Below are 72089 nucleotides of genomic sequence, written 5' to 3' on the forward strand. Positions count from 1 at the left end.
GTAGTAACTGCTGCCTCTTTGAATGCACTACGATGTCCAGTTTCTAGAGTATGCTGCGCTACTGCTAATTCCTAAGGGTACCGAAGGCGAAAGCATCTCTCGTGTTCTACAGAGCACTGTTCAATAATACGCACAGTCTGTCCATCATAAAAGTGTTCAACACACACTGTATTTTGTAATTTTGTATATTATACCAGAAAGCAGTTGGATGCCAACGGCCAAGAACTAATGGCCGTCCGCCTGCGGCTGAAGGAGTCGTTTTCAGCTTTGAATTGGGAATGTACTGCTGTAGCTACAGTGGCACAACAGATGTTATCATAGAGGACAATCACGGAAAGGCCGAGAGGGGCATTCAGCTGGCTTTCACAGCAAAAGCATGGGGAAAAATGGTAAACAACAGAACGCGCAGCAATACACATGACGACGAGAAACATCGACGCGGGACTTAATTTCTCACCATCGCAGCAGGTTATCCGTCCACCTCGCTAACATAAAAAGTGGTGTAGGAGAAGGAGTTCACAAGAAGTCAGGTGAAACTGCAGAAGAAATTCGTCGAGAAACGAACGTCTTTCTTTGAAAATCCAAGCCTCCAAATTCGAACGTACCAAGAGCTGAGTGTAATGGTCGTAAAGGACTGCGCAACGATCCTCTGTTCGTAGTCCTGGCAGCTGACAAGGGAAATACAGCCGTCTCTGGGGAACGACCCTACTACGACATAAAGATTCAGTTGATGCTGGAGGAGGAGACATAAAAAAAGTTATCCTGGGACCCAACATCCAGTATAATGAGGAAGACATCGGAGCTTCTCAAGAGGTCTTCACTGAAAGAGAATGTTATTAAAAACTTCGTACCTTCGTCATTTCGATCACCTAAATCATATGGCCTCCCAAAGCTCACTAGAAGAACGCACCTCTACGTCCCATCATCAGCAAACATTTGGTCTCAGACATACAGACTCGCGAAAAATCTGGCCAGCCTCCTTGCTCCTTACATTGGTCAATACTTAAACCACATCAAGAATACAACCTACTTTATCAATCGAATTAAATGTCTGCGTCTTTTAGAAGGAGAAGTTATGGTCAGTTTTGATGTGGTGTCTTTATTCACGCGCGTTATACCCAGGATTCCGTAGATCTGCTCCCGAAGTTATTGAAGAAACTATTATGTATTTTCAACTTTTTTAGTCCTGTCTTCCTGAGTTGCGTGTAATATTACGGTATATTGATAATTTTTACTTATGGACCATCTGACAGCAACTGAATAAAACACAATTTTAGTGCCATACGATCTTGACATTTGACAGCCGGCAACAGAAACCAAAACATTGCATTGAAACAAGCGTTCAGTTCATAGTGCTGTGGAATGTGGGAAAAAATCGCAAATTGGCATTCATAAGAAGAAGAACAACACCAAAAATGCAACAGGAGCGTAATATGTAAGAAATTGTCCACGCAACCTGTAAGTACAGTTCAAAACATTACTACTTAATTGGAAATACCAACCACCAGAACTGTTTATAACCTATAGGCACAGTGACAAAAAATGTAAATTAAGTAGCTAACATATGTACAAATTCCAGGCCACTGATGAGGCCTTGCCGAAAATAAAGGCGAAACGTGTATGGCACTAAAATTGTGTTTTATTCAGTTGTTGTCAGACAGTCCGTAAGTAAAAATTATCAATATACGGTAATATTATGTATTTATATAGCACACTCGCAGTCATACTATCTATTGTTTGATAGAGAATATCATAATCAGACTGAAGGCGTCGCGGTTGGAGCTATTACCTTCAGTTACAGCCAACCTATTTACGGAGCACTTTGAGGCCATCGCCCTGGACACCGTTCCTGCAAAGCCTAGTTGCTTTTATCGTTACATCCACAACACTTTCGTTGTTTGGTCTCATTGACGTGAAAACCTGCTACAATTTTTGGACCACATCAAAAGTATCCATAACACCAAGTTTACGATGGAGGTAGAGACCAATTGTGCTTTGCCTTTCCTTGATGCCCTCATCCGCCGTAAAGCAAATGGGTGTCTCAGCCACAGTGTTTACCAGAAACCCACCTACGCGGACTGATATCTGCAAGCTAACAGGTATCACCATCCGTCGCAGAATCGTTCGTTCTGAGGACCTTGGTGCACCGAGCGGAAGCCATCTCAGACGCGAAAAACCTGCCGAAAGACTGAATCACATACAAAGAGTATTCAAGGAAAACGGCTGCAACAACCGCCAGATTTCGCAAGCCATCTTCTCGAAAACACGGAATCAGAAGGACCCCGAGGAGGACTCGAAAAAGCTTGCGTTTTTACCGATCCCTCACTAACAGGAAAGATTAGGCGGCACCTAAATAGGCATAAAATTGATTCTGAGTTCTGGACTCCAACATAAGCTTGACAACTCACAATACCTGTGAAATAACACCAGGAGTATATAAATACGTCGTGGGTGTGGACAGCTTTATGTCAGAGAGACTGGGCCTACGAACAGCTCTGTGCAGAACACAAGTGATGCTGTCGCCTTTGGTACCGAAATAGCGTTAGCGGAACATGATTTAGAAAACAGGCATCCTACTGCATTCGAAGAGACATTTATTAACGATCTACTAGTTTACAGGTAGCGTAATTAAACAAGCGATCCAGATAAAAATTTGTGACAACATGCTCAATACGGGCGGTGGCCTGCGGCTTGCTACGGCGTGGAACCCTGCTATCTGGAGGTCGAAGTGGACGAGGTGGGCGAGCAACGAAAACATTTCTTCGTATGGCGTTGAAACAGGCATCAATGAAGTAAGAGAAGGCAACACGGCTATGTAAGGATGACAGCAGCAACACTACTTGACAATGGTCGAGGATTACTTAGCCGGAAGGTAGTGAATTTTAAACCACTTGTCGCGGCTGGAAGCTCGACAGGGTTGTATCAGGTATTACCATGTTTCAATGTCAAAGTCGCTGGTGGCGATACACGAAAATTGAGAAAAGTCTTTTTAGCTCGATATGCTTACCGCGATTGAGGATAATTTTATTTATTGACAGATCCCTTCGCTATAAATATTTTAACGTTTTCACATTGTACTTAATTTCTGTACTCGAGACAAACTTGACTAGTTATGAAAAGAGTAAAGCGAATATGTAAGTTTCGTATAAAATCCGTTATGACTTATGCCTAACAGGCAAATAACACACAAGGAAGCAATCTGTATTTCGGATAAAAAGCTATCATAAGTGAATATCCTTTTATTCAGTTATATGTTTTGCCTTTGCAAGGAGTGACGAGTAATTGGTCGCTTAAACTATTGCAATGGTCACAGCTTTATTGCGCGTACCATGATCGTGGCGTTAATGATGCCGGAGTTGGTGAGTGACTGTCGGACTGGTAGTAAATGCTCCACATAAGGGACGCGACAGAGGTCACAGCTCTCCCGTGGCCGTATGACGCCGGCCTCGCCACCGTATACGGCAGTATCAATCTTGGGAGTGTCGCGCTGGACTGCGACAGGTTAATGCACCGCTGTACGGGATCAGTCTCAGTGGATGTACTGAGATGAGTGGTTTGTGCCTAACAGTCGCTTACGATATGGGACAGTTTACTAGCTGCACTAACATTTCCATGCCTGATATTGCTCACTGTACCTCAGTGGAAGTTCTACTTCAGTTACTGTTCGCGATGCAGGTATTTTCAGCAACCAACATTTTATTACAAAAGACCGGAATAAAGGAACATCAGTGTAGTGAAGCTGAAGGAATAATAGAAGCGATGGAGTAACTTTTGTACCTTATCACTATGCGTAATAGTTCTGCTATTCGTGATGGCGTTTCTTGCTTAAACTCTGTATAGTTCCTAAGTTCACTCTCAGAAGGGAATCATTTATTTGAGGGAACGCAGCGTGTGTGTAAGTCATGTTTCACAGAAAGTATCTTTAACAAAAAATGTGAACAGTCTTCGTACTGCAGCACTATTGGAACCACAATATTTGAACAAGTGTGACAGGGAAATAACTTGCAGACAACTGAAACTTCATGGAAGAGAAAGCTAGGAAATGAATGCTAGGCTTCCACATCCGGTTGTGATACAGTACAATTGAAAGTGGAGAAAAACGTACGTAATGCTAAAACCGTTGATGGGACATGCTGTCACAATTCGTACACTAAAAATAAAAGAGAATATATTAAAATATTTGACCCAAAAAGAACGACATAATCAGATTTGTGAATGATAATTATACATGAATAATTTGGTGATCTGCTTTATTCACTTGTATACTGCACCAGTAAGCATTTCAATAGTTCACACCAACCTTTCCAGATGGAGAATTATGTTGTAATATTATTGATACGAGCGTTAGGGAAGACACTTTTCCACAACTTTTACTGCTTCAGTCACTTGTACACTGGACCAGTACACATTTCAATGGTTCACTCCATCATCAGTTTCGTTACATTTTCAGAAACAGTAGAGCTAAAGTTAAAATAAAAATTACACATTATTAATGACTACCTATATGTAAGGTGAAACAAAGAAACTGCTTCGTTATATTTTATCTTCGCTATAGACTAGGTATTACAAGGTCACTGTATTTACGTGAAGTACAGTAGTAATTGATGATAAAATTGATGGAGCTACGCTGTTTAACGTAGATTACAGTTCAATAATACAGTATATACTTACATGCACTTTTTGTGTCGTTAAAATGAGGACGGATTGCGAGAGAATGTGCACATGTGTATAAGCAGGGTAGAGACTCAACAAGAACATGAAAAAATGACGTTAGTAAGTTGTTGATTAATTGAAAGTTATTCCAAATTATGTATGTTGTGGGTTGAAAGTCAAAGAATTTAATTTTTCCGGTTCCACAGTTTGACTGTCTGTCTTATTATAATAACATAATTTTATTAAACTATTACCTGTCTATATTTCTTATATAATTTCTTCTGTTACGAAAATTAATGGACTTCACTGAAGATGAGACTTTAGAAGAGATCAATTAAATTGCTGTGCACTGAAGTTTACTGTAATTTTGAGAAAATTTTAAGTATTTTGTAAAAATACTTGAAGAAAATTGTTGGTCCTGTGTTACAGAGAAGATTTTTCTGTGGACATAAATTTCTTGTGTTCTTTATTCTGTGGATACAGTGTCTTACGAGTGTCAAATCGATGTTTTCAATCTTTTATGTGGATGCCTATCGTATATTTTTGTGGTGTGTTATATCGACTCAAGCTGAAACATTCTTTGTATATGGAGTGGAACCTATGAACCGAGCTGGGCATTTACTACACACACACACACACACACTCATATATATATATATATATATATATATATATATATATATATATATATATATATATATATATATCCCTGCGGATGAATAATTACCTTTTCGGTTTCTGTTTAGACCAAGCTGTAATCTCTTATAATTAGCTGTTTGTGCAGAATGCAGTCCTTACTATATGTAGCTTGAAGATATGTTTAATCTCCATTGGTTAACGTCAGACCTTTTGAGGCCCAAGTACTCATCTGCTCACTTATTACTTCTTTCCGTTTAGTTAATACTGTGATTAATAGTATTACCTTTTACGTTTCATATCTTTGTGCAGGTAATTTGTACCACTTCGTTTGTAATATGGTTGCCTTCATTCGCAGTGTGCAATTGAGCCGGGTTTTGCTCAACAAATCCCGAAATGTGGACCAAGGGTAACTATATTTACATTTTTATTTTTCACTGGATGAATGTTAAACACTTACCTGCTATTCCTCTATTTCAAACCGACCTTGTGGTTCATCTATCTACATATTTCTAGATGAACGAATTATCTGTGTTGCTGAATATATTGTTTTTATCTTATTTGAATTTGAATATTGAGAAAACCTCTATGTCTACAAAAAATAAACTTTCCATAATCATCAGTGTGCTGTCCTAAGTCAGATTTTCATATTACGTAGCTTTCCATGCAGTCCCACCATTTTCTGCCCTCTTCGTCTTCTCATAATTGTTTCCTGTCCTTATACCATCCATCATCTTGTATCATTTGCGTCCTCTCCTCGTTCTCGTTCTTGTTCTTGTTCTTCTTGGTTTCCCGTTCACCGTTTCCTTCCACGCCATCGATCAATAAACAATCTCTTCTCATCCAGTGTCGAAGACAGTTGTTTCCTCTTCGTGATTACCTTTAAAATTTCTCTCTCTCCCCCTGCTCTTCGCGACACCTCCTCATCTCACTTTTTCTACCCATTTAATCTCTTCCGTCCTCCTGCAAATCCACATCTCAAATGACTCTGTTCTTCTTTCTTCCTCTTTCGCCAGTGCCCAAGTCTCAGCTCTGTGTAACACAATCCTCCATACGATGCACTTCACCAGTCTCTTCCGCGGCTCCCTGTCCATACTCTCACAAAAAAGCCTCCCGTTTTATTAAAGGCCTTCGTAGTAATTTCCGTACATGTTTTCACTTCCTTATTACATTTCATGTCATCCGTAATAATGCTTCCCAGATATTTGAAAACAATAAATTGTTCTATGTCGTCCAGTCCTAACTTCATGGTTCTTCATACTGTGGTGTCACCGCCAGACACCACACTTGCTAGGTGGTAGCTTTAAATCGGCCGCGGTCCATTAGTACATGTCGGACCCGCGTGTCGCCACTGTCAGGGATCGCAGACCGAGCGCCACCACAAGGCAGGTCTCGAGAGACTGACTAGCACTCGCCCCAGTTGTACGGACGACTTTGCTAGCGACTACATGGACGAAGCATTGCTCATTAGCCGAGCCAATAGTTAGAATAGCCTTCAGCTAAGTCAATGGCTACGACCTAGCAAGGCGCCATTAGTAACATTGCATGTATCTAAAGAGTCTCACTTGTATCGCCACAATCTCCAGATGTACCAAAAGGATGGATTAAAGTTAAGTATTCCAGAAGCTACGTACTTTTCTTTATAGCATTCATTACGTATCCTGTTTCAGACCTCACGCCATCCTGCTTTAGCTTAACGCATGCCTTTCGGCTTCCTCTCATTGTGTCTAGGCTGTCTTGTCTAGACACAACACATACTTTTCTTGTACTTACAAGCACATGTTTTGTCTTTCTCTATTAATTCACATTACGTATGCTTCACAGGTCTTATTAACTCTTTTAACATTCCAACCACAGTTCTTTCGCTCTCGGCCAATAACACCATACATCCTTAAAACGAATAAATTCTATCGTCCTATCACCAACCCGCAATCCTCTATTTTGTTTCAAACACTTCTGAATAATATGCTCCAAATATAAGTTGAACAGTATTGGGGACTGACAGCAGCCTTGCACTCTCTCCTCTTCCAACTGTGCCTTCATCTGTAATCTCACTCCCAATCTGTACTCGTATTTTTGGCTGTAGGTATAAGCTTTTATCAGCATTCTAGCCCTACAGTCGACACCAGTATCCCTTAGAATGTCCATTAATTTATTCCAGTGTACACTATGAAAAGATTTCTCAGAGTCAATAAAAACAGTGCAGACTTATCTTCCTCTTTCATCGTATCTGTCACCTATAATTCTCAGCAGCCCAGCTGCATCTCTTATACCTTTCCCTTTTCTAAACCCATACTGATAGTCTTCAATAATTATTTTCTAGTCCTCTGCGAAGTCTTATATTTATCACCATTAATAAAAGTTTTGCTGCATGAGAAATCAAACTTACAGTTCTGAAATCCTCATACTTGTTGGCATTTCTTTTCTTCTCAATTAGTATCAAAACTGCCGAAAGAAAGTCATCGGGCCATTCGTCTTTTTCATATCTTATTATGCTGATATGTTTAATCCTTCAAACCACTATTCCCACTGCTTTTAAACAAATCTGCTGGTAATCCATCAGTTCCACTTTCTTTATGATTCTTCATCTGCCTTAAACCCCTTTCTTCTTCACCTTCCATGATGCACCATTCTTTGTTCTCTTCTATAACTCTTGTTTCCTCTTACAACTGAATATTTTTGAATTTTGATCAGCCGCATTTTCTTGCCACGTTCTCAACATTTCCTCCGGTTTAAGAATCACAGTATCATCACTTCCTGCTACTCCCATACTTGTCCTACTTTTTTCTTTGCTTCAAACACTATGTCAGCAGCTAATCTATACATAATTTCATATTTCCCTTCCTTTTCTAGTTTCTCTATTTATTTACATCTCTCCTTCATCCACAACTTCCTTACTTGTTCTGTTTACTTATTTCATGCATTATTCAGCTTTTCTTATATTCTGTTTCCTTCCTTTGCTCCTGCTGTCTTTCATTTCTTTCTTACTTCCATCTTAGCTATCATTTTCTTTGTTTCCCATTCTTTCCCTATTCCTTCGAACTCACTCACCTCTACAACTTCTTCTGCAGATTCATTAAGATATTGTCTCATCTTCACCCATATCTCATTTGCACTGTCTTCGTTTTGCACACTGTCACATTTTAACATAAATGAGTTTTCCAATTCAACATCATTACCCTCTTCCTTTTGTCCCTGTAGGTCAAATTTCTCTCTTGGTTTTCTTCCTCTCACACTCTTCAACCTTACTGCAAATTCCACAACCACCAAGTTGTGGTCCGAATCTACGCAGGGCTGGAGGGTATGTGCTGGCATTCTTTAGGCAGCTTTTGTACCTATTCTGAATTATGATACAATCAATTTGGATATCTTCAACATTTCGCGGCCCTGTAAGCAACTGTATAGATATTAATTTTAATTTTAATAATCAACAGCCTCAGTTGCACCGTTTACCTGGAATTTACCTAGGTTTCAGTCGGGATAACCCAACCTTCTTCAGAATAACAGAAACTACCGTTTGTCCATAGTGGACATCGTCAAGCTAAAACTACAAATCCATAAATTATCGTCAGACTGTAAAAACTTATCTGAAACTGCCTCGGCCCCACTTCGCGATCACGATGCGGCAGCCACGAGTGGCTGTCACCAATAGCATAAGCACATTCCGCCTTCTAATTGTTAAATTCCCTTCTCTCTTTCTACTCTGTTTCCTCTTTCCTTCTTCATTCTCCTCCAGCGCTTCTGTATTGAATCTCGATGTAATCCTCTCCCAGAGATGCGATTGTGGGGAATTGTGGCCTACGGATTCTTTTACAAAGAGAGCCATACCACATGTTTCTTGCGGAAAAATTATGTGGTGGTATTTCGTTCCTTTCCAGAGAGGCAGATGTCTGCCCAGCGGAATTCAGCCACTCAGTATGATTCAGACTCTGTTTGTAGCTGCCTCTGGGAGAACAGACGCTACAGTTTCCCTCTTCCGCCCTCGGCGTCGTGCCGAAGTCCAGGAGATACAATAAGCATTCCAGATGTTAAAATTATTCAGGAATTTCTACTTTTGTTTTCATGTTTCGTTAAACTGATGTAGGAGGAAGATTGGCAATGGACTGTAGGCAAAAACGATACGTTTTCTAGATGTTAAGTTAAAATTTATGTAGTCAACATGTGGGCCATCTCAATATTTTGTAACGAATAAGCGTAGGTCATAGCTTAACTCATATTTTATTGTTAATTATACTCCAAACGTTTCATTCTCTGATACACGTTGGCCAATATGGGACAATTGTATATGTCAGTTCTGGATGATATCTTTTGGTATGCATGGTAGAAATCACTGAGGGTCATTTATTTGCACATTTCAATTATTGTCTGTGCTTACAACAATACTGAGAACATAAAATATTGAGAAAGCCCATATATTTCATACATGAGGATGTTGCTCTTCGGTTTAGGTGATTCAGTGGCTGCATAAAAACACAAAAAATGCCAGGATACGTGGAGTTTGACTATATCATGACCGCTCTACATGTTTAAAGTATAAAATCATTTTCTCAAAATAGACATGTCGGGCTTCTCAATGTTTCCATTCATTAAATGCAACAATTTAAAATTTATATCAGGATTGTAGTTGTGTAGGGCTTGACAAACATAATGAGTCACGCATGACAAAAGGAACTATGCGCAGTAGATTTTACACAGAGTATATACCAGTTACGCTTTTCTTTTGCTTTGCTTTCTTTTTTTTAAAAAAAAATTAATTAGAGCCCCATATTTCAATACGATTAAAAGGATTAAATGCTAGAGTAAAACGAAAGTATTAAAGCTGTGACACATTCTCGACACATAAATGCCTTGCACCGTTGTGGAAACGTAAAGCATCTTCTTTCACAGTAGTTCAAATGGTTCAAAAGGCTCTGAGCACTATGAGACTTAACATCTGAGGCCATCAGTCTCCTAGAACTTCGAATCACTTAAACCTAACTAACCTAAGGACATGACACACATCCATGCCAGAGGCAGGATTTTCACAGTAGTGACTGCATAAAATTGTGTTACGTTCTTCCTAAGTACGAAAATCTTTAGCAATCCCGGGTGATCATTAACAAAGAAACTTGGTCAAAGGTCACACATTTTTGTCTGTGGAACTTTGTTCTCGACAGTTTCACAGACGTGTGAAGTAGACTTGACTTCATGTGAACACTATCATATCCATGAAACGTTACTGAGTTAATTAAAGCACTATGGTAGCGTGGGAGGTTTTGTTCACTTAACACTATGTTAGATATACAATGGCCATTAAAAGTGCAATACAAATAAGGATAGAAAATAAGGAAATCTTACTCCATATGCATGTAAAATGTATTTAGAAGAACATATTATTAAATCTGTTGGTTATTTGGGGGCCATACAGAGTGCGAGGTCTGCTATACTGAGCTGCCATCTCTGGCAGAAACAACGGCTCAAAAATATTGTGGTCCGTTTGTCTCAATGTTGGCTCTAACTATACAGCGTTAGGTTACAGTATACGTACTAAGTAACAATGGAGATTTCTTGAATTCTACACGACACTGCCGCAGCGCCACAGTCACTAGCGATGACCCCCAGCTTCAACAGTTCCACGTCACTGCCCTGAGGCAGAGGAAAGTTAAGAAAAAGTCTTAGGCTGTTGGAAATCGGCGTTTTTACTTCGGACATCTCGTGTTAGCTGCTACTTTGTGTTCTGACTTCCCCACCACAATTTGATATCTGTTTGTCTCGCCAGAGACATAATTTGTCAGATGCTGTGCTGTGCTAAAATAACAGCGTCTATCGTAACAATGCTACTTTCTGAATGTATTCCTATGGTTCACGCTTCGTTGAAAGTATTCGTTACATATGTGGAATTGAATTGTCCCATGATATTCTTCACGTGCATCGTCAACTTGAATTCGCTGAACAACTTATGTATCTCTCTCGCTCTCATTGTTGTAATTTTATGAAGTACCGCAATAGCAGCGATTGGCTACTCCCTGATTTTATGATCTGCGCCACATATAGCGTGTAGGGTAATATCTCAGATATTTAATTATTCATCATTAGTTTTTGCGCTATGCTCCTTTTCTGTCTGTATGAGAATTGACAGCAAACTATTACGCTGGTGCATAAGTTCTTAGCGTTTCTGTTTTGCATGTTGGTATTGTGATTGCTGTAGGTTTATTCATCGACTGTCATTTTTTATTTGTTGTTCACTCTTGTTAACTGAGCTTACATATTGTCATTCTGTCATCTGGAGATAGTGAGTGGCGCTGTGGACGCTATCTAATGGAGTGCCAAGTGCAGAAATCGGAACATTTCTGACATATTCTTCCGTTTGACTTCAGTAGAGGGGTGACAGCAGTGGGGGCAGCCAGAAACATTTACGCCGTGGTTGGGAATAATGTCATTGGACAGAAAACGGCAAAAAATGACTTTCTGATTTTAAGGAATTCGAGAACTTCCAAATGTAATGAACTGTGATTATTCCGCCATCATGTGACATTTGCATGCAATGGGTAACGTTCAAAAATCGTGTTTATAGGTACTGCATACTCTAAGCCAAAGTCACAAAAATCAGAGGTTGGCCATATGTGAATCTCTGCTTGCTCTTCATAAACTGGCTCATGAACAGCACCGACCATGCCTATCCTGTATCGTTACTTGCGATAGTAAATTGTGTGTTTATGCTAACATAAGGAAAATAAAGGCATGGCTGATCGCAAACAAAGCAGCAATTCCCCATACAAAGACCTGCGCTCATCTACAAAAGATAATTTATGCATCTGATGGAACAGTGACGGTATGGTATACGAATATTTTCTCCGAAGTGTAACCACCATCGTTCACGTTTATTGTCAACAACAGAGACGCCTTCCATACGCAATCCAGGATAACGACCAGGAAAACTGCGGGCCGTGATTCTGTGTCCCTACAAGGTATGCTCATATATTGCTAGACTGAGACAAAGCACTATACAGCGGTTGGATTGGGAAGCCATTCCTACCCAATTTGTTACCTGATCTTGCGTCCTCACATTTTCACGTTTACGGCTCTCTATCGAACAGCCCTTCAACGAAGTTTCTTTTCGGATGAAAATGCGCTCCGAGCATGGCTCTAGGAGTTCTTCTTCTCAAAACTGACTGATTTCTACAGTCGTGGACACGAAAAGTTACGGAAATAGTAAAGGAGAATATATTACTGATGAATAAAGTTTTTGCTATGCGTACCTTCTACGTTTATTAAACTTTTGGAAAAACGCTAGGAACTTATGCACAAACCTAGTAGTGAAATGAAATGTCGTGTGACTAGGGCCTCCTGTCGGGTAGACTGTTCACCGGGTGCAAGCCTTTCGATTTGACGCCACTTCGGCGACTTGCGCGTTGATGTGGATTAAATGATGTAGATTAGGATAACACAACACGCAGTCCTTGAGTGGAGAAAATATCCGACACAGCCGGGAATCGAATCCAGGCCCTTAGGATTGACATTCTGTCGCGCTAACCACTTTTTTTTCTTTTCTTTTTTTTTTTTAATCTCATTTTGTTCGTTATAGTTCGTTGCAATTGTTCGTGGCGGACGTCCCCTGACGCCCGTTGAAGTTCGTTATTTATCCATTCACTCAGTTTTTTTATTGCAGAGGTCAGCTAACCCTCTGACCGAACACGCTGAGGTACCGTGCCGGCGACCACTCAGCTACTGGGGGCGGACAACCTAATCGTCATTGATTACAAGTGAGCACATTCTTGCAGTTGCTTGCCAATATGTAATTATGTATAATGCGTCATTACAAACCACCTTAACTTACAATAAAGTGGAGTAAAAGCATCCCAACCACGTACAAATATCGTCTGTTGAGAAAATCACCAACGAGACAGGAAAAGTGTTTATAATTACTTAAAACACTGTCTTTGGTCCACGAGGGTTTCAGTCACTCAGCAGCACACATTTTCATAAACATGACTGAAACCACTTACATTTATAAATATACTCGACGGGGTTCGCGTAAAATTACTGACACGTATTGGCTCTGCTGCTGAATGATTACTTTTAATGCTTTCGAAACTGTTCACAGTTGTTATGTAATTTAAAATCTCTTTGGGTGTTCTACCGACCGCAAGCGCTGGTTCTCAATAAATTTTCGCCAAAGAGACTATGTATCAAAACTCAGGCGAGTATTTCTCAACACTCACCTTAAGATATTAGCAAGTCCCGTTGCCGCGAATACGTGAAGAATCAGCAAGCATCCTAGCAATATGCCAAAGAGGAATACAACTGTGATTACTTCACTTCCTTCTTCTAACGTACTTTCAAGATTATTGTTAACCTCTCTGAAGCTCGCATATCGAGCGACGTTGTGCGTAATGAAACGTTAGGACAATGGACTTGGGTTCGGAGAAAGGCGGTTGAAATCCTAATGCAGCCATCCAGATATCCCGTGGTTTTCTTACACCAATTAAGGAAAATGGCATACATTATTTATTTATTTCTGAGAAGGGCACAGCCGATCTTATCCTCCCTTCCCGCGTCTACGGTTGTGCTCCGTCTGTGATGATCTGGTTGTGGACGGGAAGTAAACTTATAAATTTCTACTCTTTTTCTTCCAAACATTTTTTCAAGCTACATAGCCAGAAGGGAACACAGGACTCGCGCTGAGACCGAACGGAAATAAAATTCCCGTCCGCCTGCAAATGAAGTTAGCAGCCTGTTTCGAATGCCTGGTTGGTATGTGATACTAGTCAATTCCTTATCTGTATCCAGTGTACAGGGGCGTGCTAAAAGTAATGACTCCGAATCTGTTATGTGAAAACTATGAAAGGTTTTTAAATAAAACCAATGTTATTAAAAGTCTGCGTCTTTATTCTTCGTGTCTGCGTATTTATTTCTTAACATAGTCACCGTGGCGACGAGCACATTTCTCCCAACGAGACCCCAGTTGGTAGATAGCATCATTGCAGAATGTTTGCACTGTTGACGAAGCATAACTTTGCACCGCTTCATCACTATCAAAGCGAAGCTGACGACAGTGTTCTTAAAGTTTTGGAAACAGATGGAAACCGGACGCAGCCAATTCGCATCTGTCTTGGGTAGAGGATAATCGGTAAGAGTGAACCCATGGCATCAGATTGTTGCAGACGTCACGGTACTCATGTGTCGTCCGATATTGCCATACTGGATCACAGCGCGCTGCTTCTCAGGTACCAACACATTTACGTTACACAACTCCATGTTACAGACTACAAATCGAAGCTCTCTATCAAAAATGGTTCAAATGACTCTGAGCACTATGGGACTTAACTTCTGAGGTCATCAGTCCCATGGAACTCAGAACTACTTAAACCTAACTAACCTAAGGACATCACACACATCCGTGCCCGAGGCAGGATTCGAACCTGCGACCGTAGCAGTCGCTCGGTTCCAGACTGTAGCGCCTAGAACCGCTCGGCCACACCGGCCGGCCAGCTCTCTTCCGCCATAGGGCTGCAGATATGTAGAATAAAGAAGTAGAGTAAAGGCGTAGAGTGTTAATAAGTTTGTCTTATTTAGACAGTTATAAGACTTTTCACGTAAAAATTCGGAGCCGTTACTTCTCAGCACGCTCTCCTAGTCAATAGAGGTTAAACATCAAGATACTGGCTGATGGTACGTACATTACGCGGTTGTAATACCCCTCATGGAAATATCTAGAGTCCAGTTCAAATCTAAAAGGGATGAAGCCAGTAAGAGTTGTGATTACTGAAGTTGACCAGGAGGCTAAAATGAGGAGACGTGCGGTACGATGGAAAGAGGTAAAGTTTTTTTCGACCATAAATAACAATTTATGACTTGATGTACATATCGAATGTGCACGGTACCAGTAACAGGCGATTATAAGAGTAGTACAATTCAATGTGATTGCCGAAACTGTCTCTCTCGCAGCCACAGTGGCTTCAAAGTATCAGATACATAAATTTGTCTAATCTATCTTTCCTAAACGTCCCACGATAATGCATAGAGTATGACATGGTTTCACAATCTCGAACAGAGTTACTGTCTGATGCGAGGGAGGGTGCTTGAAATACGGGTTCTCTACCAGAGATATTCCAGGCAGGGAAGAGCTGTCCGTCGGCCTCTTCTGACTGAGTGGTAGGGCTCTTGAGAAAATCGTTTCCGCGGCGCGTGACTGGCACAGAATGTGGCCACTGAAGCGGCCAGTTTGCCACCAGTGGTGCAGGCTGCCCGCGAGTCTGCGGCGACGCAGAAGAGATGGGGACCACTGCGCAGCGAGAGGCCGCTGGTGGATTATAGTATCTACATGCAGGCGAGTAGAGTGTATTCTCGATTCTTCTATTCTTATTAGCTGGAAGCGGTTATTATATGGAGCCGCACAGTATCCACAAGCAGAACTGTCTTTGAATAACCCAGTCGACATCCACTTCATCAAATACGTTCATTTTCTATGTAGAAAGAGTTCTATACACTGTCACTCAGTCATACTGAGAAGGAAATTTGAGAGATGTATTGCTCTCTGGCATTATAAAGGCAAGCCAACAAATAACAAACAATTTATTTTAGCAGAAACGTTTTATTGGAAAAATAGCTTTGCACGTCACATTAATTCTCCACATAATCAGTGTAAACCTCTTTGCCCTATTGTCTGTTTCTTGTCAGACTTCCTAATCCGTCCTGGAAGAAGGTTTATGATATCGTGCTTCACAACCTCGTTATCTGAAGAAAAATTGGATTCACGCAGGTTCTGCCTCATTGAAACAAAATGGTGAAAAGAATCTTATTACTGGACTCCAGGGTCGATGCCCCAGTGGCTCAGAACCAAGATTTAGACCGTGGTAGATTGTTTTGCCACTTGGATGAGAGCGTGCCTTATATGAAACAAAGACACATCTTATATATATATATATATATATATATATATATATATATATATATATATATATATATATATATATATATATATGTATGTGTGTGTGTGTGTGTGTGTGTGTGTGTGTGTGTGTGTGTGTACCTAAGAAACTGGTATACGCATGCATATTCAAATACAGAAATATGTAAACAGGCAGAATACCGTGCTGCGGTCGGCAACACCTATAAAAGACAACGACAGTTTGGCGCATTTGTTAGATCGATTATTGCTGCTAAATGGCAGGTTATTAAGATTTATGTGTGTTTGAACGTGGTGTTACAGTCGGTGCACAAGTGATGGGACGCAGTGTCTCCGAGGAAGCGATGAAATGGGGATTTTCCCGTACGACCATTTCACGAGTGTACCGTGAATAAGAGGAATCTGGTAGAACATCAAATCTCTGACGTCGCTGCGGCCGGAAAATGATCCTGCAAGAACGGTACCAACGGCGACTGAAGAGAATCGTTCAACATGACAGAAGCGCAACCCTTCCGCAAATTGCTGCAGATCTCAATGCTGGGCCACAACAAGTGTCAGCGTGCAAATCAGTCAACGAAACATCATCAGTATGGGCTTTCAGAGCCGAAAGCCCATTCGTGTACCCTTGATGACTGCATGAAGCAATGCCTTACGCCTCGCCTTGGCCCGCCAACATCGACATTCGACTGTTGATGACTGGAAACACGTTGCCTGATCGGATTAGTCTCGTTTCAAATTGTATGGGGCGGATGGACGTGCGTGGGTATGGAGACCACCTCATGAATCCGTGGTCGCTGCTTGTCAGCTGGGGTTTGTTCAAGCTAGTGGAGGTTCTGTAATGGTGTGGGGCTTGGGCAGTTGGAGTGATATGGGACTCCTGATACGTCTAGATACGACTCTGACAGGTGACACGTTCGTAAGCATCCTGTCTGATCACCAGCATTCTTTCATACCCATTGTGAATTCCGACGGATATGGGCAATTCCAGCAGGACAATGAGATGTCTCACACTTCCAGAATTGCAAGAACTTTCTTCTGAGTTGAAATATTTCCGCTCGCCATCAAACTCCACAAACATGAACATTATTGAACATATCTGGGATGCCTTGCAACGTGCTGTTCAGAGGAGATCTCCACCCCATAGTACTCTTATGGATTTATGGACAGCCCTGCAGGATTCATTGTATCAGTTCAGTCCATCACTAATTCAGACATTAGTGGAGTCCTTACCACATCGTGTCGCGTCACTTCTGCGTGGCAGTGGGCCCCTTCACGATATTAGGCAGGCGTACCAGTTTATTGGGCTCTTAAGTATACAGAACTGTAATGGTGGCCGAAACATCGGACAGTTTTATGTATTGATAATACGGTCAACAGCCTAGAAGAATTTGGTTGACAGTAAGTTAATTATGCCAGTGTGCCTAACTATACTTTTTTACTTGCACGAAGCTTTGTAATGGATGAAGCTCATCCGAATATGGCAATAATTTGGCAAAAATTGTAAGGTCAATATTTTTATATACCTAAGCGACCGTTTGCGTAATAAACTTTTATGCAAACCGGATGGTACTGACATAGCGGGTCAACCGTTGGCCAACTTCCGACACCTGCTGGTCGCCAACATTGGCCATCTGAGATTCGAGCCTGGGCTACCTAGCTGCCCATCCGTTACCGCCTATGCCGGAAAACACTGTTGCTGGTCATCACCCGGCGTAGGCAAACATCGTTCGTTTCCGTCATCGCCTTTGCTGGCACGTGTTACAGCTGTGATTCGCCGCCATCTCTATTGGGACCACTGATCGACTCTGCACGCTATCTTAAGCCCTTATTACACGACACACTTAACATCTGCAAGTCTGCACAAGCGATCCAAGTGTAAAAGTCTGGAATTGTCAAATTTTTCATTAGACCTATTACACGAAAACACCTACCGTGTATTCCGCACCAGCACTCCCCAGGGGACGTATTCGGAACCACAGGCTTGTTTACGTCAGTTACGCCGTTGAGTGTGAAAGATGATATTTTTGTAAAGCTGTTATTTATTCATACTGAAAATTCTGAGAGGTCTGACTTCTTATTTATTAAGCAGTTACTGTTATTGTGTGCAGCTATAATGAAATTACGTTATCGATATACAGAATTATGGACAATGTGTTCGTTTTATGTCGTGCTGGTACAAGCAAGTGATTACCTGCGTTTATGTTTTACACTGACTTAGACACGTAGGACGCAGTCAATCTACGCAGCATTTATAAAAATGTCCGCCTTACCAATTAGAAGAATGGCAGAACGACTACGTAATGCCAGGTGCAGGAATTGTGTTCTACTCTGGCTGGGAAGAAAGGGCGAAGGCAGGGGATACACTCCCTGTTAAAGGAGTAGTTAGGGCCCAAGGATCCAAAGTAATTTAGGAAATTCCTGAGAATGTATGTGCCTTGTCGAAGGAACATGACAGGTCCGCGCAAGTGACAGAGAAATGAGCGAAGCTACTTCATTACAGTGCGACCTCGAAGATGGAAAACGACGTTTACAACCCTGACTGGTCGCGGACGGCACAACTGCTTTGATTCCTGTGGCTATTCTCACAACACTACCCTTCCGGGCAAGCGGAAATAACAAAAATAGTTCAAATGGCTCTGAGCGCTATGGGACTTAACATCGGAGATCACCGGTCCCTTAGAACTTAGAACTACTTAAACCTAATTAACCTAAGGACATCACACACATCCAGGATTCGAACCTGCAACCGTAGCAGTCGCGCGTTTCCGGACTGAAGCGCCTAGAACCGCTCGGCTACGCTGAAATAACACAAAAGATGCAATAAAATTAAATAAATTCTGTACTTTGACCAATTAAGGCGAAATGTTTACATCTAAAGTAAAATTAGATGCACATTTACGTGGAAGATATAAATCCAGAATTAAAGATGTGTAGAAGCACCGGTACTTTATCCTTGTGTAGCGTATCTGGAGGATCACACACACACACCTTTTCATGCCGTATACCTCTATAAGCACGCTTATAATTTCTTTGTTTCGTTCTATTTCTACAAATAGAAGCTATCGTTGTATGTACAGCTTTTGCCCACGACAGCTAAAAAAAAGTTAATTCTCATTTGTTTTATGACTGTACGGTGAAAAATGTGCACAATATTTCCCACAATAGCCAAAACAGTCCTCAAGAGCTCATGTACTTCTCATCTGCTGACCACGAGTGAAAGCAACAAATAAGCAGAAATCCCACTGGAAATGCTGCGTTCTACGCATGAGCGGAAACACCGCCTCTACAGCGCATGTGAGTATACACGGCGGAATACAATCGCCCCTACTTCTGCCCAGCGTATTGCTAAAATCACAACTTCCCCATTCTGCCGCTAAGTGGCAGGCCGTCCACACGTGACCTGTACACCTTACAAGGAAAGCTCCACATCGCACCCCCGCCAGATTTATTGGTACGATGGCCCACTGGATAGCCCGTCAAAAACAGGACACAGATAAAGCTTGAGGGTGTACTGGTCTGTAAAAAGGAAAAGCAAAATAGAAACTGTGTACGGCCCAAGAATAAGAAGTGCAATAAAGAGCAGTCGTTTACAAAAACGCCGTCGCAGTTAAGTGATTACAGTATTGGATTGTCAACTGGGCGAAATGTGTACAAAGGCTCTCTCGTGCCTTTTTTTTCTTCGCTGTTCACTTTATTCATATTTGTGTCTGTGTCACAGTGTAACGTTCGTTTGCAACAGGGAGGTCTAGGCAGAGACTTACAGAGACAGCTGATTCTGCATAACTGCTCTATTAGCAGCCGAAAGGAAGTGGCTTTCGAATGGGAAGCGCAAACGTTTGATGGCAAAGCGACAAGTCAACCGAAGCCTCCACCGGAAAACACGTCTGCTGTGTCATACACGGCATTAGCGGCAGTACTTGAGTCGTATGACAGAAATCTCTTATTGACCCACCTAATTTGTACGACTGATAAGTGAATGAGATGTCTCCTTGCCCAATATACAGAGGCAGAGAAAAGTATTCAGTCACAGGTTACATGCTACCTCACAGTCAACTATGACTGATGCGTACGCAGAATGTGTATCTGCGTATGTGTCATAATTCAGGGAATATTTCGAAAGACGTCAACTATGCAAATGTAACCCTACCCTCTATCTGGAACAATTAGTTCTGTGTTACTGTCACAGGCGTGTGTGTCACGTGGGACAAAGGTAACCGCGGTCTGAAGACACAACTCGGCGGCAACGAGCAGTCAGTGTGCCCAAGGCAGCTGCCTCGTACTACAGAAAAGCACAGGTTTCGTCGAAAAAGATCAACATAGCGCCATGGCCCGTAAAGGTAGGCAAACGACAGCAGAAGAGCGAGGGGTTGTTGTGTGGCTGCATAGAGAGGAAAAATCATATGCAGAAACAGGCAAGGTCGTCAACCGAAGACCAAAAACTATATTTAGTATCGTCCAGAAATTGAAAGAGGAATAAACTCTTGTCAGTCGTCCACGACAGGGGCGACCTCAGAAACTCACCGACAGAGACCAGGGGAAGATAGTTCGAGTGGTGAAAAACAACCCGAGGAAAAATTTTTGGAAAGGCCTTATGGGACCAAACTGCTGAAGTCATAAGTCCCTAAACTACCGTACTACTTAATCTAACTTACAGTAACCTAGGCTAAGGACAACACACACACCCATAGGACTCAAACCTCCAACGGGGGAGGAACACGGATCGTGACACGTCGCCTGTGACCGCGCGGCTACCATGCGCGGCTCAACCCGCGGACAACGGCACCTGCTATAGCGGCAGAACTGGTAGAAGGTGTTGATACCGAAGTTAGTTCGCAGACAACTAAACAGTGATGCGTACAATGTCAGTGCCAATGCGCAAACCGTTCGTCAGTGAGTGCGTAAGTAGCCTGTTGATATGTTTGTGTGTTGGCAGCGCTATAGACGGCATTGATATCACTGACAGCGCTCTGCGCCCTCGCTAAGAGACTCTGTGGCTGGGCGGGCTCGCAGTTAAAAAGTTAATAGGTAGCAGTGATGGAGGTTGCCAGTGTTAGCGCGAGCGGACCGCCTGGACGTGTGTCCATCATGAAAATTTAGTGTTGGTTGGAAATGAATTGTAAAATGATGATTGATGTATTTCCTACTGCTTGGATAGTGGAACTACTGACGATTACATAATTTTGGAACTGGATGTCACTGATTAAGGTAAAATCTGGTAAATACATTGTTTGCTCTGCAACAAAATATTTCCTTTGCTAACCACTTGCCTATTAGTAGCTAGAGCCTACAGTCGTTAGAATATTTTATTTAGCTGGCTGTAGTTGCTGCTTGCTGTTATCGCTGTAGTTACAGGAATGAAGATTGTTTGTGAGGTAAGTAAGTTATGAAAAAGTGTAGGTTATTGTTAGGGTCTCTTCTAATTCAGGGCCATTTTTTGTGTTAACTATTGGCAGTCAGATTGCTTTGCGTATTGTATATTGTGGACAATAAATGAATAAAATAAGTTTGAGTCAGTTTTACCACTGATTTATTTTCCTTGTTTGCTGCATATTGCTTTATATTAGTTGTAGTGTTGCATTTGCTTTGTTAATTTAGATATGCTCCTGTTTGCTTTGCCAATTTGCATTTTTGTCACTGCTGTTTGTGTTAATTTTTTCTTCCACTGCATTGCCTCGTTTTCTAGTTTATGTATCTGAGGTCAATAGATTTACTTTAGTTTAAGAGGGGGGGTATGCTATATAAGAAAATGAGTTGGGAAGAAGTGCATTGAGAAGCTATAAGAAAAAGTTCTGGCCATAGAGTATTGCATAATGAGGAACTATTATTTTGAAAGAGGAAATAAACTGATATAAGAGTGGTATTGTTACAACAGATTTAGGTAGGAATGTCTTGGAAACGAATTATGAGGTAAGAAAAATATGGAAGTATAGAAACTGGTTGAAAATATCAATACAGAAAGCATGCTTGGATATGATTTTTTTGTGGGAACAAATGTTGAAGTAAGAAAATAATGAAGTATTGGTTGGAAATGAAGTAGTTTTGGTTAAAAGTTAAGGGGGTATGAACATGAAGAATATTATTGAAAGGAGAAAAAATGAAACAGAGGTATAAAATGCTCACCACGAGTTCTGCAGTACCAAATGTTACGCTGAAAACAGACCCTGTCCTTTCCTTTTGTGTTATTCCACTATGTTTATGTGTACCCCTGTGTGTCTGTGTTCTTTCTGTCTCTGCGTGTTTACCTGATAAGATAAATTTGGTAGAATTTTTTCTTGTAGTACTAAGCTGTATTGACTGTGAGGAGGAATACTGTTGTCCTCAAATCTAATCTGTTTTATATACTACATTCTTTACTTTGGGAAGATGTTAAGACATTATTCATTCTGTTACGTTTTCTTTCAATGTTAATGTTTCAGGTTAATGTTTCTAAGGATATTATAATTGTTCATTTATTTACTTATGTCACAATTCCTGTAATACTTATATATATGCTTATTTTTATTCATTTTGTAAAACCTGCATTACTACATATGTTATTTGTATTATCACGTTCTTTACTGTAATGGGTTTTCTTTACCTTTACAGTTGTATTCTTATACTGTAAAATTGTAATTGTATAGACACTGGTTGTCCAAGTTAGGTAAATAGTACGGATTCATTTCACTGCACACACTTGTCTGTTGGTCATACAGTATGCAGCAAATATGAAAGACTATATGACTGTGTTAGTGGTTGCTTGTGTGTTGGTAATTCAGCAAGAGACTGGTTAACAGCATTTCTGGTTCTAAGGATATTACAAAAAATTTGTGAGTGCACTTGTAGTGGCTCATGGACTTGTTATATTATTCTCAAGACACTTCAATTGTGATTGTGCAACTGCACAGTTGGAACGGATGGCTGCTGGCCATCTCTACAAGGACTACAGTGGATCTGCACCTTTGGTGGCCCATTACTACCATAATCTCTACAAGGACTACAGTGGGTTTGCACCTTTGGTGGCCCACTACTATCATAATCTTTACAAGGACTACAATGGGTTTGCACCTTTGGTGGCCCACTACTATCATAATCTCTACAAGGACTACAGTGGGTCTGCACCTTTGGTGGCCCGTTGCTGCTATAATCTCTACAACAATTACTGTGTATCTGTTCTATGGTGACCTATCAATTCTACCAATATTCTTCAAGACTACGACTGACTCTGCTGTGGGTCTGCTCTGTTGTGGCCCACTGCCAATCTTCTCGACTGAAATCTTCATATCAAGAGTCAGCACTCTGTTTCCATGGGGAGGACAACACCATTTCAAGACTGGATGGTGGTGCACTGCTTACGTGTGCGTTTTCTTTTACTGAATGTCATAGACTACTCTTCTGATGACTGATTAGTACTGTCTTTAGGGACTGTGAGGAGAAATTTTGCCTTTTTGACCAGCCGCATATTTAATCTTTATGTGCATCTTACCTATTTTATATTGTTCATATATAAAAAAATTTAACAAATCAGTATTGGCCACTGCCTAAAACACTTTGTAAATTTTTTTGACAGGAGCAGGGGGCTATGTAAGTAGCCTGTTTGTATGTTGGCAGCGTTATAGACTGCATTGATATCACTAACAGCGCTCTGCGCCTTCGCTAAGAGACACTGTGGCTGGGCAAGCTCGCAGTTAAAAGTTAATAGTTAGCAGTGATGGAGGTTAGCAGTGTTAGCTAGTGCGGACGGTCTGGACGTGTGTCCATCATGAAGTTTTAGTATTGGTTGGAAATGGATTGTAAAATGATGATTGCTGTATTTGCTAATGCTTGGATAATGGAACTATTCATGATTATGTAGTTTTGGAACTGGATGTCACATGATTAGGGTAAAATTGCTAAATACCTGTTTTCTCTGCAACAAAATCTTTCCTTTGCTAACCACTTGCCTATTAGTAGTTAGAGCCTACAGCAGTTAGAATATTTTATTTAGCTGCTTGCTGTTAGCGCTGTAGTTCGAGTAAAGAAGATTGTCTGGGAGGTAAGTAAGTTATGAAAAAGTGTAGGTTATTGTTAGGGTCTCTTCTAATTCAGAGCCATTCCTTTGTGTTAACTATTTGCAGTCAGATTGCGCTGCATTTGTATATTGTGGACAATAAATGAATAGAATAAGTTTGAGTTGTAAATGTCAGGGAAAATTCTGTAGGTCAGTGATATGATAAAAACTAAGCAAAGAGACAGTACGTTCAGTTGCACTCAGCAGCATTCAGTAAGGTTCAGTTATTTCAGCAGTTTAAGTATAAATAATGAAGTTTCAAGTGTGACGCAAAAAAGCGGGTGGTTTTTGAAGAAGAATTTGTAGGCAATGATGTGACCTTTTAGGACAAGATGCTGTGGAGTGATGAATGCAAATTTACTTTGATCCACGTGGATGGCGTAGTTTAGTGTGGCGTCAAGCAGACACAGAGTGACAGCCCAAAAACATGCAAGCAACCATCAAACATGGAGGCGGCAGTGTGGTGGTGTGGGGATGCATGTCTCCCAGAGGTGTTGGGAAGCTTGTCGTTATTGAAGGCACCATGGACAAATTTGTCTATCTCGATACTCTCTAACAAAATCAGACGAAAAGTGCTACAAAGTTGGATCTTGGAGGTCACTTTCATTTCCAACAAGGCAATAATCCTAAGCATATTTCGGAAATTGGCAAACTGTGGATCCTATACAACACAGCTCATCGCCTCATCACCCCATCGCAGTCTAGGACCTCAATCCCATGGAAAAAATCTGGAATGAACAGAAAATGGGATTACACAAACGCCATGTAAGCAGTTTGACACATCTGCGTGCATTGATAGAAGAAGAATGGGTGAATATCGGTTCGGATATAACGAAAAAGTTGTTTATTCCATGCCACAGACACCGAGGGCTGTAATACAGAGAAAGGGATGCATTGCCAAGTACTGACTGCTTAGTGGCTGAATAGTTTTCCCCATTGTGTATTTCGTTTTTTTCTTTTTTGTTTTACATAAGGCGTGTCATGTTACTTGTTTTTCCGCGTATGTTCAGACTCACATATTTGTTACACATTTGTAAAGGATAACATACATTTTTTGAGTTGAAAAGGTTTACTTCTCTGAATGCTTCCAGTGTATGAATACTTTTGTCAACCTCTGTAGGTGTTCCTATGAATGTGAATGTGATTGCTCCCATGGAAATGATGAAAACATAATTGTTTGTTACATATGCTGCAACAAATGAACGCAATCGTTCCACAATCACACAGTTTCTCTGTGCTCTGTCGAAATGTACGTTTTTAACGGTTTTGAAGTTGGAAGTTTTGGCTCTTGAATTCTTTTGTTGTAACATAGTTCAGACCCGTTCATTTGTTGTTTTCGTTTCTGTGAGATGTCTATGTGGTATCTCACCTGTTTTCACTGTTCATCACGTTTATTTGCGATGGTAACATATTCTTACCACATAATCATATTTTATAACCATGACAACTGCCAAGACTACAGAAAGAGAACGAACTTTTCAGTGACTGGACGGAAAATTTATAACGATGAAAAAAAAAAAAAAGTTGCGCCAGGGAGGTTCGAACACAGCTCGCCCGCTTTGGTAGTCCTCGAACACCATGACCACTTAACCCAGACGCCGGTGCTATTTGTAATGCATTTCGTCGTTTACTAGTCAATAGTGGTGAATATTAAATTATTTGTGATAGTAAAAATTTCTAGACAGCCAAATAACATTGTAAATTTAATATAATTTAATCCAATTACACGTATTTCCCCATTATATGAATTGTAATATAAATAATAAAGAAAATGACTGTGTTGAAAATAAAAAAAAACGGTGAACGGAACTCGATCCAGCGATCCAGCGGCTTGAACGCCAAACACTTAAAAAAAATAAAATTGTTCTATATTGTTCTTTGAATTTGTTCAGGGCGGACGTCCGATGACACCTATTCCGTTTGTTCAATGATCCATCCGTTCAGTTTTTTTATTATAAAGGGTAGCTAACGCTCTGACCTAACACGTTGAGCTACCGTACCGGCACCACTCGGCTGCAGCCGCTTCATGGTTAAAATGGCCACGCACAGATATATGTTCGACGACCGAAATTATCTTGCTATTTTCTCAATAACGCTTGAGAAGTACGCGGTACTGCTTACACATTTTGTTGTCCTCATGGAGTACTACGATTGTACGAAGTTTGCAGTAAATATGCGTTCCAAACGTCGTAGCCTCCCCTTGTGAGTCAACACCACCTCCTCCGTGCTGACGTCATCGCTTCACCAAATCGCTTCATGCTGAGCGACGCACGCCATCACAGGTCGATCCCACTTCATGTATTGGAGGCCATTGACCCTGTGCCAGTACTATCTAAACTGCTGTAGTTTGTTATGGAACGAAGAAAGTACTTAATAACTCAGTTTTCATGACGGGACTTCCAACAGCAACCAGGCATCTGACCACAAAGCCACTGTAGCCGTTCCCAGGGAAATGAACTTCAGGCTATTTTGACCAGTAGCAGCCTAACTGCTCCATCCCCGACCTCTACAGTATAATTGCCACTCTTGTTGGATGCTGGATATTGAAGTAAAAGACATAGTTCTGCAAGGATGTCGAAAAAGAAACTAAGAAAATTTATTCTAACAGAGTACCAGTAACGGATCCGAGAACTGTTTGTAGTACTTACAGTGAATGTCTAAAATATTAAATAACGATTACAAAAATATAAACCGAGATTGAAATTTTAATTTTAATATTAGTGTTTGAATTAAAGGCAAACTTAGGCCTCCGCAGTCGTTGTCACAGATAACAAGATTCTTTAGGGTATGTGACCGCAATATCAATGTGCAAAGTTCTCCGACATTTCGGCCACTGTGGCAAATGGCCTTCCTCAGCGTGTATTTGGTAACCAAAAAAACACCCTGAAGAATTCAATTTCCAATTACAACAGTGTCTGAGACGTCGGAGAATTTTATACGTTACAATGCGGTCACATACCTTGAACAATTTTCTTGACTGTGTTTGAATTACTTAAAACATCAAAATATGAGATCTTATTTTACGAAAAATCCTGACATGACTGAACAAAATGAAAGTAGTTTCCGGAACCATTATTAAAACGGTTATAAGAAACCTATTTAGGAGAAATCATCTAATGAAAATTTTAAAAATGGAGGCTTGTGTTATGAAAAATAATTTTAGATGAATTTGTTCAAAAAACCTACAACCAAATTCATACGAAAACACGTACTTGGCCAAATCTGAAAGTCAGTGAATGAGAGACATGCTACAAATGGAAACAGGACTTTATGTGTTAGCTACATCTTCTAGATGAGCACCGGTCGACGTTCAAGAAAAATTTCATTGTCACCTAATGTCTGTGCATCTGTCATCCTTGGCAGACATTAAACTGCGGATATTCGAACAAACATATAGAATAATGATTATACCGATGTACCATTGTAGCGATGAATAGCAGTAATAATGGCTATCTTCTTTAAGTCAAGTGAAAAAAAATTGTAAAACATGTCAGTCTTACAAACTTTTCTTTGGGTGACTTATTATGTGGGCTGATTTTGCTAAATTGGACCAAGCTGCAGGAAACGGTCTCTGAGAGGATAAAGGGCAAGAAAGGTCAAATGGACACATGACCAGAAATGCATTTCAAAGAACGCACATCCACTTAAATGTGGAGATAAAGGATATTTAACAAAGATCACGGGATCAGCATCAGATCGGTGGCCGGCCAGCATTAGACACGCCAGATGACCGTGTGGAACAATCTATGACAACTGGCACTATTCGTATCACAAAACGCGTACGGTTCAAACCCGCGTCCGGCCGACTTCCTTCCCCATCCTTCCGTTGGGACAGATTACCTCACTGTTTGGTCCCCTCCTCCTATCCCCACTCCCCTCCTACCAACTAAGCAAAACGCACTGTTCTTATTACCTACGCACTTACCTCAGTGGCGACGGTTTTGTCTCTGGTTTGTCTCATTAGCCACCACGGTGTTGGGGTTTCTGTCATCCATCATTTTCACAGATGAGGTAGCCGTTATGCGGAGTGTTATCGTCAACCCGCACAATAGCCACCTGTGTGCTACAGGAATCATTGTGGTTTGGCTGCAGCGGGACATCAGCACTGGTTCAGCCTCAGAGGATGGGCAGGGACTATTTGCGACCGTACCGAGGGACCAGCCACCCTTCCACAACTCCTCACATGCGAAGCGTATCTGCGCTTCCTGTGGGTAACCCTGCCTCCCCGTCTGGTAAACGTGCCTCTGGTGGCAACTACATGACTGAGCTCTAGCACACTGCCCACTTTAGTGTGGAGTACAATCAGAACATTCTCTCTTGTCTGGCGCGATCTCATGGGTGCTATAACTTACTGAAATCTACGCTGTCAAAGACCTTTCATCTACACCTTCAAATGGGTGTGCCTTCCTGGGGTCACATATCTGGCCATGTGTACATCACGTGATTTTTGCTCCTTATCCTCTGACATATTTTCCTAAGTTTGTCTCCACTTAGCAATATCATCTTTAATAACATCTTATTCATAAGGATGCTGAAGACCACTGTCCTAACGTAAGTGGAACCAGTGACGACATTCATCTAATGTCCCGACATGCTACCACTCTGTGGAGGTATGAGAAAAACGTATAAAATATAGCACGTAATTTAACAAAACCTTCTCATCTGTTCGTTATTGTTGAAAAATTCTGAAAGCGCATTGCTGTTATAGATTATCATAATATGACGCAAGAATTCTAGAATACGGCAAGAAAAGTTATTTCACATCCTAAACTGGGTAATACTAATATTTTCACCAGAATTCAGCAGAAATATAAACTGCTGTCAGTAAAGAGCAAAGGGCATCCACGATCTCTGGTCGTAAATTCTTATGAACGTATAGGCTTTTGTGTACTGTGACTGCGTCAGTAGAGTGAGCGAATTATCGTATACGTATACGTAGGAAAAGAAATCCACTACTGTACAGCTACACTATTGATGACAAACAGTTGCAGACAGCGTCTGCTGCAAAATATCTAGGTGTAACTATCCTGAACGACCTTAAGTAGAATGACCATATAAAGCAGACAGTGGGAAAAGCAGACTCCAGACTCAGAGCCGTCGGAAGAATCTTAAGGAAATGTAGCTCATCCATGAAAGAAATGGCTTATAAGGCGCTTGTTCGCCCGACTCTTGAGTATTGTTCATCTACTGGGATCCCTATCAGGCAGGACCGATAGAGATGATCCAACGAAGAGCGGCGCGTTTCGTCACGGGATCGTTTAGCTGGCAAGAGAGCCTTACGGAGTTGATAAACAAACTCCACTAGCAGACGTTACAAGATAGGCGTTGTGCATCACGGAGAGATTTACTGCTGAAATTTCGGGACAGCACTTCCGAGGAGGAGTCAGACAACATATTACTTCCACCCACATACATCTTGCATGTTGACCACGAGGAGAAAATTCGAGAAATCAAAACCAATACAGAGGCTCACCGATTATCATTCTTCCCACGCACTATTCGCGAATGGAACATGGTTGGAGGGATCAGATGGTGGTACCTAAAGTACCCTTCGCCGCACACCATTAGGTGGCTTGCGGAGTATGGTGTACATGTAGATGTACGAATACACTACCAGAAACTGTACACAAAGCTTTTACAGAAGCAAATATAGGAGTTTCAGATTTATCTTTATTTGCTGACTTATTTTAACTGTATCACTAACGATCCAATTAAATACTTTTGCATACAGCAACACCAATTTAGAAACAAGTAATTACTACTGTTGAGTCTACCCAGAACTCAGAATTCTCCAGTGGATGTCTACGTGCAGTTTAATTTGGCTGCACTGTTTATCCACTCAGACTTGCATAGTAAACCGACTTAATGGCATAGTTTCCAGCATACCAAACAGTCAATTAAACGGGAATTAATTGGCGTTCTGAACCGCATAGTGCCAAGCCCATTCAATAGCGTAAGGTAGTCTCTCTCACAGTGATTCCCTAGTCTAATGTGAACAGGGATTTGTAGAGGTGAGGTAGTAGTATTATTTACTTCACGCCCCGATGTTATTTTCTTCTTAAAACTGTGACGAAGTTTAGTGTACATCGCGGAAATTTAATTTCTGCAGTTAACCAATTTCTTAAGTAAACGATTTCATTATATTGTCAATCATCAGCTTCAAATGATAATCATAACTATGTTCTAATAGTTCTAGAAAACTGCCTAAATATAAAACGCCCATGTGACATTAAATAATTATTTCTGTTCTACTACTAATGTAACTCTAGTATTTTGACAGTCAGTTGCTGAAATTCAGCTCATGTCTGTTTCACATAAACCGCAATAATCCTACACATTCTGATACTTAAACAAATAGTTTATCTTCTTCCTGAAATGTAGAGAGAAGTCTCTCCACGTGGTCATTCCTATCGAAACATCAGTAAAACAGAAATATTACTACTCTTTAGCATGAAGTTTCACTTTCCACAGAAATATTCCCAAATCTTAAATTCACAAAATAAAATCTCTTCAGTGTGATATAGCTAGGAAACATCATGTTGTTTCTAAAGACATATTTTATGTCCACTCATTGAACTGGCGCTGAGATACTATGCTACAATTTGCTAATCGGGTTTTGATTTAGACGCTGAGCAATTAAAGATATATTTTGATACGTTCAATATATTTGATAAAATAAATAAGTTGACGCAGGAAAGGTGCCTATCTACTCTGCACTTTAATTTAGTCGCGATATAAATTTTGCTTGCCATGAATCGCGATGCTTATATTTGCTAAGTACTGTACAAAGCGCTATAACCAATTTCCACCCATCGATAAAATCTCCTTAGCAATCTCTTTGCTCTATCAGTGAGAGAAACTTAAGTCTGTGGAGAGCCGGTTTGTTGTCGACCAGTAGCATTCGTTGGCGGGTATTGGTCCATGTGGGCATTCTTTTTTGTAAGTAGTACGCCATTATTCTTGGTCACTTGGTATGCGGAACTGATATGAGGAAGTCGAAGAGGCACTGTGTACTGCGATCTGATGTTGACAAGGATGCTGCCTTGGTGTGGCTGAGATCAATGCTTTTGAGCAGCTATTAAAATGCGTAAGAAATCACTTGAGACCAACTCGATTTACTTACCGTGATATGGGTTAGTTTCGCGTGGGGAAGTCAGCTTGGCAATGTTTACTTGTATTACGTCACGGGTAGGTTTCCGATTGTATGCTTCCGCGAAGTAGTATGCGCTCATAGGTTGCCATTATGAATTGTGTGGATGTTGTTTGTTGCGTCATATTTTACTTTGTTTCCCTCTGTGCTATTATACACTAAAGCGCCAAAGAAACTGGTACGGACATGCGTATGCAAATACGAAGATGTGCAAACAAGCAGAATGCGGCGGTGCGGACGGCAAAGCCCGTATAAAAAAAAAAGTGTCTGGCGCAGTTGATAAGTCGGTTACAACTGCTACAATGGCAGGCTATCAAGATTTAAGTGAGTTTGAAAGTGGTGTTGTAGTCCGCTCCCGAGCGATGGGAGACAGCATCTGTGAGGTAGCGATGAAGTGAGGATTTCCCCGTACGATCGATTCAGGAACGTGCAGTGAATATCAGGAATCTGGTAAAACATTAAAACTCCGACATTGCTGCGGCCGGAAAAAGATCCCACAAAAACGGAACCAACGATGACTGAAGAGAATCGTTCAACGTGACAGAAGTGCGACTCTTTCGCCAGTTGCTGCAGATTTCAATGCTGGGCCATCAACAAGTGTCAGAGTGCGAACCATTCAGCGAAACATCATCGATATGGGCTTTCGGAGCCGAAGGCCATGCGAGTACCCTGGATGACTGCGCGACAATAAGCTTTACGCCTCGCCTGGGCCCATCAGCACCGAAATTGGACTTTGGATGACTGCAAACATGTTGCCTGGTCGTACTATTACGGATGTGTGGACAGCCCTGCAGCATTCATGGTTTCAGTTCCCTCCAGCACTTCAGGTATTAGTCGATTCCATGCCACGTCGTGTTGCCGCACTTCTGAGTGCTCGCGGGGACCCTACACGATTTTAGGCAGGTGTACCAGTTTCTTTGGCTGAGTATAAATTCAGATAACTTAATCCTTCATTAAGTGTAAAGACTAGTTTTTGAAATTATCAGAACCACGTATTTCAGATTGTGTTGCTTAGGTCTGTAAAATCAAAACATAAATTTTTGGGTTGAAATATCAGTACGAGGTTGTCAAGTTTTCCACTCGTTTTCACAGATGATATAATGCTTGTTAAATTCGCTTCTCACGGTTTCGTTTTACCAGTCTGTATTCAGTCCACTTGAATGTGCCACACTGACTCGCCGTCATATTTTACGTTACTTAGACAGACCGCAGGCGTCAAAGTTATTCAGATAAATATACATTGGACTACTAATCCACGACTGAGAAATAACAGTCATGAATGGAAATTCTCTGCATGCTAATAAGGTTTCAGGAGCTGGTAAGAGGTAAGTCGACTTGGGCTGGACTGCTGACCGCTACTACAACATGTTGTGTGGGTCGCTTCACTTAACTTGTAAAGTGTGATATACGAAGTGAGTTACGATTTGTACGTGATCTTTCTACTCATTAACTATTTTCTCCGTTCTGAATTTAAGTGCACACAGAAGAGGAGAATGCCGCTTTGAGCAGCTGGACACTAGAAGTGGAGGGCTAACACATGGTTAAAGTAAGCTGTTGCATTCACGAGTCAGTACCCTCATATGCTGCTTACAGATTCGGGTACGCAGTCCTCCATTTCTTGTAGTTGCGCTGAATTTATGATTATGTGTATGGTGTGACTTTTTTGTTTCAGATTTACGTGTGGAATCAAGTCACTGATTTGTTTTCTGGGATACTAAAAGGCACATACTGGGAATCACAAAAGTATCAGAGCTTGATAATCATTATTTCCGGGAATAGTCTATGCCTCTTCACACACACACACATAGACATTTCAACTGAGAATGCCGAAATACTGAATTCAGTCTTGCGAAATAGTTTCACCGGGAGGATCGCAATATGGTCCCTCCGTTCAATCATCGTACGAACACTGAAATAGGAGATTTTGAGATCACAGGTCATGGAATAGAAGATCAACTAAATCTGGTCAGCAGATACCTCTGAGGCTTTTACAAGGATCATGCGATTCATGTTGGAATCCTTCTGACAGTAGTTTATCAAAGGTCAGCCAAGCAACGACCGGCACTTAGTGACTGAGAAAAACGCGCAGGTCATTCCCAAATACAAAAGGGATCGTCATACACACGAGCGTAATAATAGGCCCATATTGCTGACGTCAGTCTCATGGAACTGTGGAACATGTTTTATACTCATGTTTTAAAATGCTTGTACAACAGATATCTACTCTGTAAAAATCAATGCAGATCCGACAAGTACAGACTTCAGAAACTCAACTGACTCTGTTCTTCCACGAGATCCTAAGTGCTGTAGACAGAGGCGCGTTAGGTTGCTGCGATGTACATTAGGCCCGTTGCACACTTAAGCGGACGGTCCATGCCCCATGTCGCGTGCGCGGGAGGCGGACATGCATTGATGCTTTTCACCGTGGGGCGTGTGTCTGTGCAGCCAGCAGGAGCGGAGTTCTGTGTTTTGTGCTCTAGCACACCTTGCTGTTTAATCTCAAGTACAGATATGATCTCGCTGCAGTTAAAATCAGTTCATAGATGCAAATATTCAGACTGAAATTACGAATGAAAATTTGTACTATGTTCCAGAGTTGAGGAGCCTCTACAATGCTGTTCGAATTTAGGAAGAGTAACAGTGGAATGAGGCGTAAGACGAATTTAGATTGAGGAGGGAGGAGTGTTAGCGTGATCCATGCAGGTTTACTGAGCCACTGTGCCACTGTGGCGTAGTGGTTAGTGAATCTGCCTGAGCAGGCGACTCGGGGTCGAATCCTGGCCTTTGTACCAATTTTCATTCGTCACTTCAGTCTGCATAATGGATGTTTGAGACTGTAAAAGTTCTCTGGAACCACATATTTTTATTTGATTACAATCAGTTCTGCGTATCTAACATAAATAAAGAGAAATGCTACACACGAAGGAAATTCTACACGCATGAGAAGCTTTTGGGGTGCATCCTATCGGGGAACAAGGCTGAAAGAAAAGATCATTCGTCACAATGTATTCCGAATTGCTTATGGACGAAGATAAATTTTATAATTATTTCCGTATGCCTTTTCGTCCTTTTGACAGACAAAAATTTGAGGACACCATATATGTTACCGATTTCGAAGAAATGGGAGAGACTGCATCTGTCAGAATGTCACGTAATACTCGACAAGATATGTTCGTGAAATATTTTGTTAGAATGGGAGCTGTGCCAAGACAGGGATCAAAAATTCACTGACCGCAGACCAGCTCTCTCAAAGGCAGAATTTTTGAGTTGTGTAAAATTATTTTGTATTCCTATAATATACTGAGTAGGAACTGAATTTATGTATATCTTTAATTTTAATTCTGTATTGAGACGTTTATCTCTGTCGCTTTACTTACAGTTATTAGTATCCGTTGGTTGGATGTTGGCGTACACAGTATTCTGGAAAACATAATGAATGATTTCCAGCGACGTTAATTGTACTGCACTTCAATACTTAGCCACAGGTAACACGTTTCACATGCTTTAAAAGACGTAAATGAACCAAAGAGCATGGCTAAAGTTATGTCAGAGAGTCTGTGTTGGGCGGAGACGCTCTTTTTTCAGCTCTTGCAATAGACACTGGCGTCAGTATGTATCTGTTTCTATATTGCAAAAATAGCATGTAGTAATATGGCAGAAGTGATGTGCGCTGTTTATAAAATCTATTAAACAATGAGTTCGAATGATAATACAACTACAATTTTAGCACTGCAATTTCGATTGAAATTTCATTTGTCTGTTGTTTAGCTTACGTTGATCAGGATTTATGAAATTAAGAATAAATATCACAATATTACTATTTTTTTTAATAGTGAACTGTTAAGTTCGGTGGTATGTGGAAAGAAGAGATTTGTGTGTGTGTGTGTGTGTGTGTACACTAGAGAAGGAGAAAGAGAGTGTTGAGTAGGTGTGCCAGTGTTGGAGAGTGTGTGTGTATGTGTGTGTGTGTGTGTGTGTGTGTGTGTGGGTGGGTGTGAGACAGACGGAGAGGGGGGGGAGGGAGATGGAGGAGGAGGTTCTGTTTTTCTATTCTTTGTGAGTTATTTGGTTTTTCAAGTGTAACACTCAGCTGGCAACTACACGGGTAGCGGAGGCTGTGGGGCGTGGACTGGGCGGTTTTTTAGGTTAGAAGGCCTCGGGAAAGTACGGGGTGGGCTGCAATCTCAAAGAGTGGATGGCAAATACAGGACGTGCTTGGATCAAGGAGCAGTCAGAATTGTAGTTGTAAATTGTTGTAGTTGTGCTGGGAAAGTCCCTGAGCTTCAAGCACTAATAGAAAGCACAGAAGCTGAAATCGTTATAGGTACAGAAAGCTGGCTGAGGCCTGAAATAAGTTCTGCAAATTTTTACGAAGTCTCAGACGGTGTTCAGGAAAGATAGATTAGGCAGAATTGGTGGTGGAGTATTTGTGTCTGTCAGTAGTGGTTTATCTTGTAGTGAAGTGAAAGTAGATACTCCGTGCGAATTGGTATGGGTGGAGGTTATACTTAACAGCCGAACTAAGTTAATAATTGGCTCCTTCTACCGACTTCCAGACTGCGATGATATAGTTGCTGAACAGTTCAGAGAAAATTTGAGTCTCGTAACAATTAAATACCCCACTCATACGGTTATAGTTGGTGGGGACTTCAACCTTCCCTCGATATGTTGGCAAAAATACTTGTTCAAAACCGGTGGTAGGCAGAAAACATCTTTCGAGGTTGTCCTAAATGCTTCCTCCGAAAATTATTTCGAGCAGTTAGTCCACGAACCCACGCGAATTGTAAATGGTTGCGAAAACACACTTGATCTCTTAGCCACAAACAATCCAGAGCTAATAGAGAGCATCATGACTGATATAGGGATTAGTGATCACAAGGTCGTTGTAGCTAGGCTCAATACCGTTCCTTCCAAATCCACCAGAAACAAACGCAAAATAATTTTATTTAAATAGCGGATAAAGTGTTACTAGAAGTCTTCCTAAGAGCCAATCTCCTTTCCTTCCGAACTGACTATGCAAATGTAGACGAGATGTGGCTCAAATATAAAGATATAGTAGAAACAGCAATTGAGAGATTCATACCTCATAAATTGGTAAGAGATGCAACTGATCCCCCATGGTACACAAAACAGGTCCGAACGCTGTTGCAGACGCAACGGAAAAAGCATGCGAAGTTCAGAAGAACGCGAAATCCCGAAGATTGGCTAAAATTTACAGACGCGCGAAATTTGGCACGGACTTCAATGCGAGATGCCTTTAATACGTACCACAACGAAACATTGTCTCGAATTTTGGTAGAAAATCCGAAGAAATTCTGGTCGTATGTAAAGTACACAAGCGGCAAGACGCAGTCAATACCCTCCCTGCGCAGTGCCGATGGTACTGTTACCGACGACTGTGCCGCTAAAGCGGAGTTATTGAACGCAGTTTTCCGAAATTCCTTCACCAGGGAAGACGAATGGAATATTCCAGAATTTGAAACACGAACAGCTGCTAGCATGAGATTCTTAGAAGTAGATACCTTAGGGATTGCGAAGTAACTCAAGTCGCTTGATACGGGCAAATCTTCAGGTCCAGGTTGTATACCGATTAGGTTCCTTTCAGATTACGCTGATACAATAGCTCCCTACTTAGCAATCATATACAACTGCTCGCTCACCGATATATCTGTACCTACAGATTGGAAAATTGCGCAGGTCGCACCAGTGTTTAAGAAGGGTAGTAGGAGTAATCCATCGAACTACAGACCTATATCATTGACGTCGGTTTGCAGTAGGGTTTTGGAGCATATACTGTATTCAAACATTATGAATCACCTCGAAGGGAACGATCTATTGATATGGAATCAGCATGGTTTCAGAAAACATCGTTCTTGTGCAACGGAACCAGCTATTTATTCGCACGAAGTAATGGCCGCTAACGTCAGAGGATCTCAGGTTGATTCCGTGTTTCTGGATTTTCCGGAAGGCTTTTGACACCGTTCCTCACAAGCGACTTCTAATCAAGCAGCGGGCCTATGGGATATCGTCTCAGTTGTGCGACTGGATTCGTGATTTCCTGTCAGGAAGGTCGCAGTTCGTAGTAATAGACGGCAAATCATCGAATAAAACTGAAGTGATATCAGGTGTTCCCTAGGGAAGCGTCCTGGGACCTCTGCTGTTCCTGATCTATATAAATGACCTGGGTGACATTCTGAGCAGTTGTCTTAGGTCGTTCGCAGATGATGCTGTAATGTACCGTCTAGTAATCTCATCTGAAGACCAGTATCAGTTGCAAAGCGATTTAGAAGAGATTGCTGTATGGTGTGGCAGGTGGCGGTTGACGCTAAATAACGAAAAGTGTGAGGTGATCCACAGGAGTTCCAAAAGAAATCCGTTGGAATTCGATTACTTGAGGCGAGCCAGAGGTTGCGTTTCATTGGCGGGACACTTAGAAGATGCAACAAGTCCACTAAAGAGACAGCTTACACTACACTCGTTCGTCCTCTGTTAGAATATTGCTGCGCGGTGTGGGATCCTTACCAGATGAGATTGACGGAGGACATCGAAAGGGTGCAAAAAAGGGCAGCTCGTTTTGTATTATCACGTAATAGGGGAGAGAGTGTGGCAGATATGATACGCGAGTTGGGATGGAAGTCATTAAAGCAAAGACGTTTTTCGTCGCGGCGAGATCTATTTACGAAATTTCAGTCACCAACTTTCTCTTCCGAATGCGAAAATATTTTGTTGAGCCCAACCTACATAGGTAGGAATGATCATCAAAATAAAATAAGAGAAATCAGAGCTCCAACAGAGAGTTTTAGGTGTTCGTTTTTCCCGCGCGCTGTTCGGGAGAGGAATGGTAGAAAGATAGTATGATTGTGGTTCGATGAACCCTCTGCCAAGCACTTAAATGTGAATTGCAGTGTAATCATGTAGATGTAGATGAATGATTCTTTGAAATTTTGGAAGAATGCGTTATTTGCTAAATGTGTTTGTTCATTTAAAATGGTGTGGGGAGACTTGTTCTTATGAGCGAAAATCTCTAATTGTTCCAGGAGATCCATCTTTATTCCTGTGTTTGCAATGTTTAGGATATGGAGATATGTTTTGATGTTTATTACTGAATGACTGTTTTGTGTTAGGTGGGCTGCAAAACCAAATTTACTTAAATTTCTTAATCGCAGGGAATCTGTGTGTTTTTTGTAGTCCGCAGCTCGTGGTCGTGCGGTAGCGTTCTCGCTTCCCGCGCACGGGTTCCCGGGTTCGATTCCCGGCGGGATCAGGGATTTTCTCTGCCTCGTGATGACTGGGTGTTGTGTGATGTCCTTAGGTTAGTTAGGTTTAAGTAGTTCTAAGTTCTAGTGGACTGATGACCATAGATGTTAAGTTCCATAGTGCTCAGAGCTATTTGAACCATTCTTTTGATTTTTGTATCGAACTTCAAAGTTTCGTTCTGTTTTCCTATTTAGTAGCAGGAGAAGCTGTCGCATGTTAATTTATATATACCAGATTTTTGAAAAGGTGGCTTGGCTGTTTTGGTGTTATGAACTATTTTGGCCGGCCGGTGTGGTCGTGCGGTTCTAGGCGCTTCAGTCTGGAACCGCGTGACCGCTATGGTCGCAGGTTCGAATCCTGCCTCGGGCATGGATGTGTGTGATGTCCTTAGGTTAGTTAGGTTTAACTAGTTCCAAGTTCTAGGGGACTGATCACCACAGATGTTAAGTCCCATAGTGCTCAGAGCCATTTGAACCATTTTTGAACTATTTTGTTTTTATTTTGTTGGTTGTACGGTAACTTATTTTGAACCTGTGTGATTTAAATCGTTTTGCAAGTTGGTACGAGATGTTAGCGGAGGGTGGCATGGAGGTACATTTAGTTTCTTCTGCTATTGAGGGCTGTATTGTTGATACTGTTTGTTTGGTTTTTGTCTTTTCATCTAATTTATCAACTATGGATGGGTCATAAGCATTGTCGCTTGCTTTTCTTTAATATTCATTTCTATGTGCTGTTTGAGGCTTGCTTTGGTTTTTACATGACGTTCAGCATGAATTTTGTTTACATGGTTGAGTGACGATCTAAAAAATTGTATTTTGTGTTGATTCTGGTGGCATGATGTGTTATTTATAGTGACATCTGATGTAGCACGTTTCCTATAAATTTGCAATTTTTGTTTGTCGTTATGACAGGTTATGTTTAGGTCAAGAAAATTAACTCCTTGTTGTGTTTGGTGTTCAGCTGTAAATTGAAGAACCAAGCAAAAGGCGACAGGTTGCACAATTTCAAGAAAACTTAATTCTATATTTTTATGTAAAGAAAATAAAAATACAAAGTAAATATGAATTTAGTTTCCAGTTTTCTTCTGATCTGTCTCGCTGAAACTTTAAATTTGCGCTGATGTCTTGCCATGTCTTAAAACGCAATTCGTGTTTGTTATAGACATCATGTGACAAGTTCTCTATGTGAATTCTTCTCTCAGCGTCACTAGTTAAAACGGTAGTATCGAACCCGCTAGACACTGTAAAAAATTCTCAAAATACTCTCCTGAACAGGCTTATTACCGCGCTGAAATGTTTTCTGCTTCGTCTGCGTCATCTATCCACAGGACTTCGCACGTACTGAAGTGTATTTAACTGATGTGGACGATCCGCAACGCGGACGGTTCCACCGCGTGCGAACCAACCCCGCAGCTGCGCAGTTCCCCTAAAGAATACGTTACTGTCGACCATGCGTGGGTCGCGGACCGTCCGCCTAAGTGTGCAAAAGTTCTTATCTTGTGGAAGAAATTAGAGTTGCACATCATCATTTACCGAGAATAGAACCAGATTTATGATTGGTTACAGGACTTCCTTACACGCAGAGCTCAAATGTAGCATTTAACGGAAGAAATTCGAAAGATCAGAAAGCAATTCCGGGAGTAGCGAAGAAAATGTTATAGGGCCACTACAACTTACAGTCTATATTAATGTTCCAGTGGATAACGTTAGGAGGTCTGTGAGGCTATTCACGAAAGACTGCAGCATCAGAAGACACTAACAAATTTCAGAACGACTTGCATAGTGTTGACAATTGATCCAGGAAAATGCAGTTGGCTCTGAACGAAAGTAAATATAAAGTTTGGACGATAATTAGGCGAACAGATCCACTGCTGTTCGATTAAACTATAAGTGACATATCACTGAAACTATCGTAACCACCCGAAGTGACCTAAACTGCTATTAGAGCATAAAATATACAGCATCAGAGATAGATGCAAGGCAGATTCATTGGGAGAACGTTAAGGAATGTAATTCATCCACGAAAAAAGTGGCTTACAAAATTCACTTTCGGCCTATTCTTGAGGAATGTCGGTCAGTTTGGAACACTTATCAAACACAATTAATAGAAGAGGTAGAGAGAAGCCAGCAATGTAAAATAGCGTATTTCGTCACGGGACTGTTTACTCGAAGCGAGAACGTTATGGAGATGCTCGACAAACTCTTGTTGCATGCGCTACAAGAAAGGCGTTTTGCATCACGTAGAGGATTTCTCTTGAAATTTCGAGAGCTTACTTCCAAGAAGCGAAGGACGACATATTACTTCCTCTCACATACGTCTCGCGAAATAATCACGACGAGGAAGTCAGAGAACTGAGAGATCATACGGAACTTTACCGACAGTCGTTCTTCCCAAGCACCACTAGTGGCCGGAAGAGGAAAGGGGACATAGGATTGTGGTACCCTCCGTTACACACCGTAAGGTGGGTTGCACAGTACACGTGTAGCTGTAGATAACTTCGTTTGTGATGGATTCCGACCAATATGTTTTCATAAGCACTACTGAAACAGTTCTTAAAATAGATAGGTAATTTGTTTGAAAGGAGGAGTAGATTTAAATACTCCACGAAGTTTGACGTAATTTAAGATGGAGCACGAGTACAAGGTAGACTGTTCAGGTAAATCTGCATCAGCTGCAATGGTTAAGTCAAAATACAGCAAACCTAAGTATGGACAGCCTGCCAAACAAATGGACCCAGATCCTACCAGAAGTGAATCTATAGCTAAATATTCGTTCAGTCGAATCATCCGAAAATACTGCATGAATGAGGCGTACAAGAAGTCTCCTGATGTGCAAACAAATATGTTTGCTATTTTATCTTCTACTCGAAGTAAACGTGTATCTTAAAAAATTTTTGCTAGAACATGAAACATCTTGATTACGTAGTGCATTGAAGCAATTGTATTCAATAGCTTGTGTTAGGAAAATTTACTGAAAGGTTATTGAGGCTGGAAGGAAATTCGATTTAGAAGTGTATCTAAAATTGCCATAACAGGGAATCTGTCCTTTGCTCTGTTTGCGAAATCATTTTCACCAATGCAGTTAAAAAGTATGTCGTTTCATTAAATAATATTTCTATATCTCGGTTGATACAAGGCTTATGGTAATTACACACAGAACTTAATTATGTACCCGTTGTAAGGGTACCTATATCTTTGCTAATAACCGACCACAGCCACCTACTTCCAGTGACTACCATATCGGCGGCTTAAAGGTTCCAGAAGGAATAGCTATGCACCGTTAGGCTTAGAGTCCCGTGCTTGCCTGTAGGCGTCAGCAGACATGCAGGAGTAGGTCAGGATTAGGAGATGGATCGAAGATGGCGGTCGGGCTGCGGCCCGAATGTCGGAGAAAGTATATATAGCTGAAGAAATATTAGTTTGGTTAAGATTATGAGAATTGCGGCGAATAAAGAAAGTGTTTACATGCATGGACAAGAAGTTTTGTGAATTTATAAGCGAAGCGTCGAAAGTTGTAAATGGAAAAGAGAATCGTGCAATATCACGTGAGGGGCATCCATCGTTAAGGGAAATTTTGATACAATTGGATGCGGAAAGAAGCCATATTATTTAATGAATGAGCTAGATAGACAGATAAATCTCTCAGAACCTAAATTAGAGGTGAATCCCTTCGTTGTTGCTAGACTGGATGACTTTTGGGAGGGGGTGTGAGACAGACTAGGGACCTTATACCTCATTCAAAGACAAACGAAATGTGTTAAAATTGATTTACTGTTATCATTACAATCCTATTGTTAATTATTGATTCCTGTGGGCTAGGCATAGGAAACAGAGCGTATATCGGTTGAGGCTCACAGTAAAATTCAATAGCCGTCTACATATCTGGGCGTCACACTACATCATACTTTGACGTACAAACAGCATTGTGAGAATACGAAAATGAGTGAGGGTGGAAGGCGGAAAAAATTATCCTTCGCAAGATCAGTGTCAGCACGTGGAGCTATCGATCACAAACACTGAGAAAGACGACACTAGCGACATATTACAGTGCTGCAGAGTATGCGTGACCAGCCCTGCGGAAGAAAGAAACCAATATTGTTGACAAGGCGCTACACGAAACATGTCATTACATCTTGCTTGAAACCAGCGCATCTTGTAGAACTCCATCATCTCGAAGGCAAAGCGCCTACAGATATTCGTCGTGAAGTAACAGACAACGCAGAGAGAACATTTCGGACTTATCAGGATATCCATCCACTACGTGGGCAGGTTCCAGCGGCTGCAAGGCTGAGATCCAGAAGCAGTTTCATCAAGATCACTTCAGTCCTGCAAACAACTACTACAGCAAGGAAATAATTGTGGATTTGTCGACTTCAGAATAATTCTACCGGGACTCTCCCTTTGGAAACCCTCCGATATGGGCATGAATAGAATTGGATCGTATGGAGGTCACTCACACTTCTTCCTCCTGAAGTTGTAAGATCCACATGTAATCTCTAGCAATTGATCTTCCCTGTCTATATCGCCAACTGTGACTGTGGGGAAACAAAGACCACGGAGCCCATACTAGAGTGTCAACTACCCGCTGCATCTTGCAGGGAAGATAGTCTGTTTGCGACTCGGAACACAACTGACGTTGCAAGATTTTGGTCCAGAGTAGGGAAGCTTCATAATTAATTCTTTGATTTAACAGTAACGGCCTTGTAATGCATATGTTTCTGTCGTCAATAGAGAGATTGTCCGATTGCCGCTAGAATATAATCGCCAGAAAGGGGTGTGGGGAGGCTATGCCTTCTCTACTTACTATCATTTTTCTAAATCCTCGTTTCGATATCTTCGACCATTTACGAAATGAAAAAGGGTGTTAGTCTTATGCGACTACCAGATATCACATATGTCGTTAATACGATTACATATTAGTAACTGACGAAAACCAAAATTTAAGTACGCGGTGCAACGAATGAGAAACTGTAGCTAGATGATAGGAGGAATTTTGGCGTGATAGCTTTTCTGATGAATTTCCCATATGAAGTGGACGAGAAGGTTTGATCACCAGGAGAAATTTTTAAGTTGGTGAAAGTTGTGCTGATTCTACTGAAGCATTGTCTCCGCAGCTGTAACAACATGGAGAGGAGTGGTATCTGCCCTTTTCGTCTGTACTCGAGCCTATTCGCAAGACGTTCGCCACGCTTTGAGTTAGCGCGTTTTACATGCAGTGCGCTTAAGCAAGCCCACGTGGATGGGTATCTGGTGCGTAGACTTCGCAAACTTTACGGCTCCGTAGCAACTTCACGAGAAGAGGCGGGTCGGGAGAGACGACTCGGGTGGCGTGGAAGGGGTGGGTACATAAGAGGAACAATGGCACGCGCCGGAGGACAATTACGGGGTGTCAGCTCCAGTAATTAGAGCGCCAGGGCCCCGGGGCCGGGCTTGTTAGTGCTGAACCGGGGGCACCTACTCGCACGCACCACGCACCGCACACCGAGCCACCCAGCGGAGCAGACCTTGGAAGGGCAGAAGCAAGTGCCGAGCTGTAACCAAGGCGGCGCTTTCCCTTCTTGAACGACAGCACTTCGTGCACCGTATCCGAGAGATATCGATTCGTATCGCACACAAGAGGTATAAATTTGAGCCAACCCTTAACCCAGTGTTAGGAACGGAGAGGGTGTGGCATTACTCTGAGCTACATTTCACTCTAGACTGAGCAACCAGACACAACTCTGCATTTCCGCAATATCAATAACCGCCGAGGAATTGAATGATGTTTTGACAACAGATGCGAAGAAATGATAACAAAAACTCTGAGACGTTTAAACATACAGTACATCAATGTTGGACCTGTCAGGTAATCTAGGCGTGCGAATATGTAACGGAAATGTGGCATACTATTACATAGATTAACTTCGCTTTTTACAATCCATGAATTACAGAGAGGTAAGAAACCGATAAGCTTCATTAAACAATCAAAAATAAAGGAGGCGTACGTGAATGGAAACTTTAAGAGACCTAAATCTCACATCTCACGCCCTTAAAATCTGACAGAATCCTTGAATACTGCCTGGCTCAAATTATCTCATTAACAGAAAATCAGTTTGTATCCATGCAGGAATGGGGACCACGGTTGCTATTCATCCAATCAGGCAAAATCTTTGGTTGGTCTTTCTCGAAGGAATGGGGATCACGGCTGCTATTGATCTAATCAGTCAAAATCTTTGGTTGGTCTTTCTCGATATATTAGAGTGGTACACACACCACTGGCCCTATACCATCACGCCGGGTGATACGCCATTACGGCGATGACGAATACACACTTTCAATGTGCGTTCAAACACGGATGCGACCATCATGATGCTGTAAACAGAACATGGATTCATCCCAAAAAAATGACGTTTTGCCATTCGTGCAGCCAGGTTCGCCGTTGAATACACCATCGCAGGAGCTCCAGTCTGTGATGCAACGTCAAGGGTAACCGCACCCATGGTCTCCGAGCTGATAGTCCATGCTGCTGCAAACGTAGTCGAACTGTTCGTGCAGATGGTTGTTGTCTTGCAAACGTCCCCATCTGTTGACTCAGGGGTCGGGACGTGACTGCACAATCCGTTACAGCCATGCGGATAAGATGCCTGTCATCTCGACTGCTAGTGATACGAGGCCGTTGGGATCCAGCACGGCGTTCCGTATTACCCTCCTGAACCCACCGATTCCATATTCTGCTAACAGTCATTGGATCTCGACCAACGCGAGCAGCAATGTCGCAATACGATAATCCGCAATCGCAATAGGCTACAATCCGACCTTTATCAAAGTCGGAAATGAGATGGTACGCATTTCTCCTCCTTACACGAGGCATCACAGCAACGTTTCACCAGGCAACGCCGGTCAACTGCTGTTTGTGTATGAGAAATCCTTGGAAACTTTCCTCATGTCAGCACGTTGTAGGTGTCGCCACTGGCGCCAACCTTGTGTGAATGCTCTGTAAAGCTACTCATTTGCATATCACAGCATCTTCTCCCTGTCGGTTAAATTTCGCGTCTGTAGCACGTCATCTTCGTGGTGTAGCAATTTTAATGGCCAGTAGTGTAATAATTCCGCTATCGTGAATTCTTTTCATGAAATGGTGAAGATTAAAAAATCGCGTGCACGGGTACCGCATGCTCTAAGTCAAAATAGGAAAAATAAGTGGGTGGCAGTATGTGCATCATTCCTTGGTCGTCATCAGCTTGCTTTCGAACAGCACTGACGATGCCTCTCCTGTTTCGTTACTGATAACTAGACGTGGTGTCTTTATGCTAGCCTATGGAAAAGAAAAGAATGGTTGAACGCAAACAAAGCAGCAACTCCCAGCACACAAACATGCTCTCATCCACAAAAGATAATGTTATCTATCTGGGTGAACAGTGACGGGGTGGTGTAGTACTAATTGCTTCCTCGATGTGTGACCGTCACTGCTGACGTTAAATGTCAACAGCTGAGACGTCTTGCAGACGGAATCCCAGATCAACTACCGGAAGGCTGCACGAAGTGACGCAACGCCACGATAACGCCCGCTCGCATTTGCTAGAGTGACAAAACAACTATATACAGGAGCTGTGTTGCGAAGTTATTCCGCACCAGTGTTATTCACCTGATCATGCACCTTCAGATTTTCGCCTTTCCTGCTGTCTGTCGAACAGCTTAAAGGAACTTCCTTTCCGGATGAAAATACTCTCCGAAAATGGCTCGACGAGTTCTTCGCCTTCTACAGTCGCGGAATGGAAAAGTTAAAGCAGCAGTGGAAAACTGTTGTAAATACTGAAGGAGAATATATTATTGATTAAAGTGTCTGTTATGTGCCTGTGTTGTGCTTAACAAACTTATGGAAAAACGCCACAACTAACACACCAATCCAATAGAAGAGGTGTTTCACTGAGTATTAGAAATAATAATTTGGCAACCTCTGTATACACACCACGTCCCAGGAATTATACACGTCTTATCATAGACAGGCAAAACGATATCCAAAATAAGTTATCCTAAGCAAAATATCCTAAGTCTCCTATTCTTTAATGTTGTAAGGAATTATCTATCCGGAAGGATTCATAAAGCAACATAGTGGACTATTCTGTAAGGAAATAATACAGTCATTATGTCTGAAACTTTCAGGAAATTCAAGAGAATCTTGAGGAGACGAGGAAGGCACATGAAGCAAATAGCTTACGCATCAGCAGAACAACGATTTCGTTCATGAAACACAACTCAGGAAACGATACTACACAAACCATACACATCAAACCTGGCATCGTCATACTTTCAGGAATTAATAATGCTAAGTACCTTTGATCACGAATACCACAGCACGGATCAGTACAAGCAGACATAATTCAAGGAATAACGTCTGGCAGGAACAAGCGACGCATACTTTCAAGGGTTCTGTGTAATGCAAAAGTGCGCGTAGAAACCAAAGAGGTAATTTATAACATAGCTGTAAGGCCGATGATATATTATGGCAATAAAGTCACAGGAACAAAAAGGACGCACAGACACAAGATCCATATAACAGAAAGAAGCATATTACTACTTTCGAGCGGAGTAACACTGAAAACACGTAAGATAATAAATATATATAATCTCTTATTCAATGTACAGGAAAGAAATGTTTTCTTCGTTTCATCGTTACCGATGCGATTATTTCTGACTGTCGGTACCAACAACACTCATCAAATACGACATTTCTATATTTTCAGTTCCTGGATGTAATACAGCTGTAAATTAGACATTGGCTGTAAGCTGAAATACACGTATCAAAAAAAGTTTTGCATCACCTCGGTTCCGAGAGTTCCGAAACCTGTACAGAAAACTGGAACACAGCTCAACATAAATATTATTTCCGCTCTTTTTATTGCCCATGGAAACCACACATTGCATGTTGTACCACCATACAGCGAAACCTTCAGAGGGTGGTGTTCCAGACTGCTGTACACACGGGTACCTCTAATATCCAGTAGCACATCCTCTTGCATTGATGCATGCTTGTATTCGTCGTGGCGTACTATCCACAAGTTCATCAAGGCACTGTTGGTCGAGACAGTCTCACTCCTCAACGGCGATTCGGCGTAGATCCCTCAGAGTGGTTGGTATGTCACGTCGTCAATAACAGCCCCTTTCAATCCATCGTCGGCACGTTCGATAGGGTTCATATCAGGAGAACATGCTGGCCACTCTAGTCGAGCGATGTCGTTATCCTGAAGGAAGTCATTCACAAATGTGCACGATTGGGGCGCGAATTCTCGTCGATAAGGACGAATGCCTCCCCAATATGTTGCCGATATGGTTGCACTATCTGTCGGAGGAAGGCATTCACGTATCGTACAGCCGTAACGGCGCTTCCATGACCACTAGAGGTATACGACGGCCTCACATAATGCCACCCTAAAGGAGCAGTGAAGTTCCACCTTGCTGCTCTCGCTGGACAGTGTGTCTAAGATGTTTAGCTTGACCGAATTGCCTCCAAACACGTGTCTGACGATTGTCTGGTTGAAGGCATATGCGACACTCATCTGTGAAGAGAACGTGATGCCATTCCTGAGCGGTCCATTCGGCATGTTGCTGGGCCCATCTGTACCGCGCTCCATAGTGTTGTGGTTGCAAAGATGGACCTCACTACGGACGTCGGGAGTGAAGTTGCGCATCATGCAGCCTATTCCGCACAGTTTGAGTCGTAACATGACGTCCTGTGGCTGCACGGAAAGCATTACTCAACATGGTGGCGTTGCTCTCAGTGTTCCTCCAAGATATAATGCGTAGGTAGCGGTTGTCCACTACAGTAGTAGCCATTGGGCGGCCAGAGCGAGGCATGCCATCGACAGTCCCTGTCTCTCTGTATCTCCTCGATGTCCGAACAACATCACTTTGGTTCACCCCGAGACGCCTGGACGCTTCCCTTGTTGAGAGCCCTTCTTGGCACAAAGTAACAATGCGTAAGCAATCGAACCGCGGTATTGACCGTCTAGGCATGGTTGGACTACAGACAACACGAGCCGTGTACCTCATTCCTGGTGGAATGACTGGAACTGATCGGCTATCGGACACTCTCCGTCTAATAAGCGCTGCTCATGCATGGTTGTTAACACATTTGGGCTGGTTTAGTGACATCTCCGAACAGTCAAAAGGACTGTGTCTGTGATACAATATCCACAGTCAACGTCCTTCTTCAGGAGTTGAGGGAACCGCGATGATGCAAAACTCTTTTTGATGTGTGTATTTAAAAGCATGGTAAAATATCAATAAATAGACTAACTAAATAAATGCGTCTATGAAGGTATTACTGATTTATTATGTCGGGCGGAAAAAACACAAGTCAGAAAGTGAGGTACTTCCTGTCATTTCTACGTTATGACATAGGGTACATACAGCGTCTTTTTAGGCACTGATGAATCATGTTGTCTGCAGACTGACAGGATAGGGGAAGATGACGGAGGTTTCTGGTATCCAATTTAATTCGGTCGACTTTAGGAGTGTCTGTATAGTTTTCAGTCGATTTCTTTCTGCGTTATCATTCTTTAATGTGACCTTTACCAGCAGTTTACCCATCCCTGAACAATATTGGTCAAATATATTGTTTATTTCTATCTGCAATGTTCATTCAATTATATGTAATTCACGTATACCGCAATACGCTGTTCAATACCACGTATTTGTTTTTTTTTTCTCTATTCGGTCAGCCTCACATTGCAGAGGTCAAAAAGAAATTGTTCCACTAAATGTGAAATGCTCATTCAGTAATAAGTTAACATGCACGCATCATCTGGGAGTTTTATTGCTCGCACTGCTTTCTGTGTGACTGTTCATTTGTTAAACTCAGTGTCATGCAACATTTTCTCTGTCGTAATCTTAGTGCGTTTTGAAATATTTTTATGAAGATTTAAAGGGATATACACCAGATTATAAATAAACTGCTCGCGACCATTGCTTTATGTATACCAACGCGAGATGAGGTGGTGCGCTGCTTATTGTAATAATCAAGAACAAAGCGCCAAAACGTGCCACTACTTTCTTTGAAGACAGAGCAATCTATTACAAAGAGGAAATACGCAATCTGACATGGTGCAGTAGAATCACGATATGTCGTTGCATACACCTTTGGTTCACATTTACATTGAAAGAGTTTGAAAGAGTGCGATGTGACATGCTGGAAGTAACATCAATAAGTAGCATCCAGTCAAAGGAAAGTTGAAGTAACTGACTGTTTGTCCAGTAAATTTTGACTGGTCAATGTACCAGTATGTTCAAGTTAACTTATTTCACTTTCTATAGACATTACAGCAGTTTCTTTGAATAGCACTGCAAGAAGGCGATTTCTAAAACCCGTAATTATTCGCGGTAATGTGAAAGAATCGTTTATGAGAAATAAGCGGTATCATTTCATGGACAGCCAGTATAAAAACGTAAAAGATGACAGTCAATTTTCTGGTGACTACTCGATCTGTTAATGTAGTTAAAAGATATTCGTTGAAGAGTCGCACGAGTCACTCCTCGTCCTACCGTATCCCGCAAGTTCCCTGTTGGATGTCGTGATGTCCAGGGAAGACGCTGAACGTCTCGCAGAATATATTGTGTGTCACGGGCAGTGTGTGGGCGAGCGTTGACCTGTTGGAACCACAGATTGCATTACTGTTGCAAGAACTGCAAAAAAAAAAAAAAAAAAAAAAGTGCTACAACACTCTGCATGCACCGAGTGCTGGTTAGTGTCCCCTCCGGAAACACCGGAGATCACGAGAGACCACGAGGTCTGGGGTGGGCATTGTGTCTTGGATGAGTGAACTCTAAGAGACAGCGCTCACCACTTCTACGTCGTACGCACAAGTGACCATCACTTGCGGGCAGGGAGAATCCGATTTCATCGCTGAGACCAAAGCGTGACATTCCATCTTCCAAGTGATCCTCTGACGGTACCACATGACGATAGTGTACCGTGAGTGCATGACGGGCTAGAGGTGTGCATACCAGTAGTTCCACTGTTAATAGCCGGTTCGAACAATTCATGTTAACACGCCTGGGCTCACAAGCCCTATTAACTGTGCTGTGGTAGCTATACATACTGCCACTGCTAACCTTACAATATGGCGATCTTGGTGCACATCTGCGCTGTGTGGACGCCGAAAACCTCGTCTACGGTTGTGAGAATGTTCACTGATACCAGCATCGCTGCGCAACCGATGGAACACGTCCAACTTTTGTGACAGTTCTCTGGGAGGACCATCCCACCAATCGCAAGACCACAATTTGACCCCTTTCCAAGTAGCTCCGTTAGCTGTAGGAAGAACGAGTGCATCTCCATGGTGCAGTTGTCTGCTTGCTTCACCTGCTTGCACCACATTGAATCTTTTGGTTGTGAGCATACCATTTTAAAGGGTAGACATAGATGGCGCACTGGTAGCTACGCCACAACTGTCTGTTTGCTAATCACGTTGAAACCATTATCAGTACATCAGTTATCCCCTGGGTGGTATATGCCATCATCAGATAAAAATTGCCGTCGTCTTTCCAGGTGTACCAATTTTTTTCTGGTCGTGAAAGATAGAAAGAAAAATTCTGAAGAGTTGTACAATTATATGAGATGCTTTCGAATTACAAGGATAATCGTCAACTGTAGGGGGATTATGCTGCTTTAGTCATAGAAACCATATATAGTAAGGGAATGTTTAAAATTTGGTCTTGAGTGATTGTAATGTATAATATTTTGTGTGAATAACCAGTACTAATGATATACCAGTACTAACGATATACCAGTACTAATGATATACAGTTCCTCCTTCTGTCACCCACTAACATAAGATAAAAACTCAAACTATTTTATACTCCGGGAAGAGGCAGCTGCTGAAACGCATGATGGCTGGAAGAACTCCACTAAAAGCTGGTAGAATTTTTTTTTATTGAAACACAATCGGATTCGCGGCCTAAAGCAGCATCATCAGGTGCAACAACGTTGTAAGATCGTAAGCATATCCATCGCTCCTAGGCTAGAGACTATCGCTTTCCATAGTATTGACGATAGTCTCTGAATTGCAAATTTTGACTAGGAGTGTTTAAGGTTGTTGCACTTAATGATGCGGCTTTAGGCCGCGAAACCAACTGTGTTTTAATAAACAACAATTTTACCAATGTTAGAGGAGTTCTTCCTAACATCAAAATAAGAACTGTTGTAAGGCTAGTGTGAATGATAAGTTATTTAAGAAGTTTTACTGAAATCATTCAAGACACTATTATTCTGTTCCTATCCATCTGAAATTAACACTGTTCACCGTTAACAACTAATAATTTTAAATATATTGTTATCTACAGAGATGTAGTAATAATACTATCATTGTTGATCGGAAAGAAACGAATTGAGTTTCATATCACTCTGAATATTGGTTTTACAGAAAAAATCACGGGATGCAAATTGTGGCTGACATTTTACTTAAACAGCTTCGGGATATGGTAGCTTGGTTCGTGCACTTCCGTAGCCGCATGGTCAACGTGACAGATCCTTATGTGGGGAATATAGGTTCGATTCCCGGTATTGCCACGGCTTATCTCCCTTTGTGTTAGGACTGGACGGGGGTGCACTAAGACTCGAGATGCCAACTGAAGAGCTACCCGATTGAGAACTGGCAGCTCCAAGATCGAAACGTCGACAACGACAGTACGTCCCTCCATAGGGCTTCTGATGATGAATGACTGAGGATGCCACGGCAGTCAGTCGATTATTGCGTGGTCTTAAGGACCTGATTGTGGAGTTTGCTTTCGTTTAATAGCTTAATGTTGTTAGGTTTTTCAACATCGCTTCAACCCCACCTTTAACCACTTTATTATGAATATGTGCAGTCGATATGCAATGAGAAAAAATTGAGAATACAGACACAGTAGGCAACACACACACAAAGAAGGGTAGTGTAACAAAATGACAAACGTTTTGTGTTTTGCTGAAGATATAAAAGTCATACTGAAATCGAAATCAGAATGTCACGTTTTAAGTCTGTTTCGTTTTTTTTTAACCAATCCATGCACAAATCTGTGTCACACCACAACCTGAAGCAGATTTCGTTCCTCATTCGCCTCCAAATAACCCGTTTTCTCTCCTCATATGTCATCGATGTGATTCGTACACTATGAGACCACACACCAGCTTGTCCTTATGTCCACTAATATGTAACTATAGCTCTTTGCCGCGGATAAATTAATTCGTCACCGACAATATTAATTCAAATTTTCGTGTTGAAAATCTGCTTCAATTTCTTTCATTTCGGGTCGTGTATCTGCACGCAGCTGCATACAGTTGCTAGAATTCTGCAAGTGCAGTGAAAGTGGAGCGCAAACACTGCATTCCTTTACAAAATTATCACTGTGTGCGAGACTTTATAAATTATTTTTGTGAAGACTGAAACGACTGAAATGTCTAGCTGTCAGGAAAATATACTCTGCCTTACCCAACGAGGGAATGCACAGATTTCAAATAGTCTTATAGCAGTTAATGTTTACCTCTTCTAGAAATCAGTAGATGTATTAATTTTGGAGGAGACTTGAAATAATTTTTATATTAGTTTTAAAGTAACGTACCACCTGTCATTGTTTTCTACCCTCTGGCTTCTCTCGCACTCTCTCTCTCATTTTTTATTTACGATGTCAACGGTAATCATCTGTTTACGTAGTGAGCTGTCAATCGACTTGTGACTATTATTACCAATTAATATTTTCCCCACTCTGGCTTCAGGAAACAGGCGAATAATATTCCTCCCTGATAAATTTATTAAATGGCATTGGTGGCAGCCATCTTTGCCCATGTTTCTCTGCTACCAGTCGAAACCATCAATAGATAGCGTTTCACTTGATATGTCCCACACCTAAACACAACTTGGAAGGAAAACTGTACAGCTGATAAATGAAAGGATAGGATGAGGCTCTTGGGCCACGAATGGTCAAACACCTGTTGTCATGGGTAGAAGAAGTGGATCTTTTATAGGATACTTTCACAAAACAGCTTCCACCTCTAAAGTATCTCCAGACATCCAAAAAGTTCTGAAATAATCACTCACAAAATAGATTCTAACACACCAAATGACACACGTAATAAATGTCCTTTAGAAGAATGAACTGTTGGATAAAGTAACATGGGACATTTCACAGACTTAACAATCCTTCACCAAACATGCAGCCAATAAAAAATAAAATACAGCTGTATGAAGTTGAGCAACAATCTCTGAGCTGCACTTAAGTTCACATCCGTGAGCACTGGTGGAGATATACGGAAATATAACGTGTAGTTGTATAAGGGTATAAGATGACAGACTCTCAATGTAAGATTATTTTAGATAGTGGAGGATCATGCATTTTTATCAGAAAAGGAACATACTTTAGATCAAGACATGACACTATAGTATATGAAGACAAACATTTTGAAACATCAGCTGATGAACTGATGGAGCTTGACGTCAGCGAAGAATTAATTATTTTGTGTGTGTATCAGTAGGTCAGTGGTAACATAGACACGTTTTTTTCAATAAATTAACAGTAGTTCTAAATAAAATCTCAAGTACAAGAGTCAGTATAATTTTGTGGTAGACAGAAATATAAAACTAGTAGTAAGTTATAAATGTCCTTCAGAGCTTTGGCATGTCCCTGTTGGGCAACAGTTCAACAAGCGCTACTGCAACAACCCCATCAGTAATCAACCATGTGGACACAAATATAGACAGTGGAAAGTTTGGCGTAACTACGAAAGATCTTGAAGTGTCATACGATTTCCGCCAAAGAAGAAGGGTAAAATGGAGTACAAAGAAGTCCCTAAACTGCAAGCTTATAAAAGACATTTATCATAAATAAAAACCCAAGCTATTTTAAGAGAACTAACAAACCAAAGTCGGTAGGATACATAGAGAGAAACCAATGTAAATGGGAAATTTTCTAAATTCTTAACATCCTTTACAAAAAGATTTATAGGAAAGTGCTAATTGCTTCAAAAAATTCATCTAATGACAAAATAACATACATTACTGGTAATAAAAGCAAATATCTGTAGAAAGTCATTCAAAAGGAAACAGGGAGACACAATCTTGAATATTCATTCTCATTTCAACAGGTGCAGACACATACACATACTTGCAAACGGAGTCCAACACCACGTTATGCCCTTGGAGTCCTGTCAAGAGTGCATGTGAGACAGTGTCTTTCGGTTAGACACTATTCACAAGTACACTCAATTCTTAGCTTTCGAATTTTTTCTGGGGAACAAATGAACAAAATATGAGCATGTTTTCCAAACTACAGGAAAGAACGATATAATAATATGCGAAAATAGCAGTCGATCTCATTGCAAAGATCTGCTCAAAACATGATGGATTTTAACTACACCATATGAGTACATTTACCAGTCAGAAGTATCAAAAGTGGCATTGATAATTACTGCATAAACAGCTCTGTCCATCAAATTGGAATAAGAGCCAGACGTAACTCGCATTTACCAAGAAAGAATAACCATAATACTTAAAATAGCATTTTCAACCCTCGAATAAAAGTGTACAGTAAATTGCCCAAGAATATTAAGATTACCCAAACAAACTTATTTAAGAAGACAAGTAAAAAAAGTGCCCATTAAATATTAAGTTCCTTAAATTTAAGGATTATTTTGAGAACATAGAGTAGAAGTTTGATGAAAATGTAAGAATTATAATCAATAATAAAGTTAATAAACGTATTTCGATTTAACATTTCACATTTCTGGAAGAGCTTACTTCAAAAGGTATTGAACGTGTAATTTTAAAATCTTATCCTTCTTCTGAGCTCGACGCCTCAGTCGTTATAGAGGAATACTGTCAGAGTTATTCAGTTTATGCCATGGGAACTTTTGAAAACAGATATAATCGTAATGATGTTGACATCAGCTAATACTGTGACTGTGGTTCCATTATGATACAATGTGTATATCGTGTGTGTAGTCTGTGCAATGACTAGGAGACAGAAATAAATGAACAGTATTTTACTGGTCTTCCACATTATTAAATTACTTCCTTGTAAAATAGTCATGTACACTAGGAATAAACAAAAAAAGCTTTGAACACACTGTTCTTGTATTTCGGAGGGCTCCAGTCTTCATCTTTCCATCCCGAGTTAGGTTTTCCATTGTTTCCCTAAATTACTGCAGGCAAATGCTAGGATGGTTTCTGCTATAAGGCCATGGCAGACTTCTTGTTCCATGCTTCTCAAACTATATATATATATATATATATATATATATATATATATATATATATATATATATAGATGCCTTGACATATTATGTTATTTTGTGTTAAAATATCAAGTGTTACGTGAACGTTTCCTCCAAACTGTTCCGTAGATAATGTAAAGCCCGACTGAAAAATTCAAATCAAATAGGACTAAATTAATCTCTATCAGTAAATGAAAGATAAATCCTTACTACTGACTACCAGTACTTAACTAAGTAGATTACAATTTCCCATATTTAATTGTATGAACACCTAAAAAAATGCTTCTATGAAACCATGTTACACTTGGCTGTAGACAAAGGTACGCGCCGTGGGTCGTAAAACTGGAAGACGAAACAGCCCTCACTACAATTCACAGAATGCCAGCTCGCACACGTGCAAGGGACAATGGCTGGCGATCAGTCTGTACAGTTCTTTGAAGGGAGCCGCTTTGGCACCGGATGTCCCAAAGTCATACCGCAGGTAACATCTCCAGGATGTGAAAGAACAAGGGAGGCTGTTTTCACGAGCTGTGTGTGGTCGGGGCATGCATGCCATTTTGGCAGAGTCCCAGGAAATCAGCTTTCGTGGACAGAACTACAACCCGTCAGAATTCATCGAAATAAACGACCCTTTAAAATAACATCTTAGGAAGTTGAATGTTAACAACAAAGTTTAAGGGAGCTGTGAAGATTTTAAGACAGTGGCACCGCGTTCGGGTCCCACATAACGAAATTTAAACATAGCTACCATTTGCTAACGTAAATTATCTAGAAGAGTGAGTAAGAAATACAGCTGTGCTACAGAACTCCAACATGATTGGTCATCACATAAATGTAGACAGACAGAGGAAGAGATTAGCACATAGTTTTTCAGTACCAAGTATAACGAATTTTGTAACTGGTTAACCGCCTGATATGAGAATAAGAGTAGGAGACCAGAGTCTTGTAAGACAACTTCTTACTAGTCCGTACCCATTATATTTATCATTCAGCCAATCAAAAATGTGAGACCAGAAAATACAGAGAGCTGAGTCTTTCTTGTCAGAACCACATTGCAGAAAGTTACTTTCTCATAAAGCACATCAACAGATTTTAGCACTGAAAGAAAATGCTCTGCGTCGTTTTCTGGAATGTGCAGAAGTTTTTCTTTGATATTAAACGGCAGTCTTGCCTTCAGAGCGCGGAGGATGTCGTGCGTTGCACCTGGCTCGTCAAGGAAATGTCCCATATGTAAATATTTCTCAAAATATCGGCGCAAATTGCCGTACTTAGGATTGAATGGTTCAGGATCCACAATCTGCCTACCAAGTCGTTCCTGTACAGATTGTGACCAAAATTTTGATAAAAAGGCTCTCTCAAATTGGTCGTACGTGACGCAGCTGTCGCCTTCATTATACGCCCATACAGCTGCGTCGCCTTGGATATAACCGTCAACGTAAGATATCTCCACATGGTCACTTCACGTACGAAGAAATGTACCGTATTTCTGAAGGCTTAAAGAAAGGTGACGGGATGTACGGTTATTTTTTGAGGTAGAAATGGCTGAAATTGTCTGTGTTTTATGTGGCTCTCCTCTTCCTTGGCATTATAGTAATGTCTGGTTTCCGAATGATTACTGTAAGGTTCAGCTGGCGAATGACAAGGAAAATGTTGATGATAATTATCACGACTGCAATGCAGTGTGTCACGTCAAGGTACGTACTGTTGTTGTTGTGAGTACGTTGTATTCGGTGTGTATGCCTCATAAATGTACTTGTATTCACTGTTAATGTGTGTGTTTTGGTTGCTATTACCGTCATTGCACACTGGTTGTAGGTAATTGTCAAACTGTTTCGATTGTCAGCGGCAGATTGTGCTGCTTGAGTGATTACATGTTTGTTGTTATTCATAAATTCCGTGGCAGTGTCCTGGACAACAGCAGGCAACTTTTTTGTAAGCACTCGTCAAAATATTTGTCCGTTTGCTCTATTCAAGTGTGAAATTATCTATTGACGCATGAGAAATGGTTGTCTGTGCGTAGTCTTACTTTATCAGAAAACTGTTTGTCAACTGTGTCAATCTTGTTTTCGACATCGGCAATACGCGTTTTTATATCATCATGCCCTGCCGGATAAGATTTAATCTGAATAACTTCGGACTCTCATGTTTTACTGAGATTGTTTACTTGTGCTTGGATGTTTGTCACATCTTTATTTGTGATTTCTTGTTGTAATGTAAGCTCTGAAAATTTTGCCTTGAGTCGGACACTTGTCCAGTCTGTCTATATCTCTTCAACACGGCTACACAAAGTGTCGTTTGACGTTTTAAGTGCAGCTAAATCTGATTTAATTTCATCATGTCGAGTTTTCATCTCGTCATGACCTGTTTTCAAAGTGGCGCGTATAGACTTCATCTGTTGGTCAACGCGAGCGTCAATGTCTTGTTTATGTTGTGTCTCTTGATTCTGAATGGATTCGATCCTATTTTTGTTGTCAGTCACCATGTGTTTTTGTTCGTTCATCTGTTTCATAATAGCATCGAATATACTGGCAATACTAGTGGTGTACAACTGTTCCGCCTCCGCCACTTCGTTAGACATGACGTCAGACACCAAAACGTGTTCGGAACTAGATTTAGGCATAAAACTGGTGGACGGTCTATTTTATAAATTTACGTCACCAGAATAGTCAATAATATGTCGCTCGTTAGTATTCGAGTCAACTGTAACGTCACTTTAATTATTTAATGGCATGTCAGAGTCGGATTGCATCTGTGTTTGCCGTCTCTGGTCTCCATCTTTGCTAATTGTTTTCTGGTCAGTACCATGCCACACGTAATGTATGACACAATGAAAATTTAAACTCGTATGCTTCATCATAATAAATGTAAAAATTAATCTCGCTGTGCGACAATGTTTGAACAAGAAAATAATTATCGTAAGTAACGGCGGAATATTGAAGACTAATGGCTGCACGCCATATTACGTCGCACATAACTTAAGCCGGCCATATTGTGCTCTGATAAAACTGTAATGTCGCACTGAATGAATAATGAAAATAATTTTGGAAATCGCGATGTAGCTTAAAATCACTGCTACGGAAACGGAAAATTGTGATAGATCTACCAAGCAATCTACGATAATACAAAGCGCTTGGGCAAAATGGTTGATGTAAAGATGCGGTGCCTTACCTTGTATCCGCGATTCCAGCGTAATTTCAGGTGTCGACATACAATCCAGTAATTCGTCTTACTTCAATTTATTCCAATGGTCTATAATAGGGTCTCTTATCTAGTTTGTGGCATCCAATAAACATGCAAGAAAAGGAAGACAACATACTACATATAAAAATGCGTCTGGGCACGAAGTCGCCAATTTAATTTAACTCATTCGTATCTGGATCGAGACAGTACAGTGAATTATAGTAATGAATATTAAGTAGAGATCAATGAAGTTTACGGATTGGTAAAATATGTTTCACACAAACTCACGGCGCTTGAGCAAGGCCTTTTCTGTCAGAGGTCCGTTCATGTATTTTAACCGTGTTTCTTCTCTTTGTGTTTTCATTAAAATTGGACTTCGTAATAAGACAGCACTCGAAGACGACGGTGGATCGAGCTGGACGACGTTTTGTTTAGAAGTACAGAAGTACAGAACCTTTCGCCATGCCATGTCACCCAACAACCTTAAAGTGGCTAAATATACGAAACAAAACATACGTAGGTTAGTAGTAACAGAATATTCTGAAATAAAACATAGTTACAACACTTACATTGAGACTTGCACTATGCAGTTACGAGTGCCGATTGGTGGCAACTCATGAATGTATTAATAAAATAATGTAGTATTAATGGCTGTGTGCCAAAACACGTCCGATCTGGACAAGACCTAGAAAACAAAAGGTGCCTCTTAATCCGCCAATAATCTGACGATCAAAAATTTTCAAATGTTTCCATTGGCTACATACAATATATATACAGCCGTTGGCTATATCTGTGGCTCAGATTATTTTTTTATTTCATTACTAATAATTGTGTTTTTTAAAAGGTCTACACAATGCTTTGTGACTAGCTCCGAAATAGTGTTTTGATTCACTGTACATTCTTTGTGCATATTAAATTTAGGCGCCATATTTCCTCCCTTTACTGTTTACGAAGTGTGATGGTGTATGTAATGTAATAAAAACACGAAAAGAGTTTGTGACGACTGTGATATTTTTATTTATTTTTTATCTATTTTTACGTTCACATTTATGTTTTGGTTCACCCCTTCAGACACAGACTTTCACAAAACTATGAGCCACGTACGCAACTAGAGTTCCGTCAGTGCCACAGCATACTCCAAGTTTACATGCCATATTCATCCACATAATAGCAATGATGATGAAGATTTAAGCATCTTAAATGCGTAGTGGAAATAAATAAATAGTGACTGTTAACTGTAAAGTTGTTGTTCCAGCCGATACCTAATCAGCGTCTCCTATCATTTCACATATGAAAGTTACAATTTTCGTTGGTTATCTTCCTAATCTGCGTATTATGTTGTTGCTTTCGATGTGAAAGGCTATATGCACAAGAGAAACAGTACAATATGATCTGCAAAACTCGGATGTACTGCATTGACACATGTTCCCTCTATTTTTCTTTGGTTTATCTATCTGAAAATGTCATCTATAGCTGATGAGAAGTGTAGAGATACGGTAACTTCCTGTCTGAGTCCTGTTTCAGTTTTCAATTTCTCACCGTCGTAAGAAGGTCTAGTGGAAGCAAAAGTGGCGCAAATTCACTTGAAGCAGGAAACCAAACTCGCGTATCACCAGACCGAAAAGACTGCTACGATCAAAACAGAGTAGGAGATATTGAAACAAGTTTGATGATATACTAGTAAGAAAATTTCTGGAAAATTTAAGAAAGAATTATTAAATTAGCAGTCTTGAAGCCTGCAAGCGAAAAAATTGATATCTTGCTGGAGCTACTTTGAGTTAATGCAGCGATAACTTCGTCATGGCTGGGTTCGTCGGGAGATGCAGTTGGGAGTAATTTTTATATTAACCTGAATAATGTGGACCCCGCAATAGAAAGAAAGTATTGTAGGTTTACAGTTCCTTGAACTCGATGAACTTGACAATGTGCTTGGAACTGCGTCAGGTATTCGAGCCATTCTTCTTCTGTGTCGTTAAACTGTCGGAACGGCAGTATGGCGACTGGCGACACTTGTTGGGCTGGTTTGTTCGTTTGTTGTGGTTGTGCAGCCAGAAAATTTTGTACCGTCGTCAGTAAGACAGCAGTTTGTTGGGTCTGAAATTGAAAAGCTCGTGTTAGAGCCATGGCATTGGTCGTCTGCATCTGGGGCGCGGGAGCAGGGGGTGGAGGGTGCAGGGTAGCCATGGCTTACACAAATACGTTATAGCAAAAAAATAAAGCAGTGCCTCTGAAAAGAGAAATCTGATTACATCTGTTGCTGCCCCCCTAGAATACAAGCAAGAAGAAACAAAAGATTTGCAAAATTGATCACCCTGCAAGCTGAAACACAAAGGAAGCGAGCAATATCTTCTTCTGCACTGAATTAGCCTCGTCGCCACTTTAGTGTTGTCTCGTTGCCACTGTAGACTTCTGTACCATCGGATCAAGGAGAGGATGTTGTTACGTGGTTTGTATTACCTTTCTACAATACAGTGGAACATATATGTTAACAGGATTCTTTATTTATCAGAACAGAAACCTTTAAGCAAGTTGATGTGGTACAAGCTCTTACCTAATAGTCCACGGTTAACTTCACTGCTGGTAAAATACAGGTCGTGCTATGTACACTACTCTGGTCGCTAGGTACCGACTGACTCTGAGCTGAAGACTGTGACTCTGCGACTGCGACTCCAACTGCGACTGGGCTGATTGTCTGTAACTCGCTGGATGACTGCCTAGAACTCTGACTGACTGGGCTCTCCGGTCCGCAGAGGCGATCTACTCGTAAATACTGGCCATCGGGAGGGCGTTGGCCGTGCATTACTTGCAAGTCTGCCTTTGGCCTCTATCCTGATAGGCGTGCTTGCTCAAATGGTTCAAATGGCTCTGAGCACTATGGGACTTAACATCTATGGTCATCAGTCCCCTAGAACTTAGAACTACTTAAACCTAACTAACCTAAGGACAGCACACAACACCCATGCCCGAGGCAGGATTCGAACCTGCGAGCTTAGCGGTCACGCGGCTCCAGACTGAAGCGCCTAGAACCGCATGTCCACACCGGCCGGCCGCGCTTGCTCCAGCACCTATTACCGATTTTCTTGCAACCCCTTTGCCGACCGGTGTGTGCTGGCGACAGCTTACACCAGCACATTTATGTCAAAACCTCGTGAGATAGGATAGTCATTGTTGAGCATTGTAGTTCGCTTTCCCTCACGTCATGTCTCACCAAACGTTAAAATCAGGCATCCTGAAATTTTAGAAACTGTACAATGGATACACAGTAAATAACTGAGCTGTCGATTATACAGATGCGGCCGTACACCATCAAATGGGTCCCCAGCCATGACAGCGTAGTGTCTTATCGAGTGCTGACATCGCGAATTGACATCCGTTGCTCTGACATCTCGTGCAGACTTTTCTGTCACTGTAGTTCAAACTGAATTAAAGCTTGTATACGATGATTTCTCCAAATCTGTTTACCGGAAAAACATACTAGGCCGTAACTGCATTGATCATGCTCGTATAATCTTTGATGTAATACGAAACCCTACCTTACAGCGTCCTAATGGTCTGCTATTGCCACATTTGCTAGAGAGACGACTGCTTTTGTCATCATTGCGATTCCCCATTAATAGGGCTGAAGTTTTCGAAGTGCATTCCTAGTTCACAAATTGAGGTACCTTTTAGTTCCATTCCACGGCCATGAGCTAGGAAGCATTATCTCCGTTAATGCAGGCAATAGGAGTAGTCTGACCTAGATGCTTTGTGTCAGTTAGCCTCATTACATACTCGGTTACTCATCGCTGAATTCAAAATTCCTGGTAGTTTATATGGAATGTACATATGTGCCACGCATACCGTACGTTTCACATACCGTGCGTTTCGGACAGTTGTGTGATATATTTGCCACTCAGCATAACATTCTACTATTGCTACCACAACACTCTGCATGGAATGACAACGTGGGAAGGATTTGCATATTCAGAATCTACTACTTAGTTCTAGAGCACGCAGTTCAGTTATTCTAGTACTCTATGAACGTCTATCACTAATTACATACTTTTTATTCCATTAAGATGTACGTGTCTTCTTCCACGCTGGAGATGGTCATACATTACCTGACAAACAGTATCGGGACACAAATGCAATTCGAAATTGACTACTAGATGTCATGAGAGGCGAACCCTTCATTATAAAAGGAGGCAAGCAGTATTCTGTTGTCATTAGACCAGCACTAACAGCAGAGTGGGTCGGTCAGTAGGACTCAATGACTTCAAACGTGAACTAGTAACTCGATAGCCATCAAAACATTTCAGTCTTTCTAAAGCTGTCCATGTCAGTTGTTGGTGATGCAACTGGAAAGTGGAAACGCGAAGGAACAAGCACAGCTACGGCAACTTCAGACAGACATGTAGGGACGGAGAGGGGCCGTCAAGCGCAGCGGAAGATGGCTGTAAAAATCGCATTAAATCAGCGGAAGGAATCAATCACCAGTTCTAAAGTGCTACCAGCAATCCAGCAAGCACACTGGCTGCGTGCAGGAAATTAAAAAGAATGGGGTACAACAGTCGAGCAGCTCTTCATAAGTGTCCCATTCGTGTAATCAATTCCAAGCGACGCCTCAGGTGGTTTAATTAAAGAGCGACGTCACTGGGCGGTGAATCTACGTCTGCATCTACTGCATGGGGGCTTAATTATTATGCAATTTTTTTAGTAAAAATGGTTCAAATGGCTCTGAGCACTATGGGACGTAACATCTATGGTCATCAGTGCCCTAGAACTTAGAACTACTTAAACCTAACTAACCTAAGGACAGCACACAACACCCAGCCATCTCTAGGCAGAGAAAATCCCTGACCCCGCCGGGAATCGAACCCGGGAACCCGGCCGTGGGAAGCGAGAACGCTACCGCACGACCACGAGATGCGGGCAATTTTTTTTTTTTTTTTGTTGCTGTGTGTCCAGTTGGCCCTGACTAGTATTAGTACGCAATCTGACTGCATAAAACAACAATAAAGAATGAAAGGAAATTTCCGTTAACACAATTGATTAATTAATTCCCCTGCAACTATAAAAGTTACGAAACAACGAAGCACAAGTGTAACTGTTCTCTGTGTGGAAGTGTGATTCAACGTACATGTATCTGGCACGGTTCTTCCTCAATACGACAAGATATTTTAAACACCATTTACAACGAACTAATTTAAAAACCAGAAATACTATAATTGCACATATAAACCAGAATTACAAGTCTAATACATGAACACGAGCCAGATGCTTTGTTGACCGAACCTGTGACCAAGAGGCATTGCCATTAAGGAAATGTGAAATAAATTTTTTTTTACCTCCATATATATTGACGAATAAAAACTTTGAGGTTTGCCAATGACATTGTAGTTCTGTCAGAGACAGCAAAGGACTTGGAAGAGCAGTTGAACGGAATGGATAGTGTCTTGAAAGGAGTATATAAGATGAACATCAACAAAAGTAAAACGAGCATAATGGAATGTAGTCGAATTAAGTTGGGTGATGCTGAGGGAATTACATTAGGAAATGAGACACTTAAAGTAGTAAAGGCGTTTTGCTATTTGGGGAGCAAAATAACTGATGATGGTCGAAGTAGGGATGATATAAAATGTAACCTGGCAATGGGAACGAAAGCGTTTCTGAAGAAGAGATATTTGAAACATCGAGTTTAGATTTAAGTGTCGGGAAGTCATTTCTGATAGTATTTGTATGGAGTGTAGCCATGTATGGAAGTGAAACTTGGACGATAATTAGTTTGGACAAGAAGAGAATAGAAGCTTTTGAAATGTGGTGCTACAGAAGAATGCTGAAGATTAGATGGGTAGATCACATAACTAATGAGGAGGTATTGAATAGGAGTGGGGAGAAGAGAAATTTGTGGCACAACTTGACTAGTAGAAGGGATCGATTGGTAGGACATGTTCTGAGGCATCAAGGGATCACCAATTTAGTATTGGAGGGCAGCGTGGAGGGTAAAAATCGTAGAGGGAGACCAAGAGATGAATATACTAAGCAGATTCAGAAGGATTTAGGTTGCAGTAGTTACTGGGAGATGAAGCAGCTTGCACAGGATAGAGTAGCATGGAGAGCTGCATCAAACCAGTCTCAGGACTGAAGATCACAACAACAACATATATTGACGAAAAATGCACTGTGATTATTGCAACATCTTCCATCTATACATTACACTAACCGAACAGTATCTACTGTCTCGCCCAATAGAACAACAACTGCACACGACATCCTCTCAACAAGCACTTCCCACGGCAACCTCTGAACTACTACTGCCCAGTGGAGGCGGCGGAATAATAATCTTTGGCGCAATCTCTGGCGCTGCGACTCAGTGTAGCCACCTTTCATACGCCCCTCCTCCACAGGCTAGAATTTGATGGTATTTTTGCCAGCATTGGTGGTGAAAATACCACCAAATTCGTCCAAAAAATACAGACAAAAATAAAGGATGATATTAATAAGTAAATATCACATAACTAAATAAATTTTGGCTTTGTTCTGACCCTTCAATAACATAATAAATAAAATCAGTAAGGAATACAAATGCTTGCATACATGTGATTTTACATAATAGTTTACACAAGTATCATTTGTCCCAGTGGTTAAACAATTCAATCAATTGCACCAGCAATGACGAACAAGTGCAGGTAAGAGCCTCATAATATTTCATAAACAGTAAATACACAAAAAACCAGTTTGTACAAATATTCACATAAAATCTTTTCAGTACTTCAATAAACGAGTAGCACTCCTCAGAGTAGTTGACAGTTCCATCAGTAGCACCCAGCAATGGCCAACAGGTGCAAATAGCAGTCCCATAACATTTCATCAGCAGTATTTAAACAGCTCCAACAGTGGCACCCAGCAATGGCGAGCAGGTGCAGACACCAACAAGTGACATTATCTCAGTAGCAGCAGTTCCATCAGTGGCACCCAGCAATGTTGACAGGAGCAGACAGCAACAAGTGACATTATCTCAGTAGAAGCAGTTCCATCAGTGCCACCCAGTAATGTTGAACAGGTGCAGACAGCAACAAGTGACATCATTTCAGTAGAAGCAGTTCCATCAGTGGCATCCACTAACGTTGAACAGGTGCAGACAGCAACAAGTGACACCTCATCGCTGGTTAAGCAGTTCCAACAGTGGCACCCAGCACTGTTGAACAAGTGCAGGAAACAGTCCTTAATATTCACTATCAATAATTAAACAGTTCATCAGAGTTCATCAGCAGAAATTAAACATTTTCAAGTGGCACCCATCAATGTTGAACAAGTACAGGTAACAGTCCATAATATTCACTATCAATTATAAACAGTTCATCAGCAGAAATTAAACATATCCAAGTGGCACCCATCAATGTTGAACAAGTGCAGATAACAGTCCATAATATTCACTATCAATAATTAAGCAGTTTATCAGAGTTCATCAGCAGAAATTAAACATTTGGAAGTGGCACCCATTAATGATAATAGGTGCAAGCACGAACAACAGTTTCAATGCACACACAATTGGTTTTACAAAATTATTATCAATGCTCTTACACTAAACATACAAATTATAATAAATACACAAATGATATCAGATAATTGTCATATTAACTATTACAAATACACAAATCCCCTTAGAACAATTATATATGACTGTGCTTAAACTGACACACAATATTTTTAGCACAACGCAATCTGACTTTCAAAAATCCCTACAAAAGAATGGCCCTGACTAACATTAACCTATACCTTGCACAAATCACTTGCCTCACCAAAAATCGTCGTTACTCGAACTACTGCAATGCAGCGAGCACCACTACTGCCAGCTAAATAAAAGATTCAAACTACTGAAAGCCCTAACTACTGATAGGCATAGTTAGCAAATGAAAGATTTTGATAGAGAACAAACAATGTATTTACCTTAATAGTCATAATATATATAGCAGTTCATGACATCCAGTCTTATGAATTTCAAAACTCCGCCATCTCTCTCCCCACATCCACCACTGCTGGCAGCTCACCTCTAACTGCGCAACGCTGTGCGCTGTTCACATCCAGCTGCCGCTGCCCAACACTGCAATGGCAGACAACAATGCAAACTAGCCACAGACTGCACACAGCACAGTCAGTGCTTTTCATACAGAGCGCTACGTAACGTTGCCAATAAGAAAACATAAACAGCCTATTTACATAGCCCCCATGCACCCCACAAAAAATTTTACAAATTGTTTTGGGCAGTGGCCAATATTGATTTGATAAAATTTTTCATAATTACAATAACAAAGATATCAAATCCACTCACTTATTGATACAATGTTGGTCAAAAGCTAAAATTCTCTCACAGTCCTTCATAAAGACAGTCCTGATCATTCATCACAGTAAAATTGCAGTGTTTTTCTGAAAGTCTGAGCAGTAAAAGAAAATGGACAAAGAAGTAGTGTTGTTCTTCCAACGGAAAGACAGTACTGACTCTCGACATGCAGACAAGTAATGGGTCACAACAGAGCAAACCCACAGCAGAGTCATTCGAAGTTTTGAAGAATATTGGTAGGCAGGTCATCACAGAGTAGACCCACTGTAGTCCTGGTAGAGATTACGGTATTGGTGGGCCACCAGAGGTGCAGACCCACTGTAGTCCTGGTAGAGATTGTAGAAAGGTGCAGACCCACTGCAGTCCTTGTAGAAATAATGGTATTGGTGGGTCATCAAAGATGCAGACCCACTGTAGTCCTTGTAGAGATAGCCAGCAGTCATCTGTTGTGACTGTGCAGGTGCACAATCACCATTGAAGAGTCTTGTGGATAATATAGCAAGTCCATAACCACCACTTGTGCACTCACAAAAGTTTTTGGAATTGTCCTTAGAACCAGCAATGCTGTTATCCAGTCCCTTGCTGAATTATTAATACACACGCAAACTCTAACAGTCCCTACTTCTCACATATTGTCCATATACTATGACCAACAGAAATGTGTGCAGTGACATGTAATTTATAAGTTACTTAATTTGATGAACTGGTGTCAATTACTATTTTATAACATGAGAATACAATTACAAAGATACCGAAAACATCATTAAAAACATAATAATACAGATAACATTTGTAGAAATACAGGCTTTAAAAGGAATAGAAATAAACATATACATTAGTGTTACAGGAATTACGACATAAGTAAATACATAAAAGATCAGAATAACTTTTGAAACATCAACTTCACACATGAGCATTAAAACAAAACAGAACAAATAATGTTTAAACATCTTTACAAAGTAAATAACATAGTATTAGAAAAATTCTACAACATAACAACATCAGCTAAACACATAAAGACAGGAAAAACACAAATACACAAGGGAACACAAACACATAGTGGGATAACACAAGGAAAGGACAGGGTTTCTTTTACTGCAGTATTTTGCAAACAAAACTTTCTTTACTTCTTGGAGATCTCCCTTCATTCTTCATTATTTCCCAAAAGTCCTATCTATACCCGCTTTCTGTACTTTTTTTGTATGACTTCTCAATGCATTTCTTCCTATTCATCGCAACTCATTCTCTTATATAGTCTACCCCCTCTTAAGCTAACTTAAATCTACTGAGGTCAGACGCTAAACTAAGGGACGAGGCAATGCAGCAGCTCAGAACAATTAACACAAACAGCAATGACAAAAAAATAAAAAAAATGGAAATTGGCAAAGCAAGCAGCAGCAAATGCAATAACTTATATCTAAACATGACAAAGCTCCAGCAGAAAAAATATTACAGTAAAAATGGCCATGTTTAATACCTATGTCACATCTTAACACTAGAGTGATGCATCACGAGAACTTACACTAGCAGATAAGTTACCAAATCGTAAAAAAAATTATTTATGCAATTCCTGTGAAGGGAAATGTCTATTTATGTGCCCTCGTTTTCTTGGAAGTAGATCATAAATTTCTTATTGACTGGATCTGTAGGCATAAAATAACTATATTAGTACATCTATTAAATTTTATTTTAACCAATGCTGCAATGCTGCTAGAAACTAGATATTAAACAAAATGAGTAAATAAATACATAAAGCAAGCATATGGCATTTCTCTCAACTAGCAAGACAATAGCTGTGAAATGTTTCTCATCGTTTCATTAGGCATTTTAGTAAATATCATAAATTAAGAGCTCCACAGTATAATCATATGTTTTCAAGTTTGAGCATGTCGTATTTGCGATGCTTTCTACAAAGGAATTTCAATACCGAGGATAATGGCCTCCTTTTTTTCCACCTGTGCCTCTGAAAGGCACACACTAATGGCTTTTTCCCAGGCAACTATCGCGCAGCTGGGTGCCCGCCACGCATTACGTGAAGGTCACTCAACTTTCCTACCGAAATATTTACAACAGCAGTTTCCGCTACAGTGGCAGTCTCATATAAAAAATTTCACAGGTCGAGAATTTGCGTTACAGATGTGTAGAAACAAAATCCTATAAATACAACAGTGTCCAAAAAATTTTCAGTGGCATTGTGATACATTCACACATGTACACACATTTCATAATTCTAAAGTACGATTCTTGGTTTCCAACATCCTTTTCCACAAATCAGAGTCCCTAACCACTACTCATTATTCCTTACCTTATTACACATATACATATTCGTCGACACGTCAATCTTGCATCGACACTTCAATATTCCATCACAATTAATACGCAGCATAATCAGATTCCTCATATAGCATCAGCTTATTGATCATAAACATACATCAACAGCATAATACACATCGTCGTCGTAAAAAAACCTCATAACACCTCAGTCAAATCTCAAAAACGTCGTAGCTTTCTGCAATAATGTCAAAACCTAAAAAAAACTCTCTGCTCATTTCAATAGTGTCATCTACCTCAAACGTACTTTAAAATCATGCTACCTTACCAAATACATCATTCAAAGCTCTATAGTATCACAATGGTTTCGAAAAATATGAACAGTTCACAAAGTACAGACAAAATACAATTTCATAAGTGTGAAGCTACCCAACTGTGTAACTGCGTAAACATGTGTCACTGGTGTAGTAAAATAAATGTTTATCTCTCAGTTAAATGATCAGATAGCTGTGTAATTTGTATGTTAGAGAAATATGGTACCGATGGGTAAAGTTGTATAAGCAAATACCATATTAGCTAGGGCTCCTTGTGCTTGCCAAACACATGGTACACAAAGTAAGCATGTACCCCCCTGAGGATTAATGTAATTATACCCTCAGGTATTACAGATTACAGCAATGGAATGAAATGTATCACGGAAAACCTTTGTATCTTAGTAATTCAAAAATCTTTAAAAATAAATGTTTTAAGTACAAAATTAATCACTCAAATACATGTACTGTAGCGCAAAACTGTGTGTCTTGTTGTAAGATAATCTCTGTGGAAGTGTTGTAGTTACTGGCCTCTGTAAGCAAAGTTCTGCTGAAGTCAATGTACTTACCTCATCATAAACGAAAGTGAAATGCTTTGCATATAGATATCGTAGTTATTACGTACCTTACCATGATCAAGAAAGTACTATAATGTAACATATTGTTGTGCCATGGAAAAGGTTGTCTCATTGTAGCTATACCACAAAAGTTACTACAGAAACATGTTTTACTTTCCAGAGTAATTCAGAAAAACTGTGCAGATATAAAACAGAAACACCGCAAAAGCAACATTGTAAATTGTCACTCATTAGTAGTGTCGTGATAAAATCGTGTAGCTGTCACATAAACTAACCACTGTGTCATCTGGTATCTCACAGAAAGTACTTTAAATCCAGAATGTATTTTCAAGTAAACCAAAATGTTGCATTAAAATCTCATTAGCAGTACCAGTATATGTTCTAAGTATGTAAGCATGATAGTCGTTACATAATCGTGCAACTAACAAGCAAGAATGTACAAATAACAACACTGTGTCGTCTGTTCACAATAACAGTGCATTCGTAATTTCTGTTTAAAAATGTTCCCTAGGTTCTAGACTGGATAGTTAACTTCAAAACATTGTTGCATGTTAACAGTTTCTCAGAGTGACAAATTGTACTACTCGTAGTAGCGTGAAGTGAAAAGTTTTATAGCAAAGACTAAGTTAAAAAGCAAATTATTTTTCAATAAACGGTTTTAAATGTGAAATGTGATGTAAACCTTTACCTTTTCTCAGTATGCAGTAAATCAACTTGAACGCAATTATGTGGCATATGTCGGTAAAGAATGCTAAAATTTTTCTCAAAGTTGGCGTCTGTGTTATTTTTCACTGGGCCAGCCTGTGCACGCAGCTGCCTGCGGTGCGAGTCATTGTCTGTCTCTTTGTTGGTGCGCATCGTTATTAGGATTAGGAGACCTAACTTCTACAAATTCACCTTGCCGAGAGTGCCCTGCACTGTTTGAATCCCGCCAGTTCTGATGAAATTCAGGTCTGTCGTTATGTCGGTAGTTTACATAGTTTCTTTTCTGTCTGTCATGTGGTGAAGAACTTCTCCTGGAATCCTAAATGCGCGGTGGACTGTTGCGTCTGAAGTTATTCTGTCTCCCTTGATAATAATTGTTTTGGTACCAATATTGTCTGTTTCTATGGTTATCTCTGTCATATTCATTACTACAGAAATGCGATCTTTCTCTGTAACTATGATTCTGCCAACGGTTGTCATATGGGTGGTGTCTGTTTTGGTCACGATTTGTGTTGTGAGAATAGCCTTGTCGTGTCCATTTATTATTTGTGTCATCACGGAATTGTGACGGATGTGACCTGTAATTGTTGTGTTCATGTTTTCGCGTTCCGTAATTGTCAGTGTCAATTTCTAATTCTTGTAAGAGTCCTTGAAAAGCTTCAATGTCGTCTTTGCAACGTCCTGCCAAAATAATGTGTCGTAAATGTTCAGGTAATTTGATTAAGCAAATGCGGATGAGTTCTGAGGGGCTGTATGGGTTTGACAGGTACTGATTCTTGTGCAACATGTCTTCAAACTATTTCACAAGACTGGAAAATTCAGATTGTTCGAAATGTTTCATCATTATGATGCAATGTTTTACTCAGTCTTGTGTAGCTTGAGACCGATATG

Source organism: Schistocerca serialis, chromosome 6 (genome assembly GCF_023864345.2).
Source record: "Schistocerca serialis cubense isolate TAMUIC-IGC-003099 chromosome 6, iqSchSeri2.2, whole genome shotgun sequence".
Taxonomy (NCBI): Eukaryota; Metazoa; Arthropoda; class Insecta; order Orthoptera; family Acrididae; genus Schistocerca; species Schistocerca serialis.